The sequence below is a fragment of the Trifolium pratense genome, linkage group LG7, assembly GCF_020283565.1.
Source record: "Trifolium pratense cultivar HEN17-A07 linkage group LG7, ARS_RC_1.1, whole genome shotgun sequence".
NCBI lineage: Eukaryota > Viridiplantae > Streptophyta > Magnoliopsida > Fabales > Fabaceae > Trifolium > Trifolium pratense.
The window spans coordinates 33,965,398-34,030,054 of record NC_060065.1 but is presented as its reverse complement, the minus strand read 5'-3'; the positions used below and the strand labels follow the sequence as shown (position 1 = coordinate 34,030,054).

Sequence of the window (64,657 nt, the reverse complement as noted above, 5' to 3'; positions counted from 1 at the left end):
CATAATCGTAAAAAAGAAACTAAATCACATAGATAATCCTATAACTCCTACAAAAATAAATCCAATGGATATTGGACCTTTGCAATGGGGAACTGTACTCAGGTAATATATATATATATATATATATATATATATATATATATATATATATATATATATATATATATATATATATATATATATATATATATATATATATATATATATATGGGGCTGCTAACTTAGACCCAGTTGGGTCTAAGTTAGTAAGGTGCACCTTTTCAGTTGGACAAAAATACCCATTTTTTTAATTTTTGAAAGAATAGAGCAACAGGGGCATTTCTGTAATTTACCCAACAGTACACGCGCCCCCACCTTCTTTTCCCACCCCCCAGGACACGTGGCAGCTCCTGATTGCACAAAAATCACGCGCGTGCATCACACGCGCCGACAGGCACGCGTGGGTGAAGGCCACACGCGGAGAGAGAAACCTTTTAAAAAAGAAAGACCACGTGTCAGCATATGATTGGCTGCGTTAATTTTTTTCATTTAATACTTTAAACTCAATTATTTCATTGTAAATTAATTTTTTATTTTTATACCAAAATTCATAATTTTTTTTTTCTCTACAAATACAGACTTGGTTCGTTTGATTTGGACACAGAAAAAAAAACCCAATTTTTCACTACCTTAATCTCATTTTTCACTACCTTACATCAACTCACTGAAACCATTCTACCAGGAAAATGGTTTCAGAGTACAAATCTCTGAAACCATTCTACAAGCTAAATGGTTTCAGAAGCAAATAACTAATAATCAACTTACTGAAACCATTCTACCAGCAAAATGGTTTCAGATTACAACTCTCTGAAACCATTGTACCAGATAAATGGTTTCAGAAGCAAACACAATTAATAAATTACTCACTGAAACCATTCTACCAGTAAAATGGTTTCAGAATACAACTATGTGCAACCATTCTACAAGCTAAATGGTTTCAGAAGCAAATAACTAATAATCAACTTACTGAAACCATTCTACCAGCAAAATGGTTTCAGATTACAACTCTCTGAAACCATTGTACCAGATAAATGGTTTCAGAAGCAAACACAATTAATAAATTACTCATTGAAACCATTCTACCAGTAAAATGGTTTCAGAATACAACTATGTGCAACCATTCTACCAGTAAAATGGTTTCAGAAGCAAACATTAGTTTTTAATTACCGTTTTATCTCATTTAATTAACTAAAAATAGTTTCAGGTCTCCAAAAATTTCATAAAATATACCAAAAGTTCCAGAATATTATCTACTATTTTCCTGGTATAATGGTTTCAGTGAGTTGGTTGAGTGGTGCGTGTTAAATTACAACACACAAGTAACGTATTTAGTAGACAAAAAATGAGATTAAGGTAGTGAAAAATTGCGTTTTTTTTCGGTGTCCAAATCAAACGAACCAAGTCTCTATTTGTAGACAAAAAAAATTATGAATTTTGGTATAAAAATAAAAAAATAAAAAATTAATTTACAACGAAATAATTGAGTTCAAAGTATTAAATGAACAAAAATCACGCCCAGCCAACCATTGTGTGACACGTGTCCTACTTTTAAAATGAAAATTTTTCTCTCTCCAGGTTGTAATCCAGTGTGGCGCAGGCGCTGGAATCTGATGGATCAGGATGATCTGGGCTGTCTGATTGATCAGACAGTCTTGATGTGATCAGATCTTGGCTGTCTGATGGAAATCAACGGTCTGTAACCATGGTCCTTCGGTACGCGCGCGACACTGGATCCGCGTCTATTAATGGTTTCAGAAGGTGGGGCGCGTGTATATGGTTGGTAAAATTATAGAAATGCCCCTGCTGGTCTATTCTTTCAAAAATTAAAAGAATGGGTATTTTGGTCCAATTGAAAAGGTGCACCTTGCTAACTTAGACCTAACTAGGGTCTAAGTTAGAAAGCCCCATATATATATATATATATATATATATATATATATATATATATATATATATATATATATATATATATATATATATATATATATCATGATGAGAAGGCATCGAATCAATTTTTTTACAATTACATGTGATACAGTTTTCATTGTGCATCAATGCGATTTATAATTAACACAAAAAAAATATTGACATAAATGTTTACCAATTTAAAATTTAAAAATATGCAATCAATAAATCGTTTTTTACTGATAGCATAAATTAAGAAGTTGAGATATGGTGGAATGCTAGGTCGGTCAACATGTAATAATTGTGAATATTAATAGACTAAATATCAAATTAAGGAGAAGAGAGGATTATTGCAAGCATGCCATGTGGTAGAAGAGAAGAATATTAATACACTAATTATCAACATTGATCTTCGTTGAATTTAAATTACATACTTTCTTTTTTTTTAGAATTTTCAGACATATTCTAATTAAAACATACCTTAATTGTAAACCAAAAAATAATTGTTAAAACCGAAAATAATTCATTTGATGAAATTAATTTAATATGATAACTAATTGTTTTGTTTTTGACTAAGTGAGAATTAATTGTTAAATGCAGAAGAGAAGATAATCATTTTTACAATGTCATGTGTACAAATTTCTTTGAAAAAATAGTCCCAAATAATATAATAATAGATTCTAATTTAATTCATTGTTATCTACTTTCCAATTTAATATGTTTATGATATTCAATTCAGTTTTTTTCGTCAATTATATATGATCACCTACCATATCATATTTATATTACTATATATAGCATAATATATTTTTTTATGTCGTTTATAATTCTTCACATTAATAATTTGCTAAATCATCTCAATTTTTTGTTACCAATTTTATTTCTCGTTATATACATCACCTCAATTTCAAACCGAGGAACATATTATATTAAAATGAAAAAACACTCAACATTAGCACAAAGCCTGTTTTATTTTATTATAAATTATTAAATAGAAATTGTATATAGAAATTGTCCCTATGAGCTTAGCTCAATTGGTTGAGACATCAGCATTTTATATGCAGGAGCCAGGGTTCGAACCCTGGACACTCCACTTATCCATCTTTAAAGGTGGAATTTCAAGCCACTAGGCTACCTGACCAAAAAAAAAAGAAAAATACATACTACATAAATTATTTTATTAATTAATATTTAGCAACAAATGGCCGGAAACATGTCTAAGGGTATTATGTCCAACTGTATTACTGACTTTCAAGCTTTAAAAGAGTTTAATATTGTGAGTCATGCTGGTCCTGCTCCGAAGATACAAGAGGTTATTTGGTCTTTTCCTCCGACTAGTTGGATAAAAGCAAACACTGATGGTGCAGCGAGAGGTTCTCCGGGGCATGCCTCAGCTGGTGGTATTTTTCGTGACTCAAGTGGAGGAATCAAAGGTTGCTTTAACTTGTATCTGGGTATTCAATCTTCTCTCTTTGCTGAAGTAATTGCAGCTATGCATGCTATTGAAATTGCTCATCAAAATCATTGGCATAATTTTTGGCTGGAATGCAACTCTAAACTAGTAGTGGATGCCTTCAATAATCACCATATCATTCCTTGGAAGCTTAGAAATCGTTGGTATAATTGTATCTATTTCTGCTCCCTTATGAACTTTAGAATTTCTCATATTTTTAGGGAAGGAAATTGTTGTGCTGATAAGCTTGCAAATTTTAGTTTAACGTCTCGGGAAGATCACTGGTGGGATAATGTTACTAGTTTTATTGGTGATGACTTTTTTCGCAATAGGACAGCTTTGCCTTCTTATAGATTCAATTGATTGTTTTTCTTGGGTTTTGGCCTAGTCCCCCCAATGTTCAATTGCTTTGTTTCAATAAATTTTTATGCGTGGTGCTGCAAATGATTGGTGGTGCTTGGGGTGCCAACATAGTTGGGATGTCAAGTTTCTACAACTGATGTCTTTGCACTACACTAGCCTTTATATATAAAAAAAAAATTTAGCAACAAAATGGTTAGTTTAGAGTGCAGTAAACAATATATTATCCAACAAAAAGCTTGATTGTTCATCTTCTCATAACCACTTTTCCCACTAACATCTACATAAGAAATATTTTTCTACAAAAAATTTAGATTAACAGGATGCTATTATTGTTTTCAATTTTGTGACTCATCCCAAGATGTTCTTGATATTCCTGAAAAAATAGATGAAGAAAAAATCATCAAAAGATTAAAAAAAATATAAGAAAGAAGAAAATTAAAGTAAACACAACAAATATGAGTTAGAAAGAGAAAAGAGTTAGAAAATGAATCAGATGAAATGCTCACACAAAGATCATATTTATAGAGAAAAAAATGGGCATGTGCAATTAAACTCATTAAAAACAAATATATTGATTTCTTTTCTAATTTTAAAAAATAACGATTTTTTTAATGATAACAATTATTTGACTTTTACACGCATTAATTCACTATTAATTCACTTTGTGCAACAATTGGGGTTCGATCCTGCATTCCAGTGGATAGATTCAAGAGATTAGCAGCATGGGAGCTTTCCTCATGAAGTTGAAGCTTGGATTTGCTCAAGAAACCATGAGGAGCTAAATCCCTCATCGAGGTTGGATCTAGGGATGAACTAGGCTTGTAATCTGATGTAATCCATACTATTCTGTATTGAATCTCTTGTACTAGTGTTATTTCATGAATATCAATGTTTAATGCTTTTCAATTTCTGATCAACTTTGCAATGATTTTAGATTCTAATTATGTATGAGAATATGAGTTAGAATCCGACATGAATTCATGAAGCATTTGAGTGTTTCCGGTCGAGAGATTGAAACATAGAGTGTAGCACACGATCAACGCGTTTTCAATTACTCCGTTGTTGGTAGCTTCCATCCGAGAGATCGGAGAAGTATCGACAAAGGATAAGGTGAATTTATCAAGAGATTGAGATTCACCATATTGTTGATCTAGTTGTAACACTTGAGTGATTCAATACGGTATAATTGATTGCATGCGATTACTTTAGCTTAGGTAGTTCCGATGATCCAACCTCACTCGTTTACCATTTGAATTCCAAACGTTTTCTTACAAACCAATTACTCAAACAAACCCCCAAACATGTGTTTTACTTTCATAATGTTCATAGACATAGTTGAATTGATCGAATGTATCACAATCCCTGTGGATCGATAATTTTATTACTATTGACGATATTTGTACACTTGCAAAGAGTCAATCAATGTGCGCGTTTAAATTATTTTAACGATTTTATAGAGTGTTAAATTGTGTAAACTCGTTTTGACTTGTGATTTTACTCAAACGGTTTCATAAATGATTTAAACGAAAAACGAAGGAATAAAATCATCGAAGAGAATTGAATCGAGCAAGTTTACCTGAGAAATGAAAGTGAGAAGAATTGTAAAAGGATGACAAAAGTGAAGTGAAAAAAGTTGATGCAAGTGCAAGGTAGAAAAGTAGATACACCTCAAGGATTATGAACGTGTGTTAACCTTAGAAAAAGTATATCAGAGATGTCAACCGGAACGATTTGGTAACGATCTAGTGAATAAAAATCACAGATATTTGTTATCATATATATCATCCAACATCATATAGACAACTAACAATGAAAAATAATATAATACAAAGATAAATGCAAGATGATGTCAACGTGCAAGATGTTGTCAACCGGAAACAGTCAAGTGAATAAATATTTACGTGAGCACAAGCTTTTTTTTCTTTTTTTTTACATTAGCTCTTGGTTCTTAGAAAAATTATTCGACCGTAAGATTAGAAAAATTTGATCAAGTTATATTCCCATCAGAAATTAAACTCGGGTTCAAATTAATTAAATACTCTTAGCCATTGGTGCACATACTTAATTAAAGAATCGATTGTTATTAGATGATGTGACTAAATTATTTATTTCTAAACTTTTCTAATTGATTTGTTATTGTGCCTATGAAAGAGTTACATATGTTATCATTAATAGTAACATACATGATCAATAATTGAAAATAACACTATTTTTCATAAGAAACTTTTAAAACATCAACAAAAACCGGTCAATAATCATTCCTTTTTTCTTCTTCAATAATATGAATAATATGAATATGAATATAAGTACAAAGCCAAAACTCTATCACAATTGAGTAATGTCAGGGACATACCCTCTCTCACACATACTTCCATTAACACACTCTCAATGATTAATCCACATCATCAATTTTATTTTATTTTTGACGCATCATCAACTTTGTTAAACCTCTAACTTGATACCGGTTATGAATCTATGAGTAATTTTAATTTATTTATTAAAATTAATCTTCTTGGATTGTGCAACACCTCCAAAAACATCTCCACCCCCATATGAATCTCACTACAAATTTCACCATGATTGCTAATTTTCCCAAATAGGAAATATTAGGCTAGCTGCAAGGCCACCCAACTAATTAGCATATCGGCTGAGCTAGCTTAGCTAGATATGTAGAGATATAAGCTATTCTAGCATCAATTGTATAGCAAGAAAAATGTACATATATAAAAAGAAACTTACACAGCTCTAAAATACTAAATTTAAACATAATTTAATCTAATTGGCATCCATATGAAATCAGTTCATATGCAAACATATAATGCATCCATATTGATATATTACCATATAACATAGATTTGATATCACAATAGATAATTAAAAGTACGATTACCCACCATAATTTTGCTGTGAAATTATGGTGGATTACCGTAATTCTGACGAATTCATCGAAATACCAAACATAGGTATAGTCTAATGACAAAGGCTATGTGATACAATTATAGCCTAATTTCATTTATAGTAAAGTAGTTTTTGTGCATGCATGTATATCACATGCATGCTTATATTTTATTATATCACACAATTGGAAAGATTTGAAATGCAATATTTAGTCAAACAGCAGTCAACTTCATAGGTGCCTCTGAACAAAAGCTTTGTTGTACTTCCATTGCAAGTTCCTCCAAACTTAGTTGACATCCCAGCTCTATCTGTATTAACAAAATCAATAAAATAAATATTAAATTATAAGGTGATGATCATCATAAGAAGTATTAACAACCATGCAAAATAAAAAGCATTGCAATTCATTATTTTTCTAGATATAACATGGTACGTAGTAATATAATATGAACTATGGTGTTATTAATAACTAACTATAGTAGTAGTAGTTCATTTATTATTTGCATGACAAGAAATCCCAACAGAATATAATGCATTATGTTGAAGGTTTACGTGTGGACTCACGGGGAAGGAGTACGATATAGTTCATGTTGGAATTTACATAAATGCTCTATATATAAAGAACAACAACAACTACTTTACTTTTTCAATAAATTAAATATTGAATGAAGAAAAAGGGCATAACATGCATTTTTTTTTCTCAATTAAATATTATCAAGTTAGAGGTTTGATCACATTAATTTGTTAATGGACAGTGTTGAGTTGAGAATCAATATTAAGAGCAATTTTTTCTACTTATATATTAACCCTCTGGTTCCCGAGAGACCTGATAATCCATCGTAAATAAAGTTTGACAAAATATTGTTCTTATCAGAAATCAAATTCGAGTTCTCATGAATGATTCATCCCTAAGAAACATTAGTTAAATACTTGAGCCTGATGTTTGGTTATAAAAGCAATTCTATATAGACAAAAGAAAAAGAAAAAGAATTCAAGAAGAGTAAGTCACCTTCAAAGATAAATTTGTTAATTTTAGTAATATCCTTTTAGTCGGACTTTAGTGCCATAGCTTTGTGTATTTGTGTTTGATAAGACCTAGCTTACCACTGGGTTGAAGTATTGAAACCCTAATTGAACAAGCCTAAAACTTTCAATTGGTAATTTTTTTTTAATAGGATTTCAATTGCCAATTAGAGAATAATAAAGTCACAAAATTGGAAATTGGAGAATCTCATTAATTTTGTAAACTTATTCTTGTTCATGTATTATTAATTGTACCGTACACAAGTTCAATAAAAAATTCATCATTTTTTTTTAATTATGAATTTATAAAACAATTCTGAGAAAAATATTTGTGAGTTAGGTCTTACCTTGACTACAAATTGGTATAGAACTGTCTCTTCCATGCTACTGATGTTAAGATGAAGAACTTCAAAAGAAAGAGTTTCTAAAACAGTTATGATCCTTGAAACTTGACCTAGAATTCGGTGAGAAATTACTCTCAAAATCACGTTTGGACCTGAAATTTTAACTTCAACATCTGCAACCGAAGAATTACAACTTGCTCCTAGTTCCTTGAAATCATTAGTAGTCCCAATTCCTCCGGAGGATATATCGAATTGATGAAACGTCGGTTGCAATGTTTTTGGACTTGGACCAGGGCTAGGGCTTAAACTCTTCCTTCTCTTTTGAGACTCCAAAGCTTGAAGAACTTGATGCAATTCATTGATGAATTCTATAACTCCTCCTATTATTGATGCTTGGTCTCCCTAAAATGAAAAATAACTCAATCACACAAATTTTCAGAAAGGATAATCACTACTAAATAAAACAAAATTAGTGACCAAAAAAATAAAATCTTTGTCTAATTCACTCGTTGCAAAATTTAGAGACAAAATTAACGAGAAATTTTATGGTTTTTCTCTCTAACTAACATCTCTCGCAAATTGAAGTTTTTAAGTAAAAAATTAAACGAAAAAGTAAATTGAGACAAAAAAAATGAATTACTATTATATCTGGTCTAAAATTTTGACGTCCCTAATATTTAGCAATGATATTAAAAAGTGATAAATTTAATGTATTTCTATTGTTGATGGATTCAATAGTGAGAAAAATAGAGTAAGAGAGGTAATATGTACCCTTTTAATATAGAAACAAGGGGTCAAAGACCTTAAAACTTTGAGATGTTCATTCATTTGTCTTCTCCTATTCCTCTCAACAGCTATATGAGACATGATCAATTTTGTTCAAGATATATAAACTATGGTTGAATATAGTTTTGTATCTATATTCTTTCTCCTTTTAGAAGCTACTAGTTATTTTATTTTATCTACTATACACAAATCAAAGTATGTTCTATTTATATGAGCTAGCCAAAGCAAAAGAGTCCTCAAAAAATAGTTTACTTTGGTTTTGTAATAAATGCTATAGGTTACTTTCTCGTGAAGTATTCTTTAACATTGTTTGCATATAGACATGTACACACACAATACTTCACTCTTTCTCTCTCTTTAATTTCTTTGCTTATAAACATTACGCGTCTCACGCTTATGATCTTGCATCAATTACATGCTCTCGTGAGTTAAAAGAAAGGATGGTTATTTTTCTCATCTTTCCCATGCATTTTTTTATCCTTCATTCATGCATGCCTTGCTGAGATCTTCATAAGCTCAACTTATAAGTTACAAGTTGCAACTATATATATATACACAATTACTCCAAAAATTTGGCGGGTATTCAAAGGCTTTATTGTATATCCGAACGGAGCGAGACCTAAATCGGTGGCGGCTTGCGGCCAACTTGATAGACAATTGAGTGATTGCAAATGGTGGCTGCTCCACAATAAAAATAGTGTACCTGTAAATATTCTGACGATGAAACTATCATATTTTAAAACTTGTGACGTAGAATTTAATTTTACTTAAAACAAGCGTGTCACATGTTTATGAATATAATAGATTAGCATGTTTTGCCCTTTAACTATATTACCAAATAACTCCTTACAATTCCAAGATAAAGTGGACTACTCACACCTAACCATTGTTACATTGTAAGTAATCACAAAAATTAATAAAAATAGTAAACTAAGCTATGAGCAAAAGAAAATAAACAAAGAAATTTTTATTGAAACTTGAAAAATATTTACGAGAGTGGAGTTTTTTTTTTTTTTTTATAAGCAAAATAGTATTATAAGGGAGTATAAGGGGTACTCATTTTCTTAGGATGCAAAGCAAATTACTATTGAAACTTGAAAAATATATACAAGTGGAGTTTGATTTTACATGAGAGTTGAGGTTAATGCCACTGAATTTCGTGCATCTCAATGGTTTGTGGAGTTTTATTGCAAATAATGGACATTTAAAAGTAAATTGAATGGTCAAAAATTGTTATTTGGCTACAAACCAACTTGGTTAACCTTGATTGTTTGTCCACCTTCCCATCATTAGTTAAGAAATGTCTCTTACTAGTTACTACCATAAATCAAGTCTTGATCAATAAGACATCCTGAAATGCATCAAATGCACTCAATTCTTAATATTTCAAGCTTCTATCACTACAAAAAATTCGCCTGTTGGCTACGGTCTATTTTAAGTGTATTGTATTTGGCTGTTTAAGTGGCAATTCAACGAATGAGATAGGCTACAAAGTGGTGATGAATTTTTTGAATTACTGTATTGGTCTATACTCTATAGACGTTGTTAAAGTTGATATGAAGAAATTTTAAGTTTATCATTTTTTTAAGGAATATAAGTTAAGCATTTCTTACTATAATAGTAATTTTTACCATTTTGTCGTACAAACACGTAATAATTTAGGAAGATGCAGGATGTGGGTGGCTTAAATCAGAATGAATTTGGAGTATGCAGGCACTGTGGTTTCTCAAAAATTTTAGAAAGATACATAACGTATATGAAGGAGTTATCAGTTGTTTTGAAAGGGTTACAAATGACTTGGTCGTTTGTTATTGAAAATTGCATACTTATTGATAGATAGAGTTATTCTCGATTTGATGAATAGATAGATCAATCAAAAAAATCATAACTATCGTTAACAAAAAATACTAGGAAAAACCCACATACGGCCTCCAATTCATTAAATGGAGTCTTGCCAATTCTATTTTTAACCCTTGACAATTCTATTTTGAAGTCTTCACAATTATGTTTAAATGGTTTATATTTTCTATCCAGTGACACGTGGACTCTAAAGTAGTGGTTAATACTTTGAATGGTGATCGCTTGGGAGGGGTTTCAGGTTGAAGATATTGATTCAAAAGATATGACGCCTTCTAGAGTTGGAGTGGAAAGTTTGAATGAGCTTGCTAAATGGGTTGTGAGCATGAGTCGGGCTTGATGATTTATGAGCTCCCACTTTTCTTGTTTCTTTATGGCCAAATGCATTCAAATATCCTTTAAGTTTTGTGTATATAACAGGTAGAGGTAATTAATAGGTCATTTAAGTTTCTAATTTATTGCACTGTTATCATTCATCTTGTTCTCCGTTACAAAAAACCTAAAATAACTTAGTGAGCTGGTAGTGAACAATGTGTTTTAGCTTCAAATAACAAGAAGCAACTTTTAGCGTAAGTTAACGATTACGCCAACGTTTTTGTAACATAGCTAAAAAGTTAACAATGCAATAAATTAAAAGCTTAAATGACATATTTGTTAACTAAAAAACTTAACGACTTATATGTTATGTAAAAAATCTTGAATGTATTATGCATTTAATTATAATTGATGTTTCTGGAGTGGTTACCCCTAAGTTGATCGTTAACTAATTTGTTTTTTTTTTTTTGGGTCTTTGGCCCCTATTTGTTACCAATATATATATATATATATATATATATATATATATATATATATATATATATATATATATATCATTAAAATTATTTGATAATTTTAAATAGAGTTAAATAAGTTTTTGATCCTATAAATATTTGAAATTTTAATTTTTAGCCTTTATAAAAAATTTTAACAAATTTTGTTTCCCAAATATTTTCTCATAACAACTTACATAGTTACATTTAATAAATTCCTGTATATCATTTGAATCAATTTCTTTTTATTTTACTTGTCTTTCTTTATTGCTTTTTTTATGTTTTTCTTAGAATAACTTTAACTTTCTACTTCTTCCGTTCCAAAATGTAAGTCATTTTGAGAAAAAAATTGAACCAAATTATAAGTCACTTTACATTACCAATTAAGCGTTTAATGTTATTTTTCATATTATACCCTTAACTATTTATTATTGTTCTTCTTTCAATTATTCAATTTATCTTTCCTATATCATTACTCATAATTTCTCTTTTCCATACAACATTAATTATATTTCTTAATTTGTGTAATTTGGCCAAAAATGACTTACATTTTGGAACGGAGGGAGTAACATGTTTACTCGTAGTTCAATGATTTGATAAAAAACGTGGTTTTAATTGTTGTTTAACAAAGTTTTAATAAAAAGATTTTAAAACAAAAAACACAATTCAAAGACTCGTTTTCTCGTGTTTTGTGACTAATTAAAGTTCATAATTGAACCTTCAGCCTTCTCCATGTATGTTACACGATCCTCCAACTCATTCACTCTTGCCATCTTCTTTGGCATAAATCACCCCTCAATAGCTCATCTTCAAACGGTCCAGAATGTCAGACCAATGATAAAACTCACACAAAATATATAAATGAAATCATGTAAATAATGAAAAATTGGAGTTGGTTGTTATGAAAGCGGATGAAATTAGTTATAATAATGCATATCGAGAGCAAAGTTCCTCTAAAAGAAAATATTATTCTAATATAAAGATAACAAAAACCTGCATAAGAAATAACAAATAATATCCTCCCTTATATATTCCTCCCTGCATTAATGGTAAATGATTTGAATAGTATGCATTAGAAGAAAGATTAGAGTTTTTTGTTTTTGTTTATGAGAATATTAAAATGATATAATGAGGTGGAAATTAAGTACACATGTGTAAAATTTAGTTGACACCTCACTGTCCATGAAAATCATTTACTAATGGTTGACTAATGAAAATTAACAAAAGGGTCTGGTTAAAAAAAAATAGTTAAAGGACTTGATTACAAATTTTGTTTTTTTGGCTATTAACCTAACGATTCTTAGGAGAAGTGGATCTAGTAATTCGGAGTTCGACCGCGAGATACATAAATTCTGACCAAAAAATTGTTCTACAAAGGAATCAAACTCGGATTCTTGTGAATCATCCGTTCTTTTGTAAAACTCATTAACCACTTAAGTCAAACAACTTGGTTAATTTTTTTTAGTTTAAGGACTTATTTATAAATTCGTAAATAGTCGGACCTACATATTAATTAAACCTTACAAAAAAGTAGAAGAAATCTAAACCGTTAGATCAAGGTTAGACAATAATACCCTTTATTTTAAAGGACAATTATACCCCTCAAAATTAAAGAAATTACTATAAACAAAAAAATTACACAAAATCTGAACCGTTGGATCAAAATCGGACGATAAAGCCCTCCAAAATTTGAAAGAATTACAACAAAACACAACTAAAAGTTAAGAATGATAGTGGCAATATAGTAACAAAACAAGAACAAAAATGGTATGTTTTCTTCAAACTCCATCACCCACTCGCACATTTTCTTCCTTACTATGAAAAACCCCTAAAAATCCTAACTTGTTTCTCAGATTCTCTTCTCTCTCTCATCTCGTCTCTCAACTTCGCTCTCACCGCCGCTGCGAACTCATTTCTAGGTCTTACCGGTCACCTTATTACACCGTCGCTGTTGATTCTCTCGAGTTTGATACAGGTTAGGTTTTTCATTCTTGTTTTGATTTATGGTTAGGTTATTGATTTTTGAATTGTGATTTAGTTTTTTGATTGTGAGTGAGGTTTGAATTTCATTTGATTTATTTTTAGTAGCTTTGGTTCATAATTCATAAGTTTAGAAGAAATTTGCATTTTGTGTTTAGTTTTCTGATTTTTATTGTTAATTAATGTGGAATATATCATGATTTAATATTAATAGAGTAGTTGAAGTATGAAAATTGGGGTTGGTCATGCATGAATCACCATAGTGTTACTTTGATGACAAAAAGTTTAGGTTATGATTGTGGGTAATGTTATCATTGTCAGTGACATAGTTCACTAAACAAAATGTTTGAACTTTGAAGGGGGATATAGTTCTCAAGTTGACGAGATCATGTTTAATCTTCGTTTTGCCGCTCAATTGGGTTAAGTTAAACTCTTATGTGTCTTTCTTTGGGTTAAGTTGAATAGTAGATTTAGCGAGCAAGCAATGAACTTTAAGGTTTTTTAAATCATGTAGTTTAATTTTAAGGTGTTTCGACTCTTATGTGTCTTTTCCTTGGGTTAAGCATGTGCTTTTTACAACTTAAATTTTTTGTATGCAACATGATTTGAATATTTCATTTGGTGGCCTGCTTGGATTTTTTAGTCTAGCTCTGCCACTACTTATCTAATACTACTTGTGGTGATCTGCGAAATTCGCTGTGGATTTTTTGTTTTGATTGCATTGCTCTTTCTTTTTATGGATTGAAAAATCTGATTTTGACAAATTTTAGGAATCTGTTTGCAATATCAACTGCTCCTTGCTTTTTTTGAAGAGTTTTTTTGGTTGATGTGGGATCTAACTTTTGCAAGTTGTCAAAAATTGTAGGGTTAATTTGATTGCGAGGACTGTAATTTTTGGAAGCAGTGTATGCATTGTTGGAAATAAATGTAGCTTGATCGTCAGTTTGCTAGGTCATAAGAACTTGCTGTTGTCAGGTTTTGAAATTTGGACTTTTGATGGACTGCAATAAAGAAGAGGCCTTAAGGGCCAAAATTATTGCTGAAAAGAAAATGGAAAGCAAAGATTTCATAGGGGCTCGTACAATTGCCCTTAAGGCTCAGAAACTATATCCTGATCTGGAGAATATCGCTCAATTGCTTGTTGTTTGTGATGTGCATTGCGCTGCTGAGCAGAAACCACTGAGTAATGCTAAGGTGGTGGACTGGTATAAAGTTCTACAAGTTGATCGCAATGATAATGATGTAATAATTAAGAAGCAATATAGGAAGTTTGCTCTCCAGCTTCATCCTGACAAAAACAAGTTTGCTGGTGCAGAAGCTGCATTTAAGCTGATTGGGGAGGCTCAAAGAGTTCTTTTGGATAGAGAAAAACGATCATCACTTAACATGAGCTTGAGCAGTTTTTCAATGAACAGAACTGCCATGCCATCTCATCATCAACGGAATGTTCCGGTGAATTTTAATACTGTGTTGCAAACTAATGTCAGGCCCGTTTTCCCGAACTTAAATCCTCAGCAGCAACAACAGTCTAGGCAGCCAACTCAGCAGGGAGTTAATGGTGGTGTCCAGTCCCCTACATTTTGGACTATGTGCTCATTTTGTTCGGTTAAGTTTGAGTATTACAGGGCAGTTTTAAATAGATCTCTTCGCTGTCAACAGTGCAATAAGCCCTTCATTGCATATGAGATGGATCCACAAAGTACAAAACCGGCAACCAATTCAAGTCAGAACCAGCAACCAGTTCAGCCGAACGATACACCGAATCATGGTGCTTTTAAGTTTGGTGTTGGATCTCAAAGTAATGTCTTTGCTAAGCGGCCCAGAAAAGAATCTCATCATAAGAAAGGCTCTACTTCAAATGTCTCCGTGAAGCCAAATGGAAAGAGAAAGAGAAAGAATGTAGTAGAATCCAGTGAAAGTTCTATAGGCAGCACTGATTCTGAAGATGATACACTTTCTAATGACAAGGGTTTTCCGGGTGTTCCTACTTCTAGAGACGAGCGTCCACGTAGATCGACACGGCAAAAACACCAGGTTTCCTACAAGGAGAATAATGGAAGTGACGATGATGCTGAGTTAAAGCAACCTTTAAAACAGGGTAAGGAGAGTGGTTCACCATATAGTGATGGTGAAAATAATGAGGAAACTGAAATGAATGATCAGAATGGTTTGGCTGCTGGTCTTAAAGATGGTAAGAAAGAGGCGAAAAAGAAGCAAAAAATTTATTCTGAAGAGAGCTCAGGAAATATAGATGTGAAAATTAAGGAGGTGGGAGGAAAAGAAACAGTGGGAAGCTCAAAGATTGATGAAGCTTCAGAGCAATCAGACTCCAAATCATCAGATCATTCAGATGGTTTTGTAGATGGTTTTGTTTATCCTGATCCAGAGTTCAGTGACTTTGATAAGGACAAAAAAGAGGAATGTTTCGCTTCCGGGCAGATTTGGGCTGTTTATGATGATATAGATGCCATGCCTAGATTCTATGCTATAATCAAAAAAGTTTTTTCTGCTGGATTTAAGTTGCAGATAACTTGGCTTGAGGCAGATCCAAATGACAAAGATGAATGCAAATGGATTGAGGAGAAACTGCCAAATGCGTGTGGGAAGTATAAACTTGGTAAGACTGTAACCATTAAAGATCAACCGATGTTCTCTCATCTGACTTTATGTGAAAAGATTGACCGCACTACTTTCAAAGTGTATCCTAGGAAAGGAGAAACTTGGGCTCTTTTTAAGAACTGGGATATTAAGTGGTATATGGATGCAAAATCTCATCAGAAGTATGATTTTGAATTTGTTGAGATCTTGTCGGATTATGTTGAAGGTGCGGGAGTAATTGTTGCATACTTGGCTAAGTTGAAAGGTTTTGTGAGCCTCTACTCTCGAATTACGGAGGGACGTAATTGCTCGTTTCAGATTCCACCAGCTGAGTTGTTCAGATTCTCTCACAGGGTTCCATCTTTTAAAATGACTGGTAAGGAAAGAGCAGACATTCCTGTAGGATCTTATGAACTTGATCCTATATCCTTGCCGATGGAAGAGTTTGCTGCTACTGATGACGTGGAAGTAAAGGTTGGATCTACTGCCAAGGTTAATTCGGACAGAAGCAATTTGGTAGAGAAGAAGAAGGATCCCGTTAATCATATTGATGATGTTAGTGCTCCATCAGCTTCGGTCGCAGATTCTTTTGAAGTTCCAGACCCTTCGTTCTACCAATTTGATGATGAGAGGTCCCATGAAAAGTTTATGGCTGGCCAGATTTGGGCATTTTATGGCGATGAGGATGAACTTCCGAAATATTACGGTCAGATTAAAGAGGTTAGGAGGATTGACTCAACAATTGAGTTGCAAGTAATTTATCTTACTGACTGCTGGCTACCTAAGAAAGTTGATAAATGGGATGATGAGGATATGATCATTTCCTGTGCAAGATTTAAAGTCAAGCCAAATGGTAAGGTCTGTACTTACCATAACACCAATTCTGTTTCACATCAGGTGCATGCAAGTCTCGATGGAAAGAACAAGTACTGTGAAATTTATCCTCGGAAGGGTGAAATTTGGGCATTGTATAGGGGATGGACGACTAAACTCAAACGTTCTGATTTGAAAAACTGTGAGTATGACATAGTGGAAGTTACTGAAGTCACTGATTCGTGGATAGATGTTTTATTTCTGGAGAAGGTAAGTGGTTACAGTTCAGTTTTTAAGTGCAAATTAAGCAGCGGACGACAGAAGATGTCCATGACGATCGATAGGACCGAGCTGCTCAGGTTCTCCCACCAAATACCTGCTTTCAAACTGACAGAAGAACATGACAGCAATCTGAAAGGCTTCTGGGAACTTGATCCGGGTGCAATACCAGTTCATTATCTTAGAAAGGAATAATGCAGCGTAAGTGGAGTGTTGCAAGAAGCCTTGTTTTAATTTATTAGTTTAAACTGTTTTAGCCAGGGAGCAAACATTTGTCAATAGGATATCATTTTTTGGACCCAAAGGTTTTTTGTTAAACTAGGTTAAAACTATTACTGTCTCTGTGTTATGTAGCAGCCGCTGCGTAATGTTAGATCACACAACAGCACCTGTGACCTTGTTCTTTCACCTGACTGTTGAAGTAAGGAGCTTGTGCTGGTTTTATGCTGTGTTTGATACTTGTTTTGTATAATGTTTTGGTATTTGGTTTTATTATTAAAAACGGTGCTCATGTCATGCTGGTTGTAGAAGAACACCAATAGTTCCTAAGTTTTTTCTATTTGTCATGTTACCATTTAGAAATAGTTAGTTTAATTTTCTAAGAAACATATAAAAAGCATTTGCTGAAGTGCATTTCTATAGGTGCTTATTATTATATGGTTCTTAATTTAATTATACTTGATATTTTAAATTCAAAATTTGTTATAACCACACAAAAAAATGTATTTTTAAGTTAAGAATCATACGGAAAGCACCTTAGAAAATGCACATACTAAGATTTATCCAAAACATTTATGCTAGTTACACCCCTCAATTCTTAGTTTTTTTTTTTGATAAGCCCCTCAATTCTTAGTTAAATTCTCCAACACAAATTAGATGTAGTAACTCTAATTCCTAAAATTCCCCTGCTCTCCTTTATTTTACAAAAACTATCTTAAATTTTCTGTCTTCACCTCATGTCCAAATTTGGGAAAACAAATTGGTCAAAGGTTGAGGTAACATCCACAAAATCTTCTATCTTGTTTTGTGACTAATTAAAGCTCATAATTGAACCTTCAGCCTTCTCTGTGGATGTTACCCGATCCTCCAACTCATCCACTCGTGTCATCTTCTTGGACATAAATCACCCCTCAACACTTCATCTTCAAATGATCGGACATGTCAGACCAGTGATAGAACTCACACAAAATATATAAATGAAATTGTGTAAATAATGGAAAATTGGAGTTGTTTGTTATGGAAGTAGATGAAATCAGTTATAATTCATCTAATATGAAAATATCAATAAAAGTGCATAAGAAATAACAAACCATAAGAAATAACAAACCATATCCTCCCTCGTATATTACTCATTGCTAAAAATATTTCTAGAATTAAGGGATGTCCTATAACAAATTCAATAATATATTTCTCACTTTTAACCCATTTTTGGAATTTAGGAATATCCTATAACAAACTCTATCCTCCCTCATATATTCTTCACTGCATTAGTGATGATGAGTTTGAGTAGTATACATGAGGACGGGTCGCTCGTAGGGAGAGTGATTAGAGTTTTTTTTATGAGAATATTAAAATGATATAATGAGGTGGAAATTAAGTGCACATGTGTAAAGGACTTGATTACAATTTTTTTAGTTTTTTATTTTTTTTGGTTGTTAACCTAACGATTCCTAGGAGAAGGGGATTTAATAATTCAGAGTTCGGCCGCGAGGTAAGTAAATTCTGACCAAGAAATTATTCCACCCATGAATCAAACTCGAATTTTCCTGAACGATTCATTCTTTGGCGAAACTCGTTAACCACTTAATTCTAACGACTTGGTTAAAAAAAATAGTTTAAAGACTTATTTATAAATTCGTAAATAGTATAGGGACCCACATATTAATCAAACCTTACAAAAAAAGTAGCAGAAATCTGAACCGTTAGATCAAGTTTTTGACAATAATACCATTTTTTTAAGGGACAATTTGATGTAGGAGGGTTTATTTAGATTTGTTATTTTTATTATTCTAGATTTGCTATTTTTATTATTCTAGATTTACTATTTTTATTATTTCCCTTACTATTTAAACCAAACCATTGTAGCCTTGAGGGGCAGTTTTTTGATTCAATAAAATTATTCGAGTTTTATCTCAACTTTCGGTGGACTCCGAAACCCTATTTTGACAAGTTTGTGTTTGCGGCTTGTCTTTATCCATTAGGTTTAGCGTTTTGCTAACCTAGCGCTTTCGTTCTGCGTCAGTTGGTATCAGAGCAGGTTTCCCCTGTTCTTTCGTGAAGTGATCAGATGGGAGATCAACCGGTGACGAAAACAGAGTTTGATGGTGCCATAGCGGCTTTAACCGCGGCCATCACCGCTCTGACAACACAGGTGACGACGTTATCCAACAACAACAACAACGTTAACAACAACAACAGAATCAATCTGAACAGGGGAGGAGGTCGTGGAAACAATCATACGATGGATGATTCGAATTCAGAAGAGGAGGAGGTCGTGACTGAAGAAAGAAACGATCGTGGCAATCACCATGATTACCGCGTGAAAGCAGATATTCCATTGTTTTACGGAACGATGGGAGTAGAGGAATTTTTAGATTGGCAGATTGATGTTGACAGATTTTTCGACGTCATGGACGTCCCTGAGCACAAACAGGTTAAGATGGTGGCAATCAGGCTGAAAAGTACCGCCGCTGTCTGGTAGGACAGACTCGTTGTTCAGAGGAAGAGGCAGAAAAAGAATCCCATTCGAACTTGGCGGAAGATGAAACAATTGATGCTTGAGAGATTTTTACCTGAAGATTATGAACAAATTCTGTATAAAATGTATATTGAATGTGTTCAAGGCAAGCGATCAGTGACAGAGTATACCGCTGAATTTCTGCGTTTTTCTGAACGTAATGAATTGGGCGAATCAGAAAATCAGAAAGTGGCTCGTTATATCAGTGGATTGAAAGGATCCTTGCAGGAGAAGATGGGTTTGCAAACCGTTTGGACCGTTGCTGAAGCGTCCAACCTAGCTTTGAAGGCAGAATTGATGGAGAAATCGCCCAGAAATTTCGCCTCCTTCAGAAAGTATTCTCCCCAGAATAATACTGAATCATCAGGTGACAAAGAGAAAAGTGCAGCAGCCAGGGATTCTACTCCTGGTAATAAGGCAACTGGTAGTTCTAGCAGTGCACCACAAGGCAAAGCCCCAGCCCAAAAACAAAACAATCCATATGCCAAACCCACTATTGATACTTGTTTTAGATGTAATGGGAAAGGTCACCGATCCAATGTCTGTCCATCAAGGAGAGTTGCAGCTGTGGTGGGAGAAAGGGACGATGATGATGAGACAGAGCAGCCTGATGAGGATGAATATGCAGAGGTAGAATTTGCTGAAGAAGAATCTGATGAAAGGGTGAATTTTGTGTTGCAGCGGATGTTACTAGCAACTAAAGAAGAAGGTCAGCGCAAAAACTTATTCAAGACTCATTGTTCTGTCAAGAATAAGGTATGTGATCTCATAATAGATAATGGGAGCACAGAGAACTTAGTGTCACAAAAATTGGTGAATTATTTTAAGTTGCCCGCAGAGCCTCATGAGAAGCCATATGCCCTTGGCTGGGTCAGCAAGGGATCCCAGGTACGAGTGACGCTGTCCTGCAGAGTTCCCATCTCCATTGGCAAACATTATAAAGAAGAGGTACTTTGTGATGTTATTGATATGGATGTTTGTCACATTTTACTTGGTAGGCCTTGGCAGTTTGATAATGATATTACTTACCGGGGACGGGATAATGTGATGATGTTTACTTGGGGCACTCATAAAATTGCTATGGCTCCTATTTTACATTTTGATAAGAATCTGAAAGACAAGAAATCTAGTTTCCTAGTGATGACTCAGGATGAGAGGAAACTTGATAAGGCTGTCAGAGAAGCTAATTGTTTTTGTCCAGTTGTTTTCAAAGGGGTGATGAGTACTGTGAAAGAAGAGGCTCCAATTCCAGGGGAAATCTTAGAAATTCTAAGGGATTTCAACGAGTTGATTGCAGATGAGCTGCCAAATGACTTACCGCCCATGAGGAATATTCAGCACCAGATTGATTTGATTCCAGGTTCAAGCCTACCAAACCTTCCTCATTATCGCATGAGTCCTAAGGAGAATGAGATTTTAAGGGAGCAAATTGAGGATTTACTAAGGAAGGGATTTATCCGTGAAAGCATGAGTCCTTGTGCCGTCCCAGTCCTTTTGGTGCCTAAGAAAGGAAATCAGTGGAGGATGTGTGTTGATAGCAGGGCCATCAACAAGATCACTATCAAGTATCGTTTTCCAATTCCCCGTTTAGAAGACATGCTTGATGAATTGGCAGGATCCAAGGTGTTCTCAAAGATAGATCTGCGAAGTGGGTACCATCAGATAAGAATTAGACCTGGAGATGAATGGAAGACAGCTTTTAAGAGTAAGGATGGACTTTATGAGTGGTTGGTGATGCCTTTTGGGTTGTCTAACGCCCCTAGCACCTTCATGCGGTTGATGAATCAGGTTCTGCGTCCTTTTATTGGTTCTTTTGTGGTGGTTTATTTTGATGATATTCTGATTTATAGCAAGATCAAGGAAGAACACCTGGAACATGTGAGGCTAGTTTTGCAAGTGTTACAAGAGAATCAGCTGTACATTAACCTGAAAAAGTGCACGTTCAGTACCAACAAATTACTTTTCTTGAGGTTTGTAGTTGGTGAAGATGGAATTCAGGTGGATGAAGAGAAAGTGAGGGCTATCAGAGACTGGCCTGCACCTACATCAGTTACTGAAGTACGTAGTTTTCATGGGCTGGCTACTTTCTACAGAAGATTTATCAGAGATTTCAGCACTATCACTGCACCAATCACTGAATGTTTGAAGAAAGGAAAATACAATTGGGGTTTTGCGCAGGAGCAGAGTTTTGCCTTGATTAAAGAAAAGTTGTGTACCGCCCCTGTCTTAGCTCTTCCTGATTTTGATAAAGTGTTCCAAGTTGAGTGCGATGCTAGCGGAATTGGAATAGGGGCTGTGTTGTCTCAGGAGAAGAAACCAATTGCTTTCTTTAGTGAAAAGTTGAGTGAAGCTCGTCGAAAATGGAGTACTTATGATCAAGAATTTTATGCTGTTTTTAGAGCTCTTCGCCAGTGGGAGCACTACTTGATTCATAGAGAATTCATTTTATTCACTGATCACCAGGCTCTGAAATTTCTCCATAGTCAGAAACTGATCAACAAGATGCATGCTCGGTGGGTTAGTTTTCTGCAGAAGTTCCCTTTTATTATTCAACATAAATCTGGAGCCCTTAACAAAGTAGCTGATGCTTTGAGTAGGAGGGATTCGTTGCTTGTCACTTTAACGCAGGAGGTAGTAGGTTTTGAATGTCTGAAGGAGTTGTATGAGAATGATGTTGAGTTCAAAGAATTATGGGCTAAATGTCGTGAGCATCCTTGTGACGATTTTCATGTTCGTGAAGGGTTTCTTTTTAAGGGAAACCGGCTGTGCATTCCATGTTCATCCTTGAGGGAGAAATTACTTAGGGATCTGCATGGTGGTGGTCTGAGTGGGCATATGGGGAGGGATAAAACCATTGCTAGTCTGGAAGAAAGGTTTTATTGGCCACACCTGAGAAAAGATGTTGGAACCATAGTCAAGAAGTGCTATACTTGCCAAGTTTCCAAAGGCCAGTCACAAAATACTGGTCTTTACATGCCTCTACCCATTCCTGATGACATTTGGCAAGATTTATCTATGGATTTTGTGTTGGGTCTACCTCGTACCCAGCGAGGTGTGGATTCTGTGTTTGTGGTTGTAGACCGATTCTCCAAGATGTCCCATTTTATTGCCTGTAAGAAGACAGCTGATGCATCCAACATAGCCAAACTGTTTTTCAGGGAGGTTGTGCGTCTTCACGGAGTTCCAAAATCCATTACTTCAGACAGGGACACCAAATTCCTCAGTCATTTCTGGATCACCTTATGGAAGTTATTTGATACATCACTGAACAGGAGTTCTACAGCTCATCCCCAAACTGATGGACAAACTGAGGTCACAAACAGAACTCTGGGAAATATGATTCGATGTGTTTGTGGTGACAAACCGAAGCAGTGGGATTTGGCTCTGCCTCAAGTTGAGTTTGCTTATAACAGCACTGTGCATTCTGCTACAGGAAAAACACCTTTCTCACTTGTTTACACCTCTGTTCCTAGGCACGTGGTTGATTTGATTAAGTTGCCTAAGGCTCCTGGATTTAGTGTGGCTGCTGAAAATATGGCTGAAGAGATTATAGCTGTGAAAGATTCTGTCAAGTCCAAATTGGAAGCTACTGGATTGAAAAACAAAATTGCAGCAGATAAACGCCGAAGAGTCAAAGTGTTCAATGTGGGAGATGAAGTGATGGTGTTTCTGCGAAAAGAAAGATTTCCAGTTGGTACCTACAGCAAGCTGCAGCCTCGCAAATATGGCCCGTTCCAAGTGACTCGCAAGATCAATGACAATGCTTATGTAGTGGCCCTTCCAGCATCAATGAACATTTCTAACACTTTCAATGTGGCAGATATATATGAGTACCATGCAGATGAAGTCCTTTATCAAGATGAGAACTCGGGGTCGAGTTCTTTTGAGGTGGAGGAGACTGATGTAGGAGGGTTTATTTAGATTTGTTATTTTTATTATTCTAGATTTGCTATTTTTATTATTCTAGATTTGCTATTTTTATTATTCTAGATTTACTATTTTTATTATTTCCCTTACTATTTAAACCAAACCATTGTAGCCTTGAGGGGCAGTTTTTTGATTCAATAAAATTATTCGAGTTTTATCTCAACTTTCGGTGGACTCCGAAACCCTATTTTGACAAGTTTGTGTTTGCGGCTTGTCTTTATCCATTAGGTTTAGCGTTTTGCTAACCTAGCGCTTCCGTTCTGCGTCACAATTATACCCTTCAAAATTAAAGAAATTACAATAAATAAATTATAGAAAATATGAACCGTTGGATCAAGATCGGACAATAAAGCCCCCCAAAATTTGAAAGAATTATAACAAAACAACACTAAAAATTAAGAATGATAGTGGCAATCTGGAAATAAGCCAAGGATGGCAAACAAACAAAAAAATATGGTCAGAACTCAGAAGCAAGCAACAAAGCTGTTGTGTTTTCATCATGTGTGTGATTTTCTTCATTTGGTAAGAAACATGTTGTCTCTTTCACTGCTGCAAACTCCTCTCCCTAATTTAGGTTTCAAATTCAAATTTCAAATCCCCCTCAAAATGTCTCTATTTGCACACAAAATCTGGATATGATGATTTTATTAATAAATTTGGAATATGATGATTTTCATGATTATTATTTGTATATTTGAATTCAGAAGTCACAAAACCTTATGAAGATTGTGTAGATTAGGCGCTGTAATTTATTTCTCTATACTTGGTTGGGTTCTTATAGGCTATTGCTAAAGATAAACTTGATTCTATGGTCAATTTTTTTAATCAATTTAGATTCTATGGTCTTTAGGAAGATAGGTAAAAACTAGATATTGTTTAAGATGTGCAATGTGCTTAGCTTAATGAGTCCACATATGTATTGTTTGATTATTATAATCAATTTAGTTGCTAAAGAAGTGCACATTTAAAAAATCTTTGATGTGATTGGTTCCGGCACAAAATTTGCTGATCCGAGCGACTCAGAAACCATGTCTAGCCTTGCAACTTCTTTTCTGGTAACAGTTAAGTTGAGTTTCTTTCTGTTAATCCCTAATCCCTAATATTCTTCATTCATATTGAGTTTCTTTCACTCAAAGCTTATAATACTTAGTGGTTAATCTTAAGGCCTATAACTTTCACACTAGGCCAAACTTTTGGCTCACATGTAGGTTTCCTTTTGTTACATGAAACTGGTTTGAATTTAATTTACATAATACTCGAAATTCTGGTTCCTCTCTGCAGAGGAATTTAAGGTGACTAATTATGTAGCCCTTCACAAATTGCCCTGTTTAGAATCTTTCATGACTAATTATGTATTATCTTCATCACAGAGTGTGCACAACACCTTTATGAAAATGTACTCCTTCAATCTCTGGTCATTCACCGGATTAGAATGGAAACTTGAAAAATAGATACACAATGACTTATTGGTTTAAATCTATTAGAGTCCTCCAAACAAAATGTAGTATAAACATGGTGTAGGTTGATTGACCAAAGTTGTTCATTCCAATACCTATTTTTCTGCTCTTTTTTCCCACATGTAATTGCTATTACATCCTTTTTTTTCTTTTGGTTTTTGGAAATTGGAGTTTAAATCATGTTTAAATTTTTTGGAAGTAAATTAGACTGATTTATGCTCTTAAAGTTGACATCGAACTTTAATTTTTTATTGAATAGTATGAATTCACACTTACATTTTTCAAGATAGTACGACATTCATGAATATAATCTGTAGTTACTATTTTCCCTTTGAATGCATTGTGGACTTCGAATGACTGATTTTCTAACATTTGTTGAATTTCTATTATTTGTAAAAAAAAACTAGAGTGGGAGCAAAGAAATTATTACCATACATGACATGACACACCTCCAAGAGGACTACTAGACACTTCTTTCTTTACTGGTCGAACTATGCTTGCACAAGTGTACCTTTTTTTAAAATTTTCATTCTTGTTTTGATTTATTGTTAGGTTATTGATTTTTGAATTGTGATTTAGTTTGATTGATTGTGAGTGAGGTTTGAATTTTATTTGATTTATTTTTAGTAGCTTTGGTTCATAATTCATAAGTTTAGAAGAAATTTGCATTTTATGTTTAGTTTTCTGATTTCTATTGTCAATTAATGTGGAATATATCATAATTTAGTTTTCTGAGTTGTTCAGATTCTCTCACAGGGTTCCATCTTTTGAAGTTCCAGACCCTTTGTTCTACCAATTTGATGATGAGAAGTCCCATGAAAAGTTTGAGGCTGGCCAGATTTAAGCATTTTATGGCGATGAGGATGAACTTCCGAAATATTACGGTCAGATTAAAGAGGTTAGGAGGATTGACTCAACAGTTGAGTTGCAAGTAATTTATCTTACTGACTGCTGGCTACCTAAGAAAGTTGATAAATGGGATGATGAGGATATGATCATTTCCTGCGCAAGATTTAAAGTCAAGCCAAATGGTAAGGTCTGTACTTACTATAACACCAATTCTATTTCACATCAGGTGCATGCAAGTCTCGTTGGAAAGAACAAGGACTATGAAATTTATCCTCGGAAGGGTGAAATTTGGGCATTGTATAGGGGATGGACGACTAAACTCAAACGTTCTGATTTGAAAAACTGTGAGTATGACATAGTGGAAGTTATTGAAGAAGGTGATTCGTGGACAGATGTTTTATTTCTGGAGAAGGTAAGTGGTTACGATTCAGTTTTTAAGTACAAATTAAGCAGCGGAGGAACGAAGATGTCCATGACGATCTCTAGGACCGAGCTGCTCAAGTTCTCCCACCAGATACCTGCTTTCAAACTGACGGAAGAACATGACAGCAATCTGAAAGGCTTCTGGGAACTTGATCCAGGTGCAATACCAGCCCATTATCTTAGATAGGAATATGCAAGCGTAAGTGGAGTGTTGCGAGAAACCTTGTTTTGATTTATTAGTTTAAACTATTTTAGCCAGGGAGCAAACATTTGTCATTAGGATATCATTTTTTGGACCCGAAGGTTTTTTGTTAAACTAGATTAAAACTATTACTGTCTCTGTGTTATGTAGCAGCTGCTGCGAATTGTTAGATCACAAAAACTATCTTAAATTTTGAAGGTGGAAGTCCTCTTTTCACCTTCGAAATTCTGAAATGAAATCTCTTTTGGCTATGTTGTTGCAAATGTCCACATTTCCAAGATCTGCTGCAACATGAAGGGGGAGTGTTTCTCTTTGAGTTTTGCATTCTTAGGATGTCCCTACACATGTTTTGGCTTATGTTATCTAACAAGCTAGGTTGTCACAAAGAAAGTTTGGTTCACAAAGAAAGTTAGAACATAGGTGTATGTGATATTGAAGAGCTTAATCAGTTATATTATAAAACAGTGGCTTAAAGATTATCATAGACAAATTCAGCACTTCACTAAAACAAAATGCATGCACTTCATTGATTCTTAGTCAACAATACATAAGTTACAATCATAAAGAGAAAGGAAAAGGACAAAAGTTACAAATCACCATCTTACTAAGTTGAAAGGGAAAGAACAAAAGTTATTTAAACTCATCAAAATCTCACTCAATTGAAATGAGATTTCCATTACCTTCTGAATTGGAACATCTTGCATTCTGAAGGAGAAGGGAAGAACTGAATCCTAATTTAGAAGAAACTAAATCAAACTCCAAAAGATTGTCCTCCAATAGGTTCCCACCAATAACAACTGCTGTTCTTGGCTCTTTACCACCATCCACAAATCCAAGACATGCCACATTTTTATTCACCAACACTATTGAATTTCCTCCAAAAATTGTCCATTCCACACCCCCTTCCAACACCAAATCAATTATAGGCACATCCAATCCAGTATTAGTCCTACCAATAGTGCTTAAATCAAAACATGCTTCAAATGGTGCCACTGATGCCACTTTCTTTATTTTTTTATCAGAAGCTTTCTTACCAAAATCTCTAACAAGTGGTTTAAATATTGAACTATGTAACACAGTGAAGTTACTCAAGGTGCTAAATTTTGTTCCACCATTACCCTTATTGTCAATGGACAAAAGTGAAGACTTAAAGTTAAGTACTTCACCACCAATTTTAATTGATTTTACATCTATAAAATATTCATAAGAAGCATCACCTTCAGTAAATATTGGAGCAGTGCTAAAGGGGTTGATAATAAGAGGAATAGTAGTGAGTTGAAGCTTTGAAAAAGAACTTTTTTGAGGTACACCACCAATGAAAAGACTACCATGTTTAGAAGAACTTGGTAAACAAAGAGCAAACTTGTTAGGAAGTTTATTAGAAGACAATGAAAGTTGTTTTGTTAATGAAAGTTGTGTTCTTGCAAGGCCTAAGATACCTTTACTAGTTTTTGGTAAGTTTTTAAGAGGAAAATCATCAGAAAATGCATCTGAGTCAGTGCAACCAGAAAGAAAACCTGAGACTTTAGTGTTTGATATGAACAAAACATCATTGCCAGTGTCACCTGAAAATATAGCATTAACTAATGAGTTGATTATGTTTGCACCACATGTATTGTTTGTGCAACCTGGTTTCAAAGGGCCATCACAGCTAGTGCAACCAGCATCATTAGTACAAAGATTGGAGTCACAAGAGAGAGGAGTGTAGGTTGAAGAGTTGTAACTTTTGTTGCAATCATACCATAGGATTGGTCCTCCAAGATCAATGACTAGATTGAAATTGTGTTGAGGTGTTCCTATTCCAAGTGAAGTTGAAAAGAGATTTGTTAATGGATCTTTTTCAATTGGTAAGATGAATTGTGATGAGCAAGAAAATGAGAGAAGGGCTATTGTGAGAAAGGAGAAAAGAGTAGCAAAAGAAGCCATTATGAGCTAAGCTTAATAGATGGATGAGTGATTAATGTATGTGAAGTGTTCCTTTTTATAGAAATGAAAATCGGAATAATCGTTCGGGAAAACCCGAATTTGATTTTTGGAGGAAATAATTTTTTGTCAAACTTTACTTATTTCGTGACTGAACTTTAGATTATAGGGTCCCTTCCCTGATAACCAAAGGGTTAATAAATAATAAAAAAATCAAAATAGGAAGAAAATGAATAATGTGATACATTATTTATTCTTTTTTAATTGACTAGGTTTGAAATTGTATATATAATATCCTTGTTTAATCTTCTTTTGAGTTGGTATGATCTGGCATGAACAATTGTTGCTTGAAGTATTATTACTTTAATTAATGGAATAATTTTGGTTTGTAATTGATTATTATATCTACACGGAATGTGGTCATCCGTGTGTCAAAAGAAGTATATACAATGACCAGCAATACAGTCAATATTATAAAACTTGGATTGTTTAATAGAAGAGTTGTACTGAATGTTTCAACTTATACTAGTATATATTAATTACTTAGATCTAACTGTTACAATTTATCCATTTAATATGTGTGCAGAGACATCAACTATTACAATTTATTCATTTAATAATGTGGGTTATATCCGATATATTCCGACGCTCGGTCAATATTTGCATAAACTGAAGGTTTTAGAGAGTAAGTAAAAGTACATGAGTCTTCTACATAAAAAAAGTATTAATAGTCTTAACTATTAATGGTTGTTTGAATAACGGCTGAAAGACCATGATTGATAGTAAAAGTCAATAATTTCGATGTTGGATGTTACGAAAGGCTCCCTTCCTTGACGATTGGACAGAGAGGCGCGACCTTAGGCCTCTAACGTAATGGGCAGACGAGTTCCTCTTTTATTGGGTCTTAGGCCCAGTCGAGGACACAACCTTATATATTTTTGCATTTGTTCCATTTCACCCTCAAGTACAACGCACCATGTTCTGAGGTATTGTTCATTTTGAACTTTTGTTCTACTATCAAGTATATCACATCACATTCAAAGATATTGTCTGTTCTGAGCCGTGTGTGAATCCTCAGAATTTTGTCTTTTATATAAACTACCCTTAATATTATTTTCAAACAATGTGAAATTTTTAGGTGTATTAGAATAGCCTTCGGCCACATATTTTTGAATTTATTGTTTTACTATTTTCCACAAATACAAGAGTTAATCATATATTCATGGCTACACCCTAGTCATGGATAATGTTCGTAGCTTCGTTTTTTTTTTCTTCCATGTTTCACTAGTTTGGGGTTTCGTGAGCAGCACGTTCGTAATACTTAATTACTTCCTTCGATCATTATTATAGACAAAAAAATCATTCATTGAAAAAATAATCTATCTAATCAATATTATAAATCAAATATATTATTTTTCAATGATCTTAAAAAAAAAAATTTAAGTATAATAGTAATTTGAGGAGGAAGTAACATTTTCCTTTTGAAAATTAGATTCCTTGCGATGCCAGGAAAAGACATGTTCCATTTTAAATTAGAAAGTAGGTTTTTTTTTTGTCTAATACTCCATTTTATATTTAAAGTATTTAGTTTGAACATGTGTGAGTCCTTAGTTATTATTATTTTATGATGGAGTCTTTAATTATTATTTTCACACATGGAAAGGAGTTTTTGTATTTTTTTATTAAAGCAAACTCAACTCATTTCTTTAATAAATAAATGTTAAATACAAAGGGAAATTATCTCAAAACTATAAAAATTAGCCAACATGTATAGCCTATTAAAATATCTAAACTAGTTTATTTATTAAAATATCTTTGATTATTGTACATATTTTTTTGGTATAGCCTATGTCATATTTCATACATCAGAAAATATGCGCAAGCATTATATCATCACCTTATAGACATCATTTATATTTAATATAGAGCAAAGTTTGAGTGATGCACAACTATTTGAAACTATATTTGCATATTGCATATTCTCAAGAAGGCCTCGGATAAAAAACTAAAGAGAGTGGCATCAATGGCACCATTTGAGGTATGTTTTGACTTAACTAGCATTGAAAATTCTGTGCCAAGAATTGATCTTGAGCTTCAAGAGGGAGTGCATTGGACTATTCATTGAGGTACTTTTGGTCCACAATGCAAAAATTCCGACCATTTGATCTTAATTAGACGATATATAACAAACTACATACATATGTTTGTGATTACACACAACCTAAATACTTATTTGATTCGTGTTTGTCTAATAGGAAACAATTTGAATAACTTAAAAATGAAGAGAATTTCTTTTGGCATCCTACCAATTTTCTCAAGTGCCCTGCAAAATTATCAAAATACCCTTTGTCTACTACTTAAGTAGCGGACTGAGTTAGCAGACATGTACGTAAAATCTTAAAAATTTCATATTAGGCGTGTTTTTTATTTCAAATTTCTCATTTTTATAACATCCGCTACTTAAATAGCGAAAATATAAAAATAAAAATAAGAAGGGCGCATGAGAAATATATAGAATGCGAAAAGAAACTCTAAATGAAAAGTACATAAATCATCAAAATAAATTGTTCCAGGCACCTTCATCTATCTAAGGTGTTCAACAACAAAAGCCCAATACAATTTCAATTGGTCAAATACTATAATTAGATAAGGGTTCTCATATTTGATAAATATTACTATATTTTTTCAAAAATCCAAATATTGATTAATGTAGTCAATTCAAATATGATTGGCATATATCACAGATTAAGAAAGTGATTGGCAAACAAATTTATGCAACACAAAAAAATAATGAGAAATGAACAATAAATTAAAAAGTGTCCTTCAATTAAGTACTATAGAGGTGAAATTGAAGTTTGCACAAGTAGTTTTTCTGAACAATAAAGAGGAACTGAATCCAAGTCTTGAATTTTCCAAATCAAATTCCAAAAGATTATCATGTAACTGATATCCACCAATAACAATGGAAGTTGTAACTTCTACACCTCCATCTACAAATGCAACACAATAAACCTCACAACTCACTTTCATCATAGAATTTGCTCCAAACATCCTCCAAAAAACATCCTTATTTTGCAACACAAAGTCAACTGTTGGCACAAAGTCAACCCTTGTAACACTCAAATCCTTCAACTTATAACATAGTTTAAAAGGCTTTACTGCTTTTGCTTTAGGAACATCTTCAAATTCTCTTGCAAATGCATCAACAAAAGCATTATGAATAGATGTTTCCATGATAGTGTAAGGATTTAAAGTGCTGATTTTTGTTCCTCCTTCACCTTCATCACCTATGGACAACAATGATGTGTTTAATGAAACATGTTTTTCATTGATTCTAATACCTTTTACTCCAATGAAATATTCACCTGCAGGACTTCCATGGAAAAATGGTCCTGCTGAATTATCCGGGTTTTTGATAAGCGGCGTAAAGATAAGAAATTTTGAAACGTCAATCCTAGGAAAGAAAACATAAGGGCCATCACCAAAGAACAAAACACTACTAGATTTAGTTTTTGAAGAACTTAAACAAATTGCAAACTTTTTTTGGAAGCTTAAAGCAGAAGAAAAAAGTGAAGGTAATGAAATTTCACTTCTTCCAAAACCAGCCATGCCATTAACTCCATTAGCAAGACCTTTCAAGAGATTTGTTCTACCACATGTGAAAAGAAAGTTTTTTACAGTAACTTGTTGACCAAGTTTTGATCCATCAGTTGAATGAACTGCAATAACATCTAATGAAACTTCACCAATTTCATTTGTATGAGTAAGAACATTATTTGGATAAAGGTTACATGTGTTAATGTTGCATCCAGGGTTTTTAAAATAGAAACAGTTTCTACATGTTTTGGATTTTGTTATTGAGCATTGTGGTGTGTTGCAATGAATAGGTTGGTAACTTGATGAGACATAATGTTCTTCACAATTTATCCAAAGGAATTGACCACTTAAATCTAATGTTAGTTTGATAGGAACAAGAGGTGTTCTTTGATGAATCAAAGTGATGTACTGGTTAGTGGTAGAGTCTTGTGTGATTGGAAGAACAAGTGCATTGGGTTGAATATGTGAAAAGGCTGTTGAGGGAGAGATGAAGGTGAAAAGAATGAAGAAGAGAAGAAAATTTGAAGCAATTGTTGTCATGTTTGTTTTCTAGAGATTGGATTATCTGTTTCTATTTGAATAGAAAAATTCAGATATAATTCTTAGAATTTTATGTCGAGCCAAATTCAACTTTATAAATCTGGACTCGTAAAGATAGGACTATCTCTATTTGTAAACTCATCTTCATATCATCTCTTATTAAATGTGGCAGGTGATTTAACAGATCTTAGATAACTCTGATATCATCTTAGAATGTTGGATTGAGTTTCAATATTCAACCCTACAAAACCAATTTATATGATGAAAATTGTTTCTAATTATAAATTTATGTACAAATCAACTCTCAACTCTTCACAATAATAGTGTTATGAATCAGATTTCTTGATGCTTTTTTCTTTTCTCTAGGAAAGTTCACAATACTTTCTATTAATATATTTTATTACATGATTTAATCAGTTTCAAGAAGTTGACCTACAACATGTGAGTTTTCTTGTTTAGAAATGCTTTGACATTTAATTGCCTTACAAAATGCTGTATACTATACAATAATTTTCACAATTGGACCAAAGAGATCCACCAATTGTTATGTTACATTGTCCACACTAAATCCCTCCCTATATCTTCTTTCTCTATCCTCTCATTTCTCTCTTTCTTAAGGCTGTACATGGTTTCCACCTGGCAGATTTTGGCCAAAATCGGAAACTAGATTATAGAGAATATTTTATCCAAAAGCGTTTAAATGAGATGACGTAAGTCTGTTATAGTTTAACTAACGTCTTGGATTCGATCTTAACCTTAGGTATGTAATAACGTTAAAACTCTTGGATGCATTTGCGTATAGAAAATATCTAGTTTACGAAAAGAAAGAAAAAAAACAAGTGGGGAACGTTGATTCTTGAAGCAATGCTAACTCAGTGTGGCATACTTCAATAAATGAACTTGTAAACAGGAACCAATTGCATTGATAAACTAACAATGAACCAACTATTAGAGTCGACTTTAGTTATTCAATATATCTAAAAAGTAAACTTTATCTTATATTAATAACCGGAGATAGTAATAGTTGGAGTGGTTTAAGCAAGTGGCCATCTCTATTAGTATGAGATTTTTAAGCATAAAAACGTCTTAACTCTATTAGAAGTCAGTGACCCTGTTATTAAGCAATCCAAGTTTTCTAATGATGGTCATTTTATAGTATATATAACCAGTTAACAACTCAAAAATATCATTTCATTACTAATTCTGTAAGCAACTATTGTCTAGTGTCAGATCAGAGTATCAAACCAACCCAAAAGAAGATTAAATATGAATATTATGTATACCAATTCAATTCTAGTCAACTAAAAAAAAAATAACATAAATAAATTTCGCATCAGTTGTGAGTTAGCTTAGACAGGAGTTTATAAGTAAGAGAGAATCTTTATTTTACAAGTCGACTTTGTAGCGTTGAATTAGACCCAACTCTCAAATCTAAAATGGTATCAGAGTTTCTCTGAGTTTCGTTGATCCATCCACCATTTATATCCACGCATCAAATTTAATAGTGTTGGGCGTGAGGGAGTGTGTTAAGAAATCGAATTTGAGTTAGATATGGTTTCTAAGTAAAAGACAATTTTCACCTTACAAGCTGACTTTGCATGATATTCATTTTTTCTTCACATATTCATCTATAAAAAGGAACCACCATTCACTTCTATTATGCACACTCACAAATCACAATGGCTTCTTTTACTACTATTTTCACCATTCTCACAATAGCCCTTCTCTCATTTTCCTGCTCATCACAATTCATCTCACCAATTCAAAAAGATCCATTAACCAAACTTTTCTACACTTCACTTAGCATAGGAACACCTCAACACAATTTCAATCTAGTCATTGATCTTGGAGGACCAATCTTATGGTATGATTGCAACAAAACCTACAACTCATCAACCTACACTCCCCTCTCTTGTGACTCCAAACTCTGTCCTAATGATGCTGGATGCACTAGCTGTGAAGGCCCTTTCAAACCAGGTTGCACAAACAATACATGTGGTGCTAACATAATCAATACATTAGCAAATTCTATATTTTCAGGTGACACCGGCAATGATGTTATGTTCATATCACATTCAAAAATCTCAGGCCTATTTTCTGGATGCACTAATTTAGATGCATTTTCTGATAATGAACCTCTTAAAGGCTTACCAAAAACTAGTAAAGGTATATTAGGCCTAGCAAGAACACAACTTTCATTACCAAAACAACTTTCATTATCTTCTCATAAACTTCCTCAAAAATTTGCACTTTGTTTACCATCTTCAAATAAGAAAGGACTTGGTAGTCTTTTCTTTGGTGGGGTACCCCAAAAAAGTTCTTTTTCAAAGTTTCAACTCACTACTATTCCTCTTATTATCAATCCCTTTAGCACTGCTCCAATATTTACTTTAGGTGAAGCTTCTTATGAGTATTTCATAGATGTGAAATCAATTAAAGTTAATGGTGAAGTACTTAACTTTAAGTCTTCACTTTTATCCATTGACAATAAGGGAAATGGTGGAACAAAAATTAGCACCATGCATTCCTTCACATTGTTGCATAGTTCAATTTATAAGCCCCTTGTTAGAAAATTTGTGAAGAAGGCTTCTGATAGAAAAATAAAGAAAGTGGCCTCAGTGGCACCATTTAAAGCATGTTTTGATTTAAGCACTATTGGTAGGACTAATACTGGATTAGATGTGCCTACTATTGATTTGGTGCTACAAGGGGGTGTGGAATGGAAAATTTATGGTGGAAATTCAATGGTGTTGGTGAATAAAAAGGTAGCATGTTTTGGATTTGTGGATGGTGGTAAAGAGACAAGAACATCAATTGTTATTGGTGGACATATATTGGAGGATAATCTATTGGAGTTTGATTTGGTTTCTTCTAAATTAGGATTTAGTTCTTCCCTTCTACTTCATAATGCAAGATGTTCCAACATATTATAACCTAATTTCTTTCATATTTCAATTGAGTGATATTATGAGTTTAAATAACTTTTGTTCTTTTTCTTTCTATTTATTTTTGTAACTTATGTATTGTTGACTAAGAATCAATGAAGTATATGCATTTTCTTTTAAAATGAGACTCAAGAATACACCATATATAATGAAGTCGTGAATTTGTGTGTGATACACGAGAATTTTATCGATTTGATGGATTTGAATTGTGTGTTGTGTGACCGCACGTAGTTATATATGGATTGTCTAATTAAAATGGGACTGTGGACATTTCAATAAATAAAATGAGTTTAAACACTACGTACCTTCGGTGCAAATTAATTTTACAGTGTCAACTAATAAGAATGGAGCATTCTTCCACATTATATTAAGGAAGTAGGGTTTAGTGGGATGATGTGGCGGAAAACATGATTGTATTGGTCGTCAATGTAAAATTCTTTTTTCTCTTTTTTAATCTAAAATTATTAAACTTTTGAAATATGAATAATTTGATCTTAGAGAAAGGATTATACTTAAGCAAATCCAGTGGCAAAACAGAACCTTGAAATGCTAGCATTCTGTTCCAACCCAAACACACCAAAAGAGATTTTTTTTAAGATAGACGAAATAACGAGTAATTAGAAATTCATGTATTTAAAAATGACTGAAGTTTAAATCTCGATCATGGCGTTCGATCTAATAAATTCGGCATTTCAACCAGTTGAGTTATAATTTGTGGGGAATTTTTTCTTTTGCGTTAATCCTCTAGTTCTCAAGAGAAAAGAATCCCGATAATTCAAAGTTCGGCCGCGATTTAAGTAAAGTCTGGCTAAGAATTGTTCCCACCATGAATTAAATTTGAATTCTTATGAACAATTCACTCCAAAGGGTTCTCATTAACCACTTGAGTTTAATATCTTAGTTATTTTTATGGAGAATTCTATTCTTGAAAGATATATACACAAAATAAAAAGATCATTAGTGTGCCTATTTCTCTATTAAATTATCAGTGTGTTTGTTATAGGGGTGACAAAATGGATAAGATCAAATGAATTTGGTTTAAAAGGTAATTAATGGATCAAAATAATCTATTACGACCCATCAAATTTTTATTAAAATAATTCAATTCAATTCATCCAATAAATATATGATTCATTCAATTCATCCATTATTATATTTTAAATGGAGGGTTATCCATCCGATTCATCTATTGTCAGTTGAGATTATTTTAAAAACAAAACCATTTTTTTTATGATTGACCAATTTTTTTTTTCACTAAGCCCAAATATTGTTTTTGTGAGCCCAAAACATTCTTTCTACACTCCTTAAATCATTTTTATCAAAACTCTATTTTCTAATAACAAAAATTTAATAAATAAGTTATATAAAGTAATTGAATAAATAATAAAAATAGGTGGTGGTGGCCAGTCAATGCCAAACCTCTGGCATGGCAAACCGGGGGACAGTGGAGTTTTCGGCAGCGCCATAGTGATGGACAACGGTGCTTCGATGACAAAAATGTCAAAATCATTAAGTCAGACACTATGATTAATTTTCAAACTTTGATCTTTATACTTTGTGCTTGTGAGTTTTTAATGTCTTATCGGTTGTCATTCATTTATCTAAAAAAATAGATTTTAAAAATGGATTTTTATTGTAAGTAGTCTAATAGAATTTAGCTTCAATTTTCCTTAGAAAATTTCTAAAAAAATAAACTCTAAAATGTTTCATAAAGAATCCTTAATAAAATTCCGCATCGATTTTCTTTTGTTACCATCATATTGATACGAAATTTCCACCGTCGTTAGCGATGATTAATCTCCGTCGAAAAAATTTGTGTGATACACAAGGTAAATTCTCTCCTCCCCTGATCACATACTTAAGGGACTAAAACCTTAACCATTCGAACCAATTTATTGTTGGTAAAATTCCACATCTATATTATTTGTTTTTTTTTTAAATCCAAAACATAATTCTCCAAATGAGCATAAGTTATGGTGCATAAGCCTTGCTTATGCACACCATGCATAAATACCACAGATTGCTTAGCGCGCCCCCCAGTTTGCTTAATGCGCCTCCCAGTTTGCTTAGCGCACCCCCAGATTGTTTATCGCCCCCCAGTTTACTTAGCGCGCCCCCCAAATTGCTTAGCGCGCCCCCACCCTCAACATAAATAACACACAAAACCATTCCACAAGCAGAATGGTTTTGAATTACAACTTTCTAAAACCATTCGACAGTAACGATGGTTTTGGGATTATAAGTACATCTAATGTGAAACCATTACACAACAAAAATGATTTTGGGGGCACGCGAGAAAATTTGGGGGGTGCGAGAGAAAAAATTGGGGGCGCGCAAAAAAATTTCAGGGGTGCGCTAAGTATATGGGAGGGTGCGTTAAACAATTTTCATTATTTATGCATGGTGCATAAAAAAAAAGCTTATGCACCATAACCACTCCCCTCCAAATGGGCTCATTTAAATCTTAGTAAGAGGGTATACACGTGTAGCTACACATGAAGATTAAAGAGGATATATACACGTGTAGATAACCTTAGTAAGAGGGTATACAAGTGCCAACTCAACACCTATCGGAGATAGGAGTATATAGATAATAAATAAAATAGAAAAAATAAAATAAAAAGAAGAGAAGAAGATAAGATAAGCACGTTAGCATCACATAGTGTGATCGAGTCAGCAAACCAAAACTACTCACTAAACAACAAATTTTTTTTTTTTTTTTATAGCACTAAACATCAAAATTAAAAACAACTTATTATAATAATTCATTTTTGCCCAAACCCTTATCCATTCGCAACCCAACCCAACCCAACCCAACCAACAAACCTTATTTCAACATAAGCCGCGGCGAAACACAGCCGACAGACACACTTTACTTCTCCAACCAACAAAACAAACATTTTCCACTCTTTTTTCTTTTCTTCTTCATTTCTTCAATGGCTTTCTCTTTTTTCCTTCCACTCTTTTTCTCTCTTCTAATCTTTGTTTCTTCTTCCTCAAATTCTCTTCTTCTCCCAATCTCAAAAGACAACATAACACAACAATACTTAACAACACTTTCTTATGGTACCCCTTTTGTTTCTACCAACGTTGTTGTTGATCTAAGTGGTTCATTTTTCTGGCTTGATTGTTCTTCTAGAAAAATCTCATCTTTTTCTCTCCGTACAATTCCTCATCGTTCTCTTCAATGTCTTACAGCAAAAAGTCATTCCCAAACATGGCTTTCAAATCTTGAAGAAAATCATGTGGATCAAGATTACCCTTGTGAAATTCTTCCTAAAAACACCATCACAGGTAAATTAGCTACAAAAGGAAACCTTGTTGAAGATTTTGTAGCAATTCAATCAAATAAAGATTCAATTTTTAAACCAACCCATGACTTTTTATTCACTTGTTCAAATACCCTTTTGTTGAATGGGTTATCTAATCATGCTAAAGGCATTGTTGGGTTTGGTAGATCTAGAACTTCATTTTCATCACAATTTTTCAATTCAATGGATTCACAAAGAAAAATCACTTTTTGTCTCTCTTCTTCTTCTGGGTTTGTTTTACTTGGAAAAAGTAAGAATTTTGAGTCTGAAAATTTTAGATCTTTAACATTTACACCACTTGTCACAAACCAAAACATGGAGTATTTGATCAATGTTAATTCCATCAAAATTGGTGGGAAAAAAGTGTCTTTTAACACACAATCTTTGTCACAAGAGGGCTATGGTGGAACTTTGTTGAGTTCTATTTTGCCTTATACAACCATGCAAAGTTCAATCTATGAGAATTTCAAAAGTGCTTTTCTAAAAGCTGCTTTATCTATGAACATGATTAGAGTACCTGCAGTGGCACCTTTTGAGATTTGTTTTGGTTCTAAAGGAATTGATGAGTCACAAATTGGGCCTAATGTGCCAATTATTGATTTTGTTCTACAAAGTGAGATGGTGAAATGGAGAATTTATGGAAGAAATTCAATGGTGAGAGTAAGTGATGATGTTATGTGTTTGGGAATTTTGGATGGTGGTGTTGAACAAAAGAATCCTATTGTGATTGGAGGGTATCAATTAGAAGATGTTTTAGTTCAATTTGATTTGGATAATTCTATGGTTGGATTTAGTTCATCACTTTTGATTAAGGATACTAGTTGTTCTAACTTTATATTTGATTCAATGGATGTACAATCTAGTTGATGATAATCACTATTAGTTGATGATAATCACTATGGTTATTATAAATTAATTGTAATAGAGGAAGAGGCATACCATATAGGTTTTTGTTAGGTTATGGTGAATTGTGAGAAATTTTATCAATTTTGTAATCACCTTTTTGTGTGTATTTATGTGAATATGGCAATGGAATTTTTGCTTCATTGCTTTTTGATATTGGAATGGAATTATTCCTTCTATTGTTGGTATGAAGAAAAAAAACTTAATCATTTAAGTCACTGAGTTTGAGTTTGATTCAATAGTTAGGGATTTGGATAGTATGATGAGGTTCTGGATTCGATCCTCATTACTAATATTGTAAACCAAAAAAAAAAAACTTAATCTTATTTGAAGTATTCCTCCGTCCTAATATATAAGTAAAAATTAGTTAAAGAAATTTGATGTATTTGATTAAATATTTGAATCAAGTACATTTATTTTGTTAGATCAATTTTTGCTTATATTTTGGGATTAGGGAATATTTGATTATTCGTTTACTTATATGGTTGGTTGGATTTGTATTTTTTTAATAGTCCAATTAAATAATTTAGACATTTATTTGTGGAGGGTTGGTTTTCTTTTCTTAAAACATCTTATTATAGCATTATTTTTTGTCAAATAATAACACTCTTGATTGAATGAACAACTTATATAAGTTGGGTTGGATTCATTAGAAATGCATTTCAATCCGTAACAAAAAGAAATGCATCTCATGGGAATATTTGGTAATGTGAAAAGCATATCCAGAGAATATCTCGTTTTAATTCCTTCATTGGACGGTTTTCTGCAAAAATAAGGCTCATAAATAAAGATAAAAATCTTTTTTTTTTGTTGACAAATGATAAAAATCTCTTTTAATATTCTACCAAAAAAAAAATCTCTTTTAATAAGCAATAGTCAATTCAAGTCAATTAATTTATGAGGCCCACGAAGTACAGCTCCACTTTTTTTTAGGCAAGTACTTGTCCCTAAACTAAACGGAACGGACCACAAACTTTATTAAGCATGGCTAAAACATGTTTAAAAATGGAGCCAGAAATATTGTCCAGATTCAGGCTACTTAACTCGCTAATAATAGAAAAATGGTATAAAAATTACTAAAATAAAATTCTCAATCATCCATTTCACAAGTGAGAAAACTTCAATCAAATTTACACAAACATTTTTCGCTCCCATCCACGAACATTTGTAGGTCAAAGTGTCAATCTCTCTTTCTATTGATCAGTCGAGAAGTTCACAAGCGCCTATTTCTTTACATATATTCTTATGCGCTTAAAAATATTAAAAGAACATCTTTAACCAAGTCATGTCTATATTTGAAATGTTGAAGCTCCCTACAATGAATTTAGTGTCTCCTAAAAGAATTTAGACACACCTTACGACAACGGGACAAACTTCATCAATAGAAAATAATGGAATCATGAGATGGTATCTAAGAATAGTATGATACTTGACTAGTGTGACATATAGTGGCCTAACCCACCGATAGGGATAACTAGAATAAAATCTTGAGCATGTGCTGCTTTAAGACACAAAAAAAATTGTTTTCTATCTTGTGTTCATGTCAAAATTTACTTCCATGCCCAAAAGAATTTTACTAAAAAGAATGCTCGACAAAATATGTTGGATTTTAGGAGGACAATCCAAAACATTGTCAAAATCATCTTCGATACCACACCCTTCATTGTTTCTCAAAATATGATCTCGCAATACTCAAGATTGAGTCCTGAAAGACATAAAAGCATATGAGGCAGCCTCTAACCTTAATAGGTAAACAAGCCACCCTTCACTCTGGCAGCTTTCTTCATGGCCACCCCCTCAATTGTCTCTAATTTTATGAATACGAGGGTATAACACAAGCACGAAAAGAAGCCCGCCCCAACTAATCGCCTTTTTTGTTTTGTTTTTCTAACCTCTTATCACTCCAATCTCTATCTAATCCACTAAACAATCTTTATAACTCCTCAACAGATTGTCTTGTTGAAACGGAAGAGGTCGTATAGCTTAAAAGTAATGAGTCAGTCTTACAACATGGTAAATTAATATTTTTTTAATTTTTTTTTACGAAATTTTGATTTTATTTTTTTTGAATATTAGTTAAGAGACTTACTACGTAATATTTAGTATCGTCAAATGAAATTATATTCATTAAAAGAAACCTATAGGAAAAAAGTTTAACTTAAAGTATTTTTTTTTTTTACAAAACTAATAGCAGTTTTTTGTTTACAATGAGTTGAGGATCGAACCCAAAACCTATAACGTAATACCCAAATCCCTCACCATTAGATCAACCATAGCGGCTTAAAACTAATAGCAGTTTAATTATTTGTCAAAAAAATATCAAAACATTAAAAAAAGGATAATGTTAAATGTTACGACATAATATTCCAAGAATATCACGAAGCAATTAAAAGGTGCGCGCCTCCTCTTTGTTTCACTAGTAGACTAGTAGTAATAGTACTCTTCATATTTATATATATTCTTTGGTTACATTCATATTTATATATATTCAAATGAACAAAAGAAAAATCATAAATAATAAAAACACGTTCACAAAGAAAAACATGAAATGTGACCACTTTGAGATTTCTATTAACATTTTTATTTTGTCTAAAGATGTCTATAAGTGTTTGTTTGGTAACATAAATAAACTAATTTATAATTTATTAGATTAATTTATAAACTTATTTGATAAAATAAAATGTGTTCGGCAAAAAGTTTTTTCTTTGAATTTACAAGTTTTTTAGATGATATTTTAAGTAGCTTTTTACCTTATAGCTTATAATTTTTTACCTTTTATTTCAATTTTAACCTTACTATTTTAATCTTATTATTTCTTTATTTTTTAAAAATATAATATTAATAACTACTCACTAATCACGTATTTTGATGTCATTTTATACGTACAACAATTAAATTGTCAAACACTTTAATTTCATTTGATTAGTTTTTCAAGTATTAACTAGCTTTTTATTTATAAAATAATTTATAGTTTAATTTTACCAAATAAAATTTAAAACTATTTTACCGACGATGTATATCTATTAAACTTGTTTATATTAATGTTTTTAAAAATAAATTATAAACTATTTTAACTTATAAAATATCGTTACCTAATAGTAGTAATAAATGCAGAACAGTGAATAGTACTCTTTATATTAATGTGTTAATAAGCTAGCTAGGAATAGTACGTGTTAATAATGCGTTGATTTCACTTGTTCGTGGTATTCGCTAAAGTTGCTCTCGCGACAAATAGCAGTACTCTTAAAAAAATATTGTCAAAAAGTTTTAAAAAGCAAAAGACAAAAGGAACAAAAAACAGGCCTTGTGCATCAGCGTTTCTGCAAGCAGTGGCATGTCACCATTGATCAACAAAAACATAGTAACCAAAATAACTAATCTTCATCATCTTCAACAACTCCATGCACAACTCATCCACCACTCTCTCCACTACCAAAACCAATGGGTAACACTTCTCCTCACCCAATGCACGCGCCTCCATGCACCTTCAACCTACACCTCCCACATTTTCCATCTCACAACACACCCTGATATAAATGTCTTCACCTGCATGCTCAAATACTATTCCCAAATTGGTATTCAAAATCAAACACAATTACAAGTTTCTCTTTTTAAGCATATGCTACAATACAATGATATTAAGCCTGATGCATCATTTTATTCATTTTTTATTAAATCTGTTGGAAAAGAAAGCATTTTGTTTCTTGCCCATGTGTTGAAATCCGGATATGATTGTGATTATTATGTTAGGAATGGGATTTTGGGTGTTTGTGTTAAATGTGGATTTATTGAGTTTGCGAGGAAACTGTTTGATGAAATGTCTGATAGAACTGTTGCGGATTGGAATGTGATGATTTCTGGATATTGGAAGTGTGGGAATGAAGTGGAAGCGAGTAATGTTTTTCGTATGATGGGTGAGCGGGGAATAAGTAGGAATGTTATTACTTGGACTGCGATGATTACTGGGTATGCAAAGAAGGGGGATTTGAAGATTGCAAGGAAGTATTTTGATAAAATGCCGGAAAGAAGTGTGGTATCTTGGAATGCAATGTTATCTGGGTATGCTCAAGGGGGAGAACCACATGAGGGTCTGAGATTGTTTCATGACATGCTTAGCTTTGGAAATGTCGAACCGGACCAAACAACGTGGGTAACTGTCTTATCGTCTTGTTCATCTATTGGTGACCCTTGTCTTGCAGAGTTGATTTTTGAAAAGCTAGATGAAAGAGTGGGTTTCCGCTCGAATTATTTTGTCAAGACAGCTCTGCTTGATATGCATGCGAAATGTGGGAACCTTGAGGCAGCACACAAGATTTTCGAGCAATTGGGTGTGTATAAGTATAGGAGTTCTGTTCCGTGGAATGCCATGATTAGTGCCTATGCAAGAGTAGGGGATTTATCTTATGCAAGACAACTCTTTGATAAGATGCCACAGCGAGATACCGTCACATGGAATTCGATGATTGCTGGTTATACTCAAAATGGTGAGTCATTCATGGCGATCAAGCTGTTCCAAGAAATGATCTCTAGTGAAGATTCAAAGCCAGATGAGGTGACTATGGTGAGTGTTTTTTCTGCTTGTGGACACCTTGGAGAACTAGGTTTTGGTAATTGGGCTCTGAGCATCCTCAAAGAAAATAACATCCGCATTAGCATTTCAGGATACAACGCTTTGATTTACATGTACTCAAGATGTGGGAGCATGCAAGATGCTGCATTAATATTTCAAGAAATGGAAACAAGAGATTTAGTTTCCTATAACACACTGATTTCCGGGTTTGCAGAGCATGGGCATGGAATGGAAAGCATCAAGCTACTCGAAAATATGAAAAAAGACGGTATTGAACCGGACCGCATAACATATATTTCCGTACTAACTGCATGCAGTCATGCCGGATTATTGGATGAAGGTCAAAAAGTTTTTGAATCAATCAAATTTCCTGATGTGGACCACTATGCTTGTATGATTGATATGCTTGGTCGAGTTGGTAGATTAGAAGAAGCTATGAAATTGATTCAAAGCATGCCAATGGAACCACATGCAGGAATCTATGGATCTCTTTTAAATGCTACTAGCATTCATAAACGAGTGGAACTCGGGGAGCTTGTTGCAGCTAAACTGTTCAAGGTTGAGCCACGTAATTCTGGAAATTACATGTTGCTCGCTAACATGTATGCTTTGGCTGGTAGATGGAAGGATGTTGACAAAGTTAGGGATACAATGACAAAACATGGAGTGAAGAAGACAACCGGCTGGAGCTGGTTGGAGCATAACTCATAAGTTTGTTGGTTGCCGGGATGTGAGTGTGTGTTTGTAGAGACAGGTCATAGCTCCAACAAAATTACAGTTCACCGGTTCTCATCTATGCCGCTTATAGTGTTAACCTTTAAGCCACGGAATACACTTTGAATAAACCCAATTGAAATATTTAACGGAAGTTTTTGGAGGTGAGCCAACCAAAACAGTATACTTTGTACTTTTTCTGTTAAATGCATGTTACTATGCGTTGACACACAGAGAAGAACACAGGACAAAACAATGATTCCAATTGTGATGGAGAAGCAGGAATATGTTGGTTTATATTCAATAATCAATATCATACTATTACTCTGTCAACTTTCAAGTCAATGGTTGAATAAATGGTATTTTATTTATTTTTAATATGATAGCATGCTTTGATTTAATTTACATGTGATTTTTATTCACTGGATGTGTATTCATCATGCAGATTATTCGAATGTGAGTAGTGACTAGTGAGAGTATGGAAAAAAGAATGTCCCTGGATCCTGAAGAAGAACTAGTTGCTATTGGGCCTTCAACTCAAGAGACCCAGAATATTAATAGCGACAAGTGAATATTGGAAAATATGTTTCCAATCTTTCTAAGTCTCCTTCATACTGTGACAATAAGAGTGATTATTCGTCTATGGTCGGTTGCCCTGCTTGTTTAATGCCATTGCTTTCACATGCTTATTTTTTATGCGAGAAATTGTGGTTGGTGTTTGCTGATTGAAAGTTTGCTTGTAGTGGCAAACATGTCGGATTTCTTTTATGCTTTACGACTGGAATCCTGCAGAATTTCCTAGAAGGCTGCGACTCCAAGTATTTTAAAGCATTTTTCTTCCAGTTTAGTATTTTGACTGTGGCAAGATTTTCAGCCATCTACAGGTTAGTGACTGATTAACAAGGAGTCATATGTTTTTGCAGATATTCCAATGGTTGGCAAATATGCCTGTGGAACTGGAGTGATGTATCCGCCCTGTGTGTGCAGTCTTGACAATTTTTATTGCAGTGCCAAATATTATGTGGATAAATGTAAGGGTTCGACTTGATGTTCTTTAAATTATAGTTCTAGTACCGTATCTTTAGTGGTCGTTAAGTAAAATGAATGCTTTCTTGTTACCGGTTAATGCCCCGTATTAGACTTGTTATGCTCGTTCCCGTGGTTGCTAGTTTTGCAATATTGAGATGTTTGATTGTGCTCTAATTAATTGTGTGCTAGCAGTGGCACCACTCTAATTCATCTGAATGGCATGATCTTCCATGTCATGAAAATTTTGTTTCTGTTTCATTTGTTACTTTTGGTTCACTCTTCCCCTAAACTATTTGAGTTGTTTTTCTTGAAGGGTGGTAGAACCTGGTCCTTTAGTTATGATAACCTTTTTAGTGTGTTGATCCTCCATCTCAGATATATGCATTGTGTTACTGATTCTTATGAAACAAATTGAACAATTGATTCTTTAATTGTACATGTTTAATTAATACAGGTCTTTGTTATTTTGAGTTATAGGTGTATTTGTTAAGGAACTAAATGTGAAAATATAATCTTTAAATAATGAATTCAATACCTTAAAATATGATAAGTTATAAGCTCAAAAGCTAATTGAAATAGCGTCTGAAAAAAGCTACAAGCTAGTAAAATAAACTAAAAGTTCGTGATAACATGCCGGTTACCAAACAAGGCTTATGAGCTTATAAGTTAGCTTATTGTCATTCCCAAAGAGAGCCTTACTAGTATTAGCATAACCCTTTTTTAAATTACCTAAATACGTTTCAATGATTACAGATGGAAGTGGTGACAAAGGTTGGGAGCTGGATTTGCTGTAGTGAATTCATGCAGTTTGCCGTAGTAGTGAATCCGGCCATCCATATGTGATCCACTGGTTCTGATTAAACAATTTTTTTTTTTATTACTTTTAAATAGTATGAGATCTCGGCCGTTATATTTTAATTGAACGGTCTAAATCAGTTACTGCGTTGACGTAATAACTGTGTTATATCCAATCCCCAAAAGTTGAGGTAAACATACAAGCACCTAGCCACCTAGCCATAACAATTATTACTTCATTTGTCTTTTTTATATATTGGTAAACAAAAAATTGGTCGAAGTAGGTTATAAGTTATGTGAATAATGTATTTTAAGACGGCGTATGAATCATTCAATAAAAAACACAGTTATCAATTTTCTTAACTACAATTACTACATCATATAAATAAGAAGCATTACATCATATGTAGTGTCAAATAAATTGACAAAACAATTTTATTTTACACAACAATACAAACAAAAGCCGAGAAAAGTATGAAATAGAAGCATCAACATTCAATGTGACCAATCTAAATGCTTAAAAAATAAGCCTATGCCAATAATTCAAGATTATGATTTAGGAACAGCTTGCATTGTGAACCAAAAGTGAGGAACTAAAGCTCAATTTTGAAGAAGCCAAATCAAACACCAAAAGATTGTCCTCCAATTGATGTCCACCAATGACAATTGAAGCTTTTACAAATGACATCTTTGGCTCTGTCCCTCCATCAACAAATGCCAAACATGCTACATTCTTCTTTACATTAACCATCAAATTGGTTTCATGAATAGTCCACTGCACTCCTCCTTGAAGCTCAAGATCAATTCTTGGCACAGAATTTCCAATGCTAGTTGAGTCAAAACATGCCTCAAATGGTGCCACTGATGCTACTCTCTTTAGTTTTCTATCTGAGGCCTTCTTGAGAAAATCACGAATAAACGGCTTGTACACAGAACTTTGCAATTCAGTGAAAGGAATCAAGGTACTAATTTTGGTGCCACCATTTCCCTTTTTGTCAATAGACAACAAAGAAGGTTTCAAGTTCAAATCATTGCCATCAATCTTAATAGCTTTCACATCAATAAAATATTCATCTGAAGGAACACCTTTAACAGAAACGGAACCTGTTGAAACAGGATTAACAATGAGTGGTGTAGTTTGAACAAATTTGGAAAGTTCCTTAAAAGGGTCACCACTAACTGATCCAACAAGCAAGTTAGTGAAACCTTGTTTGTTTGAAGAAGGTAAACATAGAGAAAATTTGGGTGGTAACTTGTTTTTCAAGGCAAGTTGTATTGGTAATGAAAAGTTTGATCTTGAAAGACCAATAATTCCATTAGTGTTTTTTGGTAAACCATTGAGTGGTGATTCATCTCCAGTGAATGATGGAAAACCATCAACATCAATGCAACTAGAAAGTAAACCAGAAACTTGGTTTTGAGAAATGAATAAGATATCTTCACCAAGTCCACCACTAAATATGAATTTGGCTAATGAGTTGAATGCTGTACCAGGACATGTATTATTTGTGCAGCCTGGTTTGAATGGACCATTGCAACCAATACATGCAACATCTGGACATTGTTTTGAGCCACATGCAATAGGAATGTAAGATGATGAATTGTAATTAGTATCACAGTTATACCAAAGATTTTCTCCTGCAAGATCAATGGCTAGATTGAAGTTTTTTCTAGGAGTTCCTATACCAAGTGATGTATAGAATAGATTGGTTGAAGGGTCTTTGTTTATAGGGAGAATGAAAGGGTGTGGTTTTGTGTTAGGAGTTTGAGGTGCTGATAAGCAAGAAAGTGAGAAAAGGGATAGTGAAAGAAGGAGAAAATAGATTATGACAGAAGAAGCCATTGTTAATGGTATTGTTGGTGTGTTTGGATCATAGATTTAAGGTATGCTTTTATAGACATTATGGATGATAAGGAGGTGTTGGTTTTGAGCATATTGTTTATGACTATAGTTTGACCACCGTACATAATAATATGATAATAAGTGATTTTGTCAAATTGGATGGCTATAGAGAAAGGATGATGATCATTTATTATCTTTATCCTTGACGATGGCTATATGACTTTTATTTTTATCCTAGCTGGATATATGATATGATATGACTATGGGTATATGTTGTTGACTTTAAAAAATAAAATAATGAAAGGTTTGTTTTTCTTTAAATTCTTCTTTTTCTGTTGGGGTAAACCGAGTATCCTCTCGAGTCTTGTGAAACTTAAATGGATGACAAACTCTTCTTAAGAGTTTTAACAATATTGTCTGCTCAAGTCAGATATCGAACTCAGAACATTAGTTAAACTAGAAGAAACTCGTATCATCACATCTATGTATTCCGAACTTTTGAGTTTCCTATTAGCTCCTTTGAAGAATTGTTGATAATTTATCCAACATATAAAAATTACAATATGTAAGCAAATTTGCAAGTGGGATAAAAATTAATTTGTGATTACCACTTATTAATTCTATTATTGGATAAGTTATCACAATTCTTCAAGGATTTTGATGTCTTAGACTTAGCGTTTACGCCACTAAACTTGATTCTTTGACACTAAACTTAAGTTCAAACATTATAAATTGATGAGAATCAATTTAATATAGATGATCTAAACATCAATCAATTTATCTAAACTCATCTTTAAACAAAACTTATTCTATTAAATTCAATTCTATCAATCAACATTAAAAAATACTATGCATTAACATAGCTGTCAGCTGTTGCTTTGTCTGGTTGGCATTGTTGACTTTCTGTACATATGTCCCTTCACTTGACACAAGTTGCTTGAAGCCGTTGAACTACACGAATGTCCTTCCTTCCAATCCGTGTAATGATATCATATCAGCATTAGTTGTCTAATTTATATATGCGATTTAATAAGTTTAATTTTGGCATATTACTGTACAAGCAAACAATTGTTTTTATGGTGATTAACATTTTATTTAAGCGCAATTAATTTTTTATATTTCATATAAAAAATAAGTTAAATTTACTAAGTGTCATTTTTGTTATTTAGTGAAAAAACAAATTCAACTTTTTGCATTAAATTATTTTTAATTGAATGAATATTACTATAGAAATAGAAATATTAATAGCATGTTTAAGGAGTTATAAGGTTGATTTGGTAGCTAAGATGAAAGAGTTAAGAAATTGAGTGATAAGTATGATCAAGCAAAAATTTACTATATTTAACCAAAAAAACTAACTATTAAAATACAAACATTGACAAACATTGTCGATGATCTATCAGCGTAAATAGATTTACTTTCAGATAAAATGTGTTTGCATGCTTTCCTTTTAATCATTGTTGAATTTTTGCCAACAAAAATCAATCTAACATTTCATTACTAACTGATACAACATTCTTTTGGTACAAATACAATGGAAAGAAACAAGAACAAAGAGAGGTGGTGGGACACAAGTCTAGAATAATGTACCAAAATTTTATGAAAACCAAAGTTACATCAAGATACATAGAAATGCACCGGCTAAGCGAAAATAATAATACCTCATCAAAAAGCTACTTAGACAAATAATTGGATTTTGCTCAGCAAGCCACCATAATATGTCATCTCTACTCGTCGGTTACGCATCCACTAGAAGCTGATTTCACATTTTTGATATACTGGAACCAGAAAGACAATAGATTTGCTTAGAACAATGGAAGGATTGACTAGAAACAAAGTTACCTCATTTTAGATTATCCACAAGTTGCTGGTATGTGTATTTTCAATGTGGATCTCTGCAACGGTCACAAGGTGCAGCCTATTGCAGAGCAATTGGTTTAAGAGAACGAAAATAAAGACAATTTTCTCTCATTTAACTCAATGGCTCTGTCGTTGCACCATGCGGCTGCTGCAGATGATCCATTCTCAATTAACTGATAACTTGGAGAACTAAATTTTCACAATGCCACAATGGTATTGATTATAGCATAAGAAACAAAAAGTAATAAAAACTTGGTAAAAATATTTAAACATAATCTTCTTTAGGAGTTTTTGGTCTCATACCTTGTAAAGAACACCTTGGTTAGCTTTGTATGGTGGAGCAGTCCATTTCTCTGCGTGCCTGCATCTCCTCGTCTGAAACTAAAACATCAATTCTCTTGTTCTTAACATCAACGTTGATAACATCTCCATTTTGAACCAAACCAATTGGACCACCTTCCTATAAAATCAAGCCAGTAAAATATTATTGGTTAGCTACATGAAACTACAGTTTTGATTTTCCTAATCTCCATAAACTAGTAAATCATGAACATGTCACAGAAGAAATCGAAAATAAAAGCACGACGGTCATAACCTCTTCCCCATGGTGAAGTTTAAATCCAATTTTCTTGAAGAAAACTTTTCAAGTTCTCACTTCCTTGAGTATATTTGCTTTCTATTTTTTCTATTTTATAATTAAAAACAACAAAAGGAGTAAACTTGTTCATAGTAAAGCATCATTATCTTCAACAGTTACAAACCAGTATGCTAAACTCACACGGTTACACACTCACGCTCACTACAGTAGATTAAAAATGCATTCAAGTGCAGTTAAAGCAGTTTTCTAAATAGAAAACCATGGTCACAAACTCACAAGTCAATTTACTTGTCTTAATGAATTTCAAGAGGATAAAGAGTAAAACATGCAGAACCCATTGTTTTAGTCACTTTAAAATAGGATCCCCCGCATGACATTTAATACGGTATTGCTGAGGCATATTAATTTCCACTATAGTTTCTTCAGTTAAATCTTAAATACATTTCCCTTAATGATTATGTTCATACTGCAACATCATTGCTAAGGAATTCAACAGCAGACAACCATTTGGACCATGCTAGATTGCTTTTAAAGAACCAAACCAGCTGGTTTTATGAAAACTGAAATCGACAGTACTCCATGAGCATTCCTCACATAAGATAATTAAATGCATACTCCAATACCATTTGACCAAATCTAAAGATTGCAGTTCACATTTGATGCATCTGAATATATATTTAGCATACTATAGCAGAGTACTAAAATGTTTGAAAAGCAATGCCAATTCACCTGTGCTTCGGGGCAAATATGACCAACCACGAACCCATGTGAACCTCCTGAAAATCTTCCGTCAGTCAATAAAGCAACATCCTGCAGCATCGAAAGACAGTATCTTTAAGAAATTTCACTTCATCATGGTTTTCAAAGCTTAAAAAATGGCATATGCATATAAGGGTAAAAAAAATATAAAAAGAAAGGTTCATGTTTATTGTGTTTCTAATATATAGCAAAACTAAAATAGAAGTATAAAATTTGTGAAAGTCTATTAGGTCAAATCATAGTAAAAATAGACAAAACCCAGTTACAAACTAAGTAAATAGATAAATATGAGGATACACTTATACACACTGAGACATACCTTTCCAAGCCCTGCTCCCATTATTGCACTTGTTGGTGTTAACATCTCAGGCATTCCAGGACCACCTTTAGGCCCCTCTCCCCTAATTATAACCACTTTTCCCTGAAATGGTGAATTTCATACAAAGGAAATCAATAAGATTTTCATTCAGTTGCCTTTTACTGTGGTTATATCTGTCAAAAAGAAATCAATACAGTGACAAGGTTGTGAAATAGCAGCAAATCGAACTAAATTCACAGTTAGCTCAAAAAGAAACTATGTAGTTTGATAAGGAAACATTATTGTATGAATTTTCTTGCGCATAAGGTAAGTCTAAATCCATAAAAAGTACAAGGTATGTATAAGTTTTGTTAAGCATGACAAATGGGAAACTGGATAGAAAAATAGTATATATTTTTCTATGTATACAGGAACAGGTACCCATGTGAACAGGTATTTTTGCCAGCCACATTAATGAACCATGTCTAATGGTAGAAATCCAAATCATGTTATTGAATTGAGATTCAAATAATGAATATTTGGCTGATTCTGTAACTTTTTAAAAAAATGCAAAAACACCCCCTAATTGGCATTTTAGAAACCAGGTCGAATTACCGTGCCTGTTTCAACACAGCACCCACAACAAAGTGGGAGTTGTGATTCAGAGTTGTGATTCATTAAAATGAACCGAGATTCCTGTTGTGTTTTATGTCAAAAGTAAATCCAAGAAAATATAATTTGCAAAAAAAAGTACAGAAGCACCGCCCTCTTGAAGATGCCCAGTAAGCACATATAGCACCAAAATGAAAGGATAAGAGACCAAAGTTGACGACTGGTGTAAAACTATAGTTATAGTTAAATCTTTTGTAGCTCACATTATGTTCTCACACTAGTCATGACCTCATAATACATATCTTTAATTGCTAAAGTGTATACAATACAGACTCTTTTTTATCTTACAGTCTTAAACGAAATATCTCTAGGAATCCTATGATGTGTATTTTCCAACTCAATAAAAACGTGTAAATATTCTTTCCCATTCTCCAATAGTCTTAGCAGCTTTGTTCTACTCTACAAACTTCCGAGGCTTCCACTATACCAAGTGATTTCTACGTCATTTTGCTACAACGATACCCAACCCACTTTCTCATTCACTAACTAAGACTCTGATTAACTTGGCCCTAACAATTTGAATTTAACATATGTTGATTATTTTTTCTAGCACATATTAACTAGTAAACCTATCAAAGATATCAATTCTTGACACTTCATTCAAACATCAGTCTTGAATCACTTGACAATAAGCACTGTCCATATGCATATACTCCATATTAAATAAGAAATACCTTAAAACTCAAAGGATCCTCTGAAATGGCAGCAATCATTGCCTCCTCTCCTTCAAAAACAAGTGCTTGACCAGTAGAACAATCCATGTTAACAATAAGTCGTGTTATGGACAATTATGTGGGATTGAAGTACACTTTTTTTATAACTCCAAGAAAACAGCACGAGAAGGTTCACCAGAGAAGTACAAGCCCTCCTTTCCAGTAATTTTAGCAACAGAACCCTCCGGTGCAAGGTTCCCATATAGGATTTGAATGTGAGCTGTCTTCTTGATGGGATTTTCAATTGGCCTTATTATTTCCTGAATCACATAGAAAACTTGTAGTTTATATCATGTGGTCAATTTATTAAAAAACAAGCAGTTACAGTTTGGGAGCTTTACATAACAATATGATAACATGTAATAGAAATAGCAAGCTCATACCTGCCCTTTGGACAAAGGAGGGAAAAGCTCTGCATTTTCAGCAAGGGTCTTTCCAGTGACTAGAGAGGAGGAATATGCATGTTAGCGATGTGTATGTTTTTTGGTAAAAAAAATTACTACTATGTTATTAGCACACAAAGGCAAGTAGAATATCAGTCAAACAGTCACCATCTAAAAAGCCTTGCTCAAGAAGGTAGCGGATAACTCCAGGGGTCCCTCCAATCTATCAAAAATAGAAAAGAAAAAGAGGACTTCATGCATGATTAACAATGATGATTAAAATAGCATAAACACGGAAAGCATGGCCAGAAAAAATAATGACAATAATAAAATAAATTTAACATAATAATAATAGAGGGAATGTATTGGGGTTAACGAAAAGTTTAAATGCATACCTTATGAACATCTTCCATAACATATTTCCCGCTGGGTTTAAGATCAGCAATGAAAGGAACTGCATCACTAACCCTCTGAAAATCATCAAGAGTCAAATCAATGCCAACAGACCTGCAAAATTCATTACATGAGATTTCTCTGAAGATTACGTATATCAATGGGCTCTGCAACTAAAGTTGTACTCACTTGGCAATAGCTATTAAATGCAACACAGCATTGGTAGATCCACCAAGTGCCATAACTATAACCATTGCATTACGTAGTGATTTGCGAGTGATGATATCTCGGGGCTTCAAGTCCATCTTCAATAACTCAAGAAGATATTTACCAGCTAACCGATACTCGTCCAACTTTAGTGGATCCTCGGCAGGAGTAGATGAGCTACGGAAAACAACTCATGAAAATAAGAACACTAAAAAAGGACAACCATAAAAATCTACACACGTACTTACCTATATGGAAGAGACATTCCCATAGCTTCTATTGCAGAATCCATGGTATTGGCTGTATACATTCCACCACAAGCCCCAGCACCAGGGCAAGAGTTGCGGATAACATTTTGTCTGTGCTCATCACTAATGGATCCACTCACATATTCTCCATAGATCTGAAGGAAGACCAAAAATAAATTAAACATTAATAATAATAATAATAATAATAATAATAACAATAATAATAATAATAATAATAATAAGAGTAGCATAACCCTGAGGACACAAATTCAATTATTAATACACAGGGAAAACAAATTTCTATTATGGACTAATATTTCAAACATGAACAATAACCATTTTCTTCATTCTGTTTAATAAGTAGGCTTCTTTGGTTCATATTTCCATTTTTCACTTTTAATCACAAAAATACCACCTTTTCCAATATAAACCTTGGGGGGGGGGGGGGGGGGGGGCAAACGAAGTTAAAACAATGTAGCACTATTGAAAAGAAAAAAATTAAAACGTTTTGTAAAACCAAACATTCATCAAGTGTGAAGAGCTAGGAGAGCTCTTTTTTAAGTCTACTCTATCTAAGATTAACAGATGGGACAATGGTTTCTCGTACCTGAAAGGCAGACACTATGTCGAACGAATCACCCTGAAAGTGACCAGGCTGGGAAAAAACAAAAACAAAATAAAGATCAATAAATATACTAGGTTTGGAAGTTGAAAGTTGAAACCACATTTCAACAACAGCAACAACTTCCATAATTTTCAATACAGAAATAAGCAATCAGTAATTATAATACCTGCACAAATGCCACATGAAAGGAACATACAGCATGAGTAATTAAAACATACAATGCAAAATATAAGGCAATGGCTTTAACTCCACTTCTCTAATAACCAAATATCCCCTTATGTACATCAATTTTATTTTATTCAAGGGATTCAAACTCAAGTAAGTTTTAACAAATTCATATACCACCTGCAAAAGTGGTATGAATGGTATGATCAAATTCAAACAAAATCATATTCAATTATTCACTGTCTTAATTTATGTTAAGTCCAACCCTACAACCCTTACTTCATAGAAATCATAAACAAAATCCACTTACTATTAAAAAATAACCACACAATCAACCCTTCCTACATATTTACTACCAGATAACTTCAGTAACAAATCAACCCTTCCTGCATATGATATACATTACATTTTGACACAAATTAAAGTTTGATTTTTAAAAACTATCAGTGTAAAAACCTTTACACTGCCAACATATCACAACCAATCATATGTATAACTTTAGAATTAGTTACGATTAAAGTCGGACGTTTTAATTATCTAACAATTAAGATTAATCGAAAGTGTAACTTTTTTTTACGCCAACAGTGTAAGAAGTATATAGACTAAAGTCAAATGTTTTTAGTTTTTAATTATCTGACGATTATGATTGATTGGCGGTGTAAATTTTTTCTACACTAACGGTATATATGCACTAAATCATAAATGATTATCATCCCATTAATTCAGTAATTTCAACAAAACAATTGAACCACCATAAACCATAATACTCGGTCTATTAAGCCGTCCCATTGCAATGATTGTACCTGGCATCTATAAAACTATAATTAGATACATACATAACAACATCACAACAACAAAATCAAAATTCGAAAATTGGATAAAAGGTCTTACATTTTTATCACAACCAGGTATTGAGATATTACCATCATACCACTGAGCAGCCATAACAGTCTCAATACTATCAGCAATAAACTATAACACATTCCTCTAGTCCCCATTGAAATAGCATCACTAACACCAATAGTATTAAAACCGAAACGGAATCATACCAGCTTCAGCAACACCTTCTTTAACAGCTTCAGAGAGATGAAGAAGATGCATATTACAAGTAATTCCTTCATATCAAACAGATGAAACACCAACTTGAGGTTTTTTCATGTCATCTGTAGAAAGACCAACGCCATAGAGAATAGCTTGTGATGCACCTTGTGATTTTGGTTCGGTGATTCGGGAACTGTATTTGTTGAGTTTAGGTTGGGTTGATTGGGGAGGAGAGGGATTGGTTGCGACGGAAGCTTTTACGATGCGGCGAGATGGGAGGTGGGAATGAGTGGGGAGAATGGGAGTGTAGGTTGGAGAGAAGAGTGTTGACTGCATTTTTGGGTGAAGACGGCGGAGATGACGGTGGAGATTGGTGGAAACGGCGGAGGAGTGAAATGAAGAGGGTTTAGAGGAAGAAGATGGGTTTAGGAGTAAGTAAGGGTAGCGACTGTGTAACTAATTGATGTCCAAACAGGTAAACAGATTCAACCACCGGCAATGATAGTTTGAAACTAGATAAAAGTTTGTTGGCTTCCATCTGGACATGTCATTCTCATTTGGTCCAACTTAGTGTGTAGCTCTATCGGTCCCTTCGTCGTCTATCGAGAGAAAATAGAGAACTTTGTTTTCACATCGTCATCGTTTTGTAGCTTCATGTTGGTGAACAACACGGTTCTGTTTGAGCAGATTTCTACTCATATATTGTTTGTTGTTTCAAATGCCAATTTATTTTATTTGATTAGCTTTTTTATTTTATGTTATTTTATTTTAATTTTTAGGAATTTCTTTTGAAGCATAATGGTGTGGTTTTATTTACGGACTTACTCTAGAGATTTGTGATATGGTTTTTTGTGTTTTTGTATTGCGGAATTTGGTGAGATATGAATTTAGGGAGAAAACTCTCCTATAATATAGGGTTATATGAAGAATACTAAAATTCTTGTTTTATTCATTATGTTTATGGCTCTATATATAGAGCTACATAAAAAACAAATCATATATTTTTAAAACAAAACTAATCCTATAATAAATTCTAAACAAATCTTAAATATTCTAAATAGAAATATAAATCATAAAACCTAATATTATCATATTTTAAATATAAATCTAAATAATATTTAAATTTAAGATCTTCAGAAGATATTTAGGCATATTATTCTCAACACTCCTCCTTGACTGAATATCTTTTGTGCGTATCCAATCTGAGCTTCTTGAAAAATTATTCTTCTTGTTTTGATTCTTCTTCTTATCACAAGCTTTAGCATCTTTGTGCCTTGTGGACTTCATGGTAGAAACATTGCATTTGTTATGACTTTTAGGTGATTTTTCACAAGCATATTTATTCTCCTCCTTAACTTGAAATTTCTTCAAAATACCTGAATCTTCGCGATCTTCTTTGAATTTAAGTTCTTTTTTCTCTTCAATAATATGATCATTCTTCATTAAATCTAAAACAAATCTTTTGCCTTTAATCTGAAATGTGATCACTTCCTTATTGTTTTGATCCTTAATCACACAACTTTTATGTTCAAATATCACTTTATAATTTTTCTCCAACAACTGAGCAACACTTAAAAGATTCTGATTAATTTCAGGAACATATAAAACATTGGAAATTTGTTTCATACCTGCATGAGTTTTAATTGAAATTGTTCCAATGCCTTCTACTGCAATTTGTTCTCCATTCCCAATTCTGACTTTGGAAATAGAAGTTTTATTGAGCTCTTTGAAAAGATCTCGATCATAAGTCATATGGTTTGTGCAACCACTGTCAATGAGCCATTCTTTTGACGGTTTGTTGGTTGTAAAACCTGAGATTGCAAGTAGTAGTTCCTGGTCTTCTTCATATTGTTCATGAGCAATGTTAACATCTCCTTGTTGTTGTTGTGATGTGCATACCTTCATCATATGACCTAATTTACCACATTTTTCACATTTTGCATCTGGCCTCCACCAACAATTCTTTGGTGAGTGATTATCCTTTTTGCAATGAGGACATGGTTTGTGTTGGTATTTCTTTCCAAAACCTTTTGCTAGACATATACCATCTATAGTTATTTCTTCCCTCATAAGTCTTCTTTGTTCTTGTGCATGCAATGCATGTAACACTTCTGGCAGAGTGATTTTACTCAAATCTTTTGTGTTCTCCAAGGCGGCTATAGAGGCTTCATATCTTTCAGGTACCGTTACAAGGAGTTTTTCCACAATTCTGGAATCAGAAAATTGAGTGCCTAGTAATCGTACCTTATTAGCAATACCCAATAATTTATCAGTGTATGTCTTGATTGTTTCATCCTCCTTCATTCTTTGCAACTCGAACTCTCTCAATAAATTCATAACTTGCATGCTTCGAATCCTTTCATCTCCTTTATATTCTTCTTTTAGGTAATCCCAAATTTCTTTTGGTGTTTTGAGAGTCATGATTTTAATAAAGACGGTTTGTGAGACACTTGCAAACAAACAAGTCTTTGCCTTTGCCCTCTTGGTTTTTCTTTCTTTATGAGTTTTCATCTGTTCTGCTGTGGGATCTTTTGGTAACGAAGAAACATCGTAATCATCCTCCACAGTTTTCGATAGATCTAGAGCATCTAAGAATGCCTCCATTCTCACCGCCCAAAGATCATAGTCTTCTCCATCAAAGATCGGAGGAGCAACCTTTGAAAAATCCATCTTCACAGGTCCTTATGAACGTTGGCTCGGATGCCACTGATATGGTTTTTTGTGTTTTTGTATTGCGGAATTTGGTGAGATGTGAATTTAGGGAGAAAACTCTCCTATAATATAGGGTTATATGAAGAATACTAAAATTCTTGTTTTATTCATTATGCTTATGGCTCTATATATAGAGCTACATAAAAAACAAATCATATATTTTTAAAACAAAACTAATCCTATAATAAATTCTAAACAAATCTTAAATATTCTAAATAGAAATATAAATCATAAAACCTAATATTATCATATTTTAAATATAAATCTAAATAATATTTAAATCTAAGATCTTCAGAAGATATTTAGGCATATTATTCTCAACAATTTGCACATCACTTCTACCCTTGGTAATATTAAAATTCTGGTTCTCTCGAATGAATTTTGTTTATTGATAAAATAAGATGTTAATTAAGGGTTTTTGCTCTATTATTAATATTTTCCAGTAAATTTGGTTGGTATTTCAGTTTATATTTTTGGATGGCTCTTGACAGTTTCTACTGGGAATACAGTAAGATGTTAAATCTTGCTCAGGATTTTTTATGTTTACTTATTATTAACTATTTTCTATTAAGATTTGTTATTAAGTATACACTATGTATTTGCACCTTTTAGCTGATTGTCAAACACAAAACAAATGCTTTTATACAAAATATACACAAGACAGATTTTATACTTAGCTAAACAAGGGTGTTTTGTTCTATTTTAAAATGGTCATGCTATGATGCTACTAGATTTGTACAATATCTAAGTTGCAAATGGTACAAACTATACCCGCGTGTTTTGTTTCTTGCTTCTTTTTCTTCATGCTATTGAAAAGAATTTTGTTCTTTTTACTGGATCTAATTTACATATATCTTGATTTTTTAGTTTATGTTGCTATCATAGAAAAGCATTTAAAAGGTATGCTTCAATCATACTGTATAATTTTCTCCTATTCTTTTATGTATCGTACGTAAATCGTTGATCTTCATCTCCTCCTCTTTTTAATTGAGTGCCCTTTTTTATTTTATAGATATTTGTGACTATTAATCGGGTTGTTCTACAATTTCTTTTGTCTTTATGTTTCTTAAACTTTTTCTTTTTATTTTATTCTTATTTCGTTTTCTTCTTTTTTTTCCAGGTATGTTAACATAAATAAAATTACGAAGAGAAAGAAGATTTGCATGCGTGTTTTCAATCTCAAAAACACTTTGAGATATGTCAGAGTTGAGAAAAACAATTATTCATGAATTATTAATGTGAATTTTGGTGTTATTTTATATTTTTTAGATTTTTTTTTTTCTATATAATTCGTCGGATATATCTAATGGCATGCGTATGTGGTTGATAGATTGATGTAGAGACTTTGGAAAATACTATTTTTTAATTTTTTTTTTATATTTAAAATTTAGGGTGAAGGAATGATGCCCCAATCCAAGGCAAGGAATTTACCTCCCTCCAAAGATACCAGCGGGGTGTCTTTCGACCCACACTAGACCAAGCCTTTGGAGTTTCTACTTTTTTTTTAATGTCTATGTCTATGGGTACATATATTAGTACTCATATTTTAATATGAATAACTTCTTTTTTTTTTAGTAATTTCTACGAGAACTTACATTTCTATTTATATATATATAGGGGTTTTCTAACTTAGACCCTAGTTAGGTTTAAGTTAGCAAGGTGCACCTTTTTAATTGGACCAAAATACCCCATTCTTTTTAATTAATTAACCAAAATACCCATTAATAGACTCGGATCCAGTGTCGTGCGCGTACCGAAGGACCATGGTTACAGACCGTTGATTTCCATCAGACAGCCAAGATCTGATCTCATCAAGACTGTCTGATCAATCCGACAGCCCAGATCATCCTGATCCATCCGATTCCAGCGCGTGCGCCACACTGGATTACACCCTGGAGAGAGAAAAATTTGCTTTTTAAAAGTAGGACACGTGTCACACAATGGTTGGCTGGACGTGATTTTTGTTCATTTAATACTTTGAACTCAATTATTTCGTTGTAAATTAATTTTTTATTTTTTTTTTTATACCAAAATTCATAATTTTTTTTTTTTCTACAAATAGAGACTTGGTTCGTTTGATTTGGACACCGAAAAAAAATGCAATTTTTCACTACCTTAATCTCATTTTTTGTCTACTAAATACGTTACTTGTGTGTTGTAATTTAACACGCACCACTCAACCAACTCACTGAAACCATTATACCAGGAAAATAGTAGATAATATTCTGGAACTTTTGGTATATTTTATGAAATTTTTGGAGACCTGAAACTATTTTTAGTTAATTAAATGAGATAAAACGGTAATTAAAAAACTAATGTTTGCTTCTGAAACCATTTTACTGGTAGAATGGTTGCACATAGTTGTATTCTGAAACCATTTTACTGGTAGAATGGTTTTCAATGAGTAATTTATTAATTGTGTTTGCTTCTGAAACCATTTATCTGGTACAATGGTTTTAGAGAGTTGTAATCTGAAACCATTTTGCTGGTAGAATGGTTTCAGTAAGTTGATTATTAGTTATTTGCTTCTGAAACCATTTAGCTTGTAGAATGGTTGCACATAGTTGTACTCTGAAACTATTTTACTGGTAGAATGGTTTCAGTGAGTAATTTATTAATTGTGTTTGCTTCTGAAACCATTTAGCTGGTAGAATGGTTTCAGAGATTTGTACTCTGAAACCATTTTCCTGGTAGAATGGTTTCAGTGAGTTGATGTAAGGTAGTGAAAAATGAGATTAAGGTAGTGAAAAATTGGGTTTTTTTTTCTGTGTCCAAATAAAACGAACCAAGTCTCTATTTGTAGAGAAAAAAAAATTATGAATTTTGGTATAAAAAAAAAAAAAAATTAATTTACAACGAAATAATTGAGTTCAAAGTATTAAATGGAAAAAAATCACGCCCAGCCAATCAGAAAGCGACACGTGTCCTGCTTTTAAAAAGTAGATTCTTCTCTCTCCAGGGTGTAATCCAGTGTGGTGCACGCGCTGGAATCTGATGGATTCGGATGATCTGGGCTGTCTGATTGATCAGACAGTCTTGATGAGATCAGATCTTGGCTGTCTGATGGAAATCAACGGCCTGTAACCATGGTCCTGCGGTACGCGCGCGACACTGGATCCGCGTCCATTGATGGTAATTTGGTTAATTAATTAAAAGAATGGGTATTTTGGTCCAACTGAAAAGGTGCACTTTGCTAATTTAGACCCAACTGGGTCTAAATTAGCAGCCCCCATATATATATATATATATAATATATATATATATATATATATATTTATATATATATATATATATATATATATATATATATATATATATATATAGACCCGTCTTTTTTTTTTAGGAATTTTTAAGAAATTATATTTTTACTTATATTAATAACCATTTTTTCTTGATTACCACGGGAAACTATATTTATTCGAAATATATTAATAAGGGATGTGTTTTATACTCATATATTAATAATGGAGACTACAGGACAACGAATCTCAGCATCCTTTTGTACGGTTTCCATCAGTTCCTCAACCGCGTAGAATCACTATTTTGTTGCAATCAAAGAATTAAAACAGGCTGGTTCAAAAAAAAAATTAAAATAGGCAATTCACATTGTGTCAAAAAAATATATATATATAGGCAATTCACATAAAAACAATAAATTCACATAACCTGAATCAAAATAGGCAATTGAAATTAAATTGGCGTTAAAGGCATAATCTTTTTTTTTTCCTTTTATGGAAGACATATCTAATCTCTCATATTTCTTTTGACTACTATAATATCTTTCATGATTAAAGCAAATATATATAAGGCAATATGTATAGCTTAAGGAATAAAATATGAAATTTTCTTAATAAAAGTGTGGATCAAGTCTACAAACATCATCATAATCGTAAATTTTGTTTTAGAATTTAATATGATATGATATTTTTTTCATTTTAAATGACTAGGGGGTGTATTGGATTGAGATTTTATGAGACAATTTTGGGCAAAAAAAGTCTTGATGATTTTATGAGATTTTGTTGAACTATATTGATTTTGTGAGATTTTAAAAACTTTTTTATAAGACTTTTTTACAATCAAGATTTTTAACACATGATTTGAATGAATTTTGAGAGATTTTTTTCAAAAGACTTTTTACAATCAAGATTTCATAATACTTTATATATTAGGGAACTTTTGTATATTTGGAAAAATTTTAAAAGAATCAATAAATTTTAATAAAAGAAATTATATTTTTTTTGGGAATCCAAATATTAAAAAAAAAACTCTTACTTTTTTTTTACGTATATGTTTCTAATCACCAATAAAAAAGTCACCACCACCACCATTGATGGGAAACAAAAGCAGATAAATGTGACGAAAAAAATTTGTTTGTTGTAAAAAGTTGTAATGAATCAAAAGTTTGTAAAAAAGATGTAGAATTTGTTAAAATATTTTTTGCAAAAAAAAAACATATTTGATAAGTAAAGAAGAAAAAAAAATTGGTATAATGACGATGAAAGTAAAAAGTCATGGAGAATTTGAAAAATTCTCAAGGCTTTTGGTGAGATTGTTGAAAAAGTAAAACAAAGAAAAGAAGAAGAAGAAAAAACCGGGGTACAGTGATTATGAACTACGAAAGTAATAAAGAAGAAGAAGTTTGATATAGTGATGATGAAAGAAAAAAGTCTTGGAGAGTTCAAAAAAGTCTCAAGGCTTTTGGTGAGATTGTTGAAAAAGTCTATCAAGTGTATATTCAACTAAAAAGTCTCTCAAAATCCATTCCAAAAAAGAACCATCAAAATCGGTAGACTTTTGAATACCAATAAACATTTTGAATTGAATACCAACGGATTTTGTTGCCCTGAAAAAAAAAATCTTGTTTGTCTTAATTAAATACCACAAGATTTATTAACTTTTGTAAAAGTCTTGATTGAATACCTCAAGATTTTTTTGTCATAAAAAAGTTTTTTAAAATCCCATGAAATCTCAATCCAATACACCCCTAAGAAAGGCATAAGTTATGGTGCATAAGTCTTGCTTATGCACAATAAATACCCCGAATTGCTTAGCACGCCCCCAGTTTGCTTAC

General features: G+C 33.0%; 8 protein-coding genes and 1 pseudogene across 13 annotated transcripts; 4 read left to right on the top strand and 5 right to left on the bottom strand.

Moving 5' to 3' along the window:
* Positions 1 to 6,318: 6,318 nt before the first annotated feature.
* LOC123898429 (transcription factor MUTE) lies at positions 6,319 to 8,974 on the bottom strand. Its single transcript, XM_045949374.1, has 3 exons — positions 8,797 to 8,974; positions 8,029 to 8,427; positions 6,319 to 6,966 (listed from the first exon to the last, which is right to left on the bottom strand). Exons 1-3 carry the CDS (start codon positions 8,890 to 8,892, stop codon positions 6,871 to 6,873), a joined length of 591 nt encoding a protein of 196 aa, XP_045805330.1. The 5' UTR covers positions 8,893 to 8,974; the 3' UTR covers positions 6,319 to 6,870.
* Positions 8,975 to 13,209: 4,235 nt separating this feature from the next.
* Positions 13,210 to 17,713, top strand: LOC123895546. The gene is made up of 2 exons (XM_045945957.1): positions 13,210 to 13,452; positions 14,323 to 17,713. The coding sequence occupies exon 2, from the start codon at positions 14,454 to 14,456 to the stop codon at positions 17,340 to 17,342; it is 2,889 nt and encodes a 962-aa protein (XP_045801913.1). The 5' UTR covers positions 13,210 to 13,452; positions 14,323 to 14,453; the 3' UTR covers positions 17,343 to 17,713.
* Positions 17,714 to 27,245: 9,532 nt separating this feature from the next.
* LOC123899581 (probable aspartic proteinase GIP2) lies at positions 27,246 to 28,691 on the bottom strand. The gene has a single exon (XM_045950747.1). The coding sequence runs from the start codon at positions 28,666 to 28,668 to the stop codon at positions 27,394 to 27,396; it is 1,275 nt and encodes a 424-aa protein (XP_045806703.1). The 5' UTR covers positions 28,669 to 28,691; the 3' UTR covers positions 27,246 to 27,393.
* A 2,797-nt stretch (positions 28,692 to 31,488) lies between these two features.
* On the bottom strand, positions 31,489 to 32,802 carry LOC123896307 (probable aspartic proteinase GIP2). Its single transcript, XM_045946716.1, has one exon. It carries the CDS (start codon positions 32,800 to 32,802, stop codon positions 31,489 to 31,491), a length of 1,314 nt encoding a protein of 437 aa, XP_045802672.1.
* Positions 32,803 to 34,421: 1,619 nt separating this feature from the next.
* On the top strand, positions 34,422 to 35,757 carry LOC123898482 (probable aspartic proteinase GIP2). Its single transcript, XM_045949450.1, has one exon. The coding sequence runs from the start codon at positions 34,482 to 34,484 to the stop codon at positions 35,733 to 35,735; it is 1,254 nt and encodes a 417-aa protein (XP_045805406.1). The 5' UTR covers positions 34,422 to 34,481; the 3' UTR covers positions 35,736 to 35,757.
* A 2,642-nt stretch (positions 35,758 to 38,399) lies between these two features.
* LOC123898516 (probable aspartic proteinase GIP2) lies at positions 38,400 to 40,115 on the top strand. The gene has a single exon (XM_045949494.1). The coding sequence runs from the start codon at positions 38,684 to 38,686 to the stop codon at positions 39,923 to 39,925; it is 1,242 nt and encodes a 413-aa protein (XP_045805450.1). The 5' UTR covers positions 38,400 to 38,683; the 3' UTR covers positions 39,926 to 40,115.
* Positions 40,116 to 43,200: 3,085 nt separating this feature from the next.
* On the top strand, positions 43,201 to 47,308 carry LOC123897175 (pentatricopeptide repeat-containing protein At1g14470). 6 transcript variants are annotated; one of them, XM_045947699.1, is made up of 5 exons: positions 43,244 to 45,604; positions 45,691 to 45,890; positions 45,989 to 46,063; positions 46,169 to 46,276; positions 47,028 to 47,308. In XM_045947699.1, the coding sequence occupies exon 1, from the start codon at positions 43,296 to 43,298 to the stop codon at positions 45,240 to 45,242; it is 1,947 nt and encodes a 648-aa protein (XP_045803655.1). In that variant the 5' UTR covers positions 43,244 to 43,295; the 3' UTR covers positions 45,243 to 45,604; positions 45,691 to 45,890; positions 45,989 to 46,063; positions 46,169 to 46,276; positions 47,028 to 47,308. The 6 variants fall into 6 exon arrangements, with proteins under 6 accessions (XP_045803659.1, XP_045803655.1, XP_045803658.1 ...); XM_045947702.1 differs by lacking the exon at positions 47,028 to 47,308 and having other exon boundaries at positions 46,169 to 46,721; XM_045947698.1 differs by lacking the exon at positions 47,028 to 47,308 and having other exon boundaries at positions 45,989 to 46,087; positions 46,169 to 46,651.
* A 115-nt stretch (positions 47,309 to 47,423) lies between these two features.
* On the bottom strand, positions 47,424 to 49,122 carry LOC123897177 (probable aspartic proteinase GIP2). The gene has a single exon (XM_045947704.1). It carries the CDS (start codon positions 48,910 to 48,912, stop codon positions 47,626 to 47,628), a length of 1,287 nt encoding a protein of 428 aa, XP_045803660.1. The 5' UTR covers positions 48,913 to 49,122; the 3' UTR covers positions 47,424 to 47,625.
* Positions 49,123 to 50,377: 1,255 nt separating this feature from the next.
* On the bottom strand, positions 50,378 to 57,523 carry LOC123898476 (annotated as a pseudogene).
* Positions 57,524 to 64,657: the final 7,134 nt, after the last annotated feature.

Excerpts from the sequence above, each read along its gene's own strand:
- LOC123898429 (XM_045949374.1), bottom strand. The coding sequence starts at position 8,892 with ATGTCTCATATAGCTGTTGAGAGGAATAGGAGAAGACAAATGAATGAA. Across the intron at positions 8,428-8,796 it reads CTTGTTTCTATATTAAAAGG|GGAGACCAAGCATCAATAAT; the intron begins GTACATATTACC and ends TTTTCATTTTAG. Across the intron at positions 6,967-8,028 it reads TATACCAATTTGTAGTCAAG|ATAGAGCTGGGATGTCAACT; the intron begins GTAAGACCTAAC and ends TTGTTAATACAG.
- LOC123895546 (XM_045945957.1), top strand. The coding sequence starts at position 14,454 with ATGGACTGCAATAAAGAAGAGGCCTTAAGGGCCAAAATTATTGCTGAA.
- LOC123899581 (XM_045950747.1), bottom strand. The coding sequence starts at position 28,668 with ATGGCTTCTTTTGCTACTCTTTTCTCCTTTCTCACAATAGCCCTTCTC.
- LOC123896307 (XM_045946716.1), bottom strand. The coding sequence starts at position 32,802 with ATGACAACAATTGCTTCAAATTTTCTTCTCTTCTTCATTCTTTTCACC.
- LOC123898482 (XM_045949450.1), top strand. The coding sequence starts at position 34,482 with ATGGCTTCTTTTACTACTATTTTCACCATTCTCACAATAGCCCTTCTC.
- LOC123898516 (XM_045949494.1), top strand. The coding sequence starts at position 38,684 with ATGGCTTTCTCTTTTTTCCTTCCACTCTTTTTCTCTCTTCTAATCTTT.
- LOC123897175 (XM_045947699.1), top strand. The coding sequence starts at position 43,296 with ATGTCACCATTGATCAACAAAAACATAGTAACCAAAATAACTAATCTT.
- LOC123897177 (XM_045947704.1), bottom strand. The coding sequence starts at position 48,912 with ATGGCTTCTTCTGTCATAATCTATTTTCTCCTTCTTTCACTATCCCTT.